The sequence below is a fragment of the Amphiura filiformis genome, chromosome 12, assembly GCF_039555335.1.
Source record: "Amphiura filiformis chromosome 12, Afil_fr2py, whole genome shotgun sequence".
NCBI lineage: Eukaryota > Metazoa > Echinodermata > Ophiuroidea > Amphilepidida > Amphiuridae > Amphiura > Amphiura filiformis.
The window spans coordinates 26,583,612-26,655,700 of NC_092639.1; the positions used below are offsets into that span (position 1 = coordinate 26,583,612).

The 72,089-nt window shown below is 37.5% G+C and overlaps 1 protein-coding gene across 1 annotated transcript; it reads right to left on the reverse strand.

The window, feature by feature from the left end:
- Positions 1-9,955: 9,955 nt before the first annotated feature.
- On the reverse strand, positions 9,956-60,677 carry LOC140165996 (uncharacterized HIT-like protein Synpcc7942_1390). Its single transcript, XM_072189358.1, has 5 exons — positions 60,527-60,677; positions 53,001-53,150; positions 50,769-50,873; positions 50,049-50,121; positions 9,956-14,416 (listed from the first exon to the last, which is right to left on the reverse strand). Exons 1-5 carry the CDS (start codon positions 60,641-60,643, stop codon positions 14,325-14,327), a joined length of 537 nt encoding a protein of 178 aa, XP_072045459.1. The 5' UTR covers positions 60,644-60,677; the 3' UTR covers positions 9,956-14,324.
- Between the last annotated feature and the right edge of the window lie 11,412 nt (positions 60,678-72,089).

Here is a 72,089-nt window from a genome sequence, read left to right on the forward strand (position 1 = left end):
CATATGTTTTACATTTCAAAGTATATTCCCGCATATTAACGCTCTTTTTAAATACAAGTTTCCGTTTACCTGGTTTATTTATATAACATTAAAACGACATTTGTATACATTTTCCCGTATTCTCTGGTTGAATAAGGCCAACGCGTAACCGGCCGTAATAATACTTGCAAAAAAATAGTCAGTTCAAAGAAATTATACGATATGGTACTTCATTTGGGACTCCCCCTTCTATTGCCTGCTTTTGTTACATATTCTCATTGTTAAATTAATTACAAAACTATTAAGTATAATGCTTCTAATTAACCGTTATGTAGGTCAAATTATTAATTCCAGAGGTCGCTGGTTGAATCCCGTTTCAGTCAAATTTTCTTTGCACCCCATTTCTTCATTCAGCTTACGTTTACAATTGAAATATACATCAAGTCGAGTTCGTTGAATATAAAGTTTGCTCTATTTTGTTTTGAATTCTTCTACTATTTTGTAATGTTTTACAAGAATAATTCAAATAAAATATCAATAGCTACATATGTACTTTTTTCTACAACTACGGCACCCGTGAGGCTTAATATTTATCTGGTATCAGCGATATAGTCCATGAACGCCATTGCGCCACCATGTTCATATCCATATCTTTAAACCACAGACCCTGTTACCATACACTGCAAAAACAGTGTTTAGAAATCGAGGACAGATCACACTTTATGTTTAGATCATAAACACATTTAATATGATTATGTGTTTACATGTTTAAGATCTAAACATGAAAGTGTTTAAATGCTAGACACCTATAACTTTCTAAACACCAATATGTCCTCGATTTCTAAACACTGTTTTTGGATTGTATGTCTAAGGCTACTTTTCATGTTGGCAGGTTTAATAATATAAAGGCCCAAGTCAAACATTTCACCCCCCAATTAATTTCCATGTTAATTAATAACTGCAAATACTGGGATCACATAAAGTGAATAATTGAAAATACTTTCATAAGAAATTATTGACACTTCACTAAAGAATTTATGATAAACACAATATTCAAAACGTGTTTTGCTCAATCAGTCACCATGTTTCCCTTTTAAAATATATAAACATCACATTTCAGCTTTTGCTTTTCGTTATCAATTATTATCATTTAATTAATTCAAATAAATATCACTGAGAAAATATATACATGTTTTGGTGCATGTGATTTATATGTCTGTAGTTAAACTTTACTTGCACCCATTCAGACCTGTATATAGCGTGAGTAGATACCATGTTAGTTTTCCCTTGGTTGGTTCAAAATGGCTAGTTTCGCGATAGTCTCCTTCACAGTCGGTTTCTGTTGTGTATGTTCTCGATTGAGCCACATACAGTCTGGGCCCAAGACTAAAAGTTTTGCCACTTATTCAATAAGTATTTTATGTTTGAGTTCAATCATGGCATCACGACAAAAGGTACAGCTCTTTGAGGCACGTGCCTATTTTGTTAAACACCCACACACACGCGACACGTCGCGGGTAGAGTTTGAAAATAACAAAAGGTGAAAGCAGTCGAATGGTGTCGACCGGAGAGAGAATGTTATGATCGATCGAAGGCAAAACAAATAATTCTTGTCATACATAAAGTAAAGAATAAGAACGAGAAGTTAAGAATAACTTAATCGAAATTATTGGTCAATATAAAATGAATGATAGCGATACAGTAAAACTTTGATAAATTTAGATGATAGAGTGCGATTTGAAGTCAAATGTGAAAAGACGTTTTTATGAGCTTAATAAAAGAATGAATTACAAAACAGTTTTATCATGTTCATGATTAACGAAATTCATTACAGGCTTTTGTAACTGAAAAAAGAGCCAAATAAATTTATAATTCATTATACGTTATGGGTTAATTTGCAGCAGTTTTTTTCGCACAATTGCTTCATTTGACAAAAGGTACGGTACCTATATATTTAGCACAATGAACTATTAGGTACTGGTGTTAAAAATATCAGGAATGGTGGTGTCATTATCATGATTATTGTACTTTGATAATTTTTGAACATGTTGAAAAGGAATAGGATTTCAAAAAGAAGTGTATTTTTAGTTTTCCAGGAATTACGTTTGATGAAATTTACTGGGACTTATTTCTGCTCAGTTGAAAAGAGTAAAGCATAATCATGTTTGACATACAATTTCAGGATAGTCAGATAGGTGTGTGGGGGTATGTGTGCAGGGGGGGGGGGTGGCTGTGATCCGCGGGGAAGAGGGGGGGGGTTGTGAGTGTCTTATCGGTCCCTGGTGTTCCGAGGACCTCACAATTATTTTGGAAGCATCTTGTTTTCTTTCTTTATTCGTTAAAAATTTGGTCGGCGACTGGATGAAAAAAAAAACACATAAAAAAGTAATCAATTTGAAGTATTTTGGGCGTCTATAAGTATTATATTTGCATGACTCTTCATTTTTGAATGATTCCACTGAAAGCGTCGGAAAGTCCCGCAGAAAGTACACCGGTATAGGTCAGACCAAACTAAATCCGACTTGATCGAACTATTGTACCCCCTGCTTCTTCAAATTTAAAAAGAAAATGATATTTACAATGTATATTGATGGAATGTACGGTGATCAATTCCACCCACGTGCCATTAACGTGGGTGGAGTTTGAGATTGGTGTGCACCTGAGAAGGTTGCCTCTAACATCTCTCTACAGAATTACTCATAATTACTTGGTTTTTTACTCATCACCAGTAATATTGTGCATTTGGACATTTGTTATTTACATCAGTGACCACTCTGGACAACTTTGAAGATTTTTCTGGAATCTCTGAGAAGCAGGAAAGTGAATCTTATTTTTGATCATCACACCCTTTCTCTATATACATGGCATCCATATATAGAACCAGTGTAATAACTCTACTCACTTTTGACTATGTACTTTCCGTACTTGGTTGCACATTATTGATTGTGTTTTTAACACCTTCATCTAGTACTGAAGTGCAAATCACCTATTTCTCAAGTACTACAATGTGTTATAATAGAGACCAGCTCTTGACTTATAATGCTAATGGTAAAGTGTCTCAACAAGTTTGGAATACAATCTTGGAACTTGGTATAAACTCTAAGAAGCCTACCCATAGAGGCAGTAAAGGAAGCAGACCAAAGTTAAAGCAAAAACTCAATGTAGATAATACTAGCAACTTTCAGACATTGGACAAGATTTGCCATACTCAGTTCGCTTTGTGGAATGCCCGCTCCATCAGAAATAAGACTATCCTTAGCTCTGAATATGTTCTTGCCAATAATATAGATTGCCTTATCATCACTGAGACATGGTTAAAGAAGTCCGAACCAGTCGTCATAGGCGAGTTGACCCCTCCAGGTTACTCATTCCTGAGTATCCCTCGTGACTCGCATACTTATGGTGGTGGTATCGGTGTACTTTTTAAGAATGAGCTGAAACTACAAATCTTTGAAACAGGAAAATCTTTCCGTACTTTTGAGCATTGTTGTTTCACCAACATGTCAAAGAATGTATATTACTTTGTGATTTATAGCCCTCATACATCCTCAGGAAATGACATAAAGACAAGCGAGTTTCTTGCAGAATTTGATCTATTTGTGGATTTTCTCAACTCGCTTGGTACAAAAACAGTAATATCTGGTGATTTTAACATACACGCTGAATGCCCTGAAAGGCCAGAGGTAGTCCATTTCATGACAACGTTAGAGAGTGCAGGTTTTCACCAGCATGTAATTGGCCCTACACACATATCTGGAAGCACCTTAGACCTGGTTTTCTCACGCACAGAAGAGAACCTTGTTACGGATTGTGTTGTAGATCCTCGCCTTTCAGATCATCATGTGGTTTGTTTCAAAATTTGCCAACAGAAATCTCATTCTCAGAAACAAGTCATAGTATCACGCAAGCTACATTTGATGGATGTTCCATCATTTGAGGCAGATTTCCACTTACTGTTGGAGTCCTCAGGTTCCCAAATAGAAGATCTTGCTGACCACTATAATAGAGTCATTAAGACCACTTTGGACAAGCATGCTCCAGAAAAAGATCTACCAGAAGCACAAGATTGCATCAACCGTGGTATAACAACTCTATCCATGAAGCTCGCAGAGTGCGTAGGAAGCATGAACGCAAGTGGAGGAAATCCAGGCTTGAAGTTGACCACCAACTGTATGTTGTTCAAAGAGAACATGTGAACAGCTTAATCTGTGTAGCGAAGCAAGAATATTATAAAAATGAACTTGCCCAAGCTGATACTAAAACTGTTTTCAAGAAGGTTAACACACTATTAAATAGAAGCAATAAGGCTCTTCCAGCCCATGAGTCATCTCAAGATTTAAGTAACAAGTTTGCCTCATTTTTCAGTGAAAAGGTTTCTAACATATATAAGTGTCTTGAAAATGATGTTGTTGAGTTGTGTAATGAGACCTCCACAAATGTGGACCCTGAAAGAAGTGTATCTTGTTCTCTCACGAATTTCGATGTACTGAGTGAGAATGATGTTCTTGAGTATGTTCAGAAATCACCTGCCAAATCGTGTTGTCTTGATCCCATACCCACATGGTTTATTAAGCAGCATCCAGACATGTTTGTTCCAATCATAACAAAAATCACAAATGATTCCCTGATGACCGGCGCTTTCCCAGCATGCTTGAAACAAGCAATTGTGACCCCGCTAATTAAGAAGCAATCTCTCAACCCTGAAACGCTAAAGAACTACCGCCCTGTTTCAAACATTCCTTATGTGTCCAAGGTAATTGAGAAACATGTCATCAAGCAAATCTCTGCTTATATGGAGAGCAATGAACTTTGTGATCCTTTACAGTCAGCGTACAGGCCTCTCCACAGTACGGAGACAGCGTTATTAAAAGTGAAGAGTGACATCATGCAACATCTTGCCAAGCGTGAAGGCGTGTTTTTGGTCCTTCTGGACCTTAGCGCAGCCTTTGATACTGTGAATCATTGTGCTCTCCTAAACAGACTTACCAGTGACTTCTGCATTGGTGGAGTGGTGTGGAAGTGGTTCCAATGTTACCTTACAGGCAGATCATCTCGTGTTAGTGTAGACGGTACACTGTCTGAACCTCAACCTCTGAGCTTTGGATTACCTCAGGGATCTCTAGTTGGACCGCTGGGTTTTCAATGTACACCTCTCCAATTCGCCACATCATCAACAGATTCGGTCTTTCATATCACATCTACGCTGATGACATACAATTATACATCAACTTTGATCCCCGAAATCTATCATCCATCACTGATGCGCTTTGCTCGCCTCACAGCTTGTAGCAGTGAGATCAAAATATGGATGACCAGGAACTTGCTGCGTCTGAATGACGAGAAGACTGAATTCTTTGTTGCGGTATCTGATTACCAAAAGCAAAATATGCCGCCTGTTTCTCTTCGGATTGGTGACATGGAGATTCTGCCGACTGAAAATGTTCGGAACTTAGGTGTTATTTTTGATCGTCAAATGACAATGACATCACACATCAGCTCACTTTGTTCAAGTTTGAATTATCAGCTTCGTAATATATCCCGGGTTAGACGCTTCTTGGATGATGACACATGCCACCTTGTTGTTAGAAGTCTTATACTGTCTCGCATTGACTATGGAAGTGGGCTCCTTCTGGGTAGTAATACATCTGACATTCAAAGGTTGCAAAGAATCCAGAACTGGGCATCCAAACTCATTTGCCGCAGAACAAAACAGGACCATGCTACGCCTTGTTTACAAGAATTACACTGGCTTCGGATCAGAGAGAGGATCATTTTTAAGATCATGATGATTATTTTCAAATGCCTTAATGGATCAGCCCCCTTTTATATGACTGATCTGCTCTCTCTGTATTGTCCAGCCAGAGCTGGCCTCAGATCCGCCTCTGATACCACACGTCTTTCTGAGATTAACAGTGTCAAATTGCTGAAAACTGCTACAAACAGGTCTTTTGTTCATTCAGCACCACATATTTGGAACAATCTGCCCACTACCATCAGGGAATCAAATACATTGTCTGGTTTCAAAAGGGTCTAAAACTTACTTATTTGCTGCTTATGAATAGTTTGTTCCACAGTGGTCATAATAATTTTTATGTTCTTTTGTATTTAATTAATCTGGTTTCATCTTTTGCCATGTTATTTTGTATTTTTTGTCATATGCGCTGCGCTCTTTATGTATGTAGCGCTATATAAATGCTTCAAATGTATTAACGATCAGGGCTAACTAGGCCTAAAGTTTGAGCCATTAATCTATAATTCCTTTATTTTCCTTCTTTTCTTTTTCCTTCTTGGGTCTTCCGTCACCTTTTAATGACAAAATCAATGCACACATTTGAAATCATGGAATGGAAAACGTAATAAGCAACATGATCAAATTACGTAGGCCTACATGGTTAAGGTGGCACTACACCCTTTGATAAATTTGTGACTATTTTTGCATTTTTCAAAAAAAATATTAACACACTGGTAACAAAAGTTAGTGACTCAAGACAAGCGGTACGTTATTTATGATAAGAAAAGAGGTAGGCCTACCACTAGAATGTACCTCATTTCTTAACATATATAATGACCCACTTGTCTTGAATCACTGACATTTCAGTGAAGTAATTGGATTCGTTGCCCCTATAATATACATAACTTTTGTTGCCACTGTTTAGTTATTTTTTGAGAAAAATGCAAAATTAGTCAAAAAATTTATCAGGGGGTGTAGTACCACCTTAAGGCCATAGGCTCCTCTTTTCCTCTTGATGCATGGGTCCCCAGGTACAATTTCCTACACTGCATAATTCACCAAAATCCCGACCAAAATACGAGGGGTTAGCGTAGCGGTTCTGTGCTCTCTTTGCACCGCCGCGGCGCGCCGAGGTCCAGAGTTCAAGCCCTGACCGTTCCCAGGCGACGTGCATTTGGCTTCCAGTCCATTCTCGCAGGTTTTCTCCAGGGTACTCCAGTTTCATCCTGCATCTAAAACGGGCCTTTCTTCCCTGAGTATATTTGTCTGCCTTCATGTCCCAATATGATAAATGGAGGTATTGATAATTGTGCAAAAATGGTCTGAGTAAATGTATATTTGTAACCGATAAGTCCCATAAACACAAAATTAGTCAAAAAATTTATCAGGGGGTGTAGTACCACCTTAAGGCCATAGGCTCCTCTTTTCCTCTTGATGCATGGGTCCCCAGGTACAATTTCCTACACTGCATAATTCACCAAAATCCCGACCAAAATACGAGGGGTTAGCGTAGCGGTTCTGTGCTCTCTTTGCACCGCCGCGGCGCGCCGAGGTCCAGGGTTCAAGCCCTGACCGTTCCCAGGCGACGTGCATTTGGCTTCCAGTCCATTCTCGCAGGTTTTCTCCAGGGTACTCCAGTTTCATCCTGCATCTAAAACGGGCCTTTCTTCCCTGAGTATATTTGTCTGCCTTCATGTCCCAATATGATAAATGGAGGTATTGATAATTGTGCAAAAATGGTCTGAGTAAATGTATATTTGTAACCGATAAGTCCCATAAACACAAGCGCACAAGTCTTCTATAACTATAGAACTGATCTATCAAAGCGATATGTACTTTCTGACTCGATAGAATCATTCAAATTCGAATTATCATATAAATCTCATTATTCAAGCATTTCAGATACAGATGAAAGGGTAAATCATACATGATGACCCCAGGTCTGTGTCTTCACCTATTGCCCCAAAAGGTGGGCCCTAAAGTTACTTCATGTTTGAAATAATCGCTGGATAAATAAAACCCAGACAATCATGACAATGTTGAAGAGTAGGTTTCACTATCCAAAATAGTACAATTTTATCACTGTTTATATAACATCGAACTTGAAACATGCTACATTAATTTTACAACTATAGCCTATAATTATCTACAGGCGTAAAAACTAGTTTTATAAGCTGTTTATGTTGAATCTCCCAAAGTTCTTTAACATATTATTATTGTTTACGCAAAGTTAAATTTCGAGCGGAAACGTACAAACGTTCTAAATTTATTTTCAAAATATTAACATTAAAAGGTGGAGAACTTTGGGAAAACATAAACCTAATGCAGCATGACTTCTTCCGTGCTTGATATGTTTAGTTTTGAAACTTATCCAACCATCTTCATTGATAAGTACATTGACAATATTTTGGTAGAATTTTGTTTGAATCAACAATCAGCTATACACGCAAGCCATAATATAATTATTCTGTCGATCCCACCTGCAGAGGGCAGTCTTTTCTTCAGAAAACAGACTGTGCAGGTTGTCACAGAATTATTTTTTTCTCTAAAAACACGATGGACCCAAAAATGAAATCGTAGGCCGCCTACTTAACTATCAGAGGCTCAATGGTGCGTAGTCAAGTTTTTATTTTTATTTTTTTTGGGGGGGGGGGTTGGTACTTGCCCTTAGCTACCAAATTATTGGGGGCGATCTCGGAGAAGCTGTCTATGGAAAGTCTCCTCACGCTTGATATATTTCTTCTTACTTGACAAAAAGAGCAAATAAAATGATAAGAATTAAAGATTCTACCAAGGTTTGAACCCACAATCTCTTGTTCCATATAGCCAAAAGGCTACAACAATATGCTACGAGTCGTTTTATCAGAGAGACGTGAATGAAGCGTATTATAGTTGGTATGGGGTTCTTCGAAAAATTGTATGGGGATGTACCACTAGTTCACCACGTAAACTTGTATGGCTCAAAATTCGGACCGCTCGCCAATAATAGTATCAGTTTGTGAATGAGGACATCGTATAAGTTCCTTGTACTAGATGGACAGATAGTATCAGTTTGTGAATGAGGACATCGTATTCCTTGTACTAATGTACCACGCAGACTTTTGGTTGCTGACTTTCTTTATATCATGCATACCTATACTATTTTGCAACCCGAGTATACAATTTTTTTTTATATCAAAAGGCACCCAAATATCCCACAAATTTTGAGCTTTTGAAGGCACTTTCGCCCAAATGCGTTCTTCACAATACCATGCTGAAAAGGTACCCTAAAACCGCGGCACAACCCCGCACACCTTCAACAAAAAATGTCCCTCCATAATCGACAGTATCATAGGCGTAGATCCCGGGGGGATGGGGGATTTATTTATCCTCCTGTGCTATACCATACATGTAGCAATAAAGCTCTTCAGGGTGGATTGGCTGCATTACATGTGGGGATTTGTTGGTGCTTATTGGTTACTCAGACCATTTGCCATTTCCCAGTACCCTTATTTATCATTCTCAATATGAGACACAAGAAATATCAACATAGGGGCCTACATATAAAAGCCCAGTTATCGATACAGGGGGAAACCAGAGACCAGAGAACCCAGGCGGACAAAACATGAGAGAGCGATTATATACTGGAAACCAAATACATGTTAGGTCGTCTGACCAGCTGGGGCTCGAACCCGGGACCTCTGTGGTATAAAGCATGACCAGACCCGCTACACTAACCTGCTCCCACAATGCTCTTCAGCTTATCCAATCACAGATTCTATGGCAAATGTGAGTCAAAATACACTCAAAAATAGCAGTTTGACTGACAATGTTTTTGAAAGTGGAAAAGTCATGTACGAGGGGGTATTAAAAAGTTCTAAGCCTCAGCTAGAAGGCATAACAGCATCTCTAAATTTACATTGTAATTAAAAAGGGCATGGCACCCAAGGCCATCCATGAAGACATGGTCAGCACACTTAGTGATACCTCTTCTAGACCTCTATTCCACCGTAAGGAAATGGGGTACTGAATTCAAGCGAGGGAGAGAGAGTTTGGAAGATGATCGAATGTCCGGAAGCCCAAGATCTTCAACAACAGCAAATCAAGTGGACGCCATTCACTGGATGGTGCTGGAGGACAGATGCTTGACTATCCAACAAATATCTGACAAGATGGGTATCTGTTATGGTTGCAGTGATGGCTGAAGCTGCCAAGTGTGGCTTTGAATTGTTGCCCCACCCACCTTTATTCACCAGATCTGCACCATTTAACTTCTACCCATTTCCAAAACTCAAATCCGAAATTTGTGGATGTCATTATGAGTCAGATAATGATGTCATTGAGGGCGGAGTTCTACTTGGAGGTCCAAAATGAAGCTTCCATGAGGGCTTCAGAATGCTGGAACACCATTGGACAAAGTGCAGTAAGGTCAAGGGGGACTATGTTGAAAAATATGTTGGAACCACGAGTCTACTAACAAGCCATCTTGTTGAGGCTTAGAACTTTTTGATATCCCCTCGTATATTTAATAATTTCATTCACAACTTTAACTCTCAAGTTTAATTTTGCTTATTGCTCATCTGACAAATGAGAGCAGTTAATCACAACACATTGAAACCACAGTTTCATTCTTATTTAAATCTTATTGTATAAGTCTAACATGATATATAACATAATACAAGGACAATAACAGTTAAAATGATCAATTTATATAATTTCACTCCACTTTGATATTGATTTCACTATACAAAATATTTTTTATAATGAATGAATCTTGTTTTTTTCTCAAAACAGCTAAAAAAGCTTGATTTACATAGTAGTTCTACATGATTGTTAGTGTCCAATGTTTACAAAGATTGTCTAGATGATTTTTCATGTTGACATGTCGGAATAATTAAAATCCTGATGTTCTCATAAATTCGGGATGGGTACTCTCTTAAATTGGCTGATTGAAATATTTCAATCTTAAAAAATTAATTATAGGAATCAATCTAAAAAGATTGAAAAATAGATTGAAATAGTTTTTTGGTTTTATTGAAGAGATTCACCAGGACTGTCTATATAAATTATTACTAGAGTTCTCATACATAATCACAATAAATCACAATAATTGTGAGTACCTGGATTTGTTATGAGAACTCTAGTAATAAGTTTTTTGGTTTGACTCTAACTCTTTTTGTAGACTGATTTCACTATCCAATTATGTGCTGATGATGTACTACCAAATTGCATGTGCTGCATTATGTTTGAAATGAGATTTCAAACTTTTTAGAGTGAACATTTTCGATTTTTTTTTTCAACTGGAAAGGATTTGTCCCTACCTCGGGATGGCAAATGATTGAAAAACAATGAAAATCAATCCTTTCTACTGCAAATTCAATCAAAAAAAGATCTGTCAGTAACTTTAATTGCTAAAAGATTGGGAATTACTCCTTTTGATTGAAAATAAATGTTTGAAAATTCAAAAGCACACGAATGAATATACAGTCTGAAACGATTTGTCCCTAATTTGGGATGGCAAATGATTGAAAACTTTTTGATTGAATATTCACTTGGGCAATTTAAGAGAGTAGTGGGACCGGGTGTGATTCACATTCACATTAATCACAAAATGAATGAAATCTATTGTAATTTGCCAATATCCAGTGTGTATTAAAATCGAAATGTCTAACTAAATTTTCATCAGAATCGACTAGATATTTTGGAAGGTATTAAAGGCAATTGATGTCATGCAAGAACCAGTTTTTAAAATCAGTGAAGTGAATCAGACCAACATGTTACAGTTTACATGAAGTGAACAGCACCAACATGTTACAGTTTACTCGGACTTGAGAAAATTTGACTTCACTGGCTCTATGAATCTGATACAAATCCTGAATAAAATTATTACTAACTGGTTCTAACATCAAGTAAATAGACCTGTTTGTCTACGGAATGATGGTATTGTGAAGAAACTTGGAATGGGTTAGATCATGTTAACATGATGATAGCCTTTGTTTTCAAAACCAGTGAACCAAATTAATGAAAAAGGTAACAGTGCTTTATAATTCTATAATCTAAAATTTTTGGATGCCTGATGTTAAAAGAATGAACACTATTTAAACACCTATGGTGTAACAGTTCTTAACACCATACCATGTTCCACTAATGAACACTGTTGTTCCAAATATGAAAGGCAGTGTTCAAGGTGGTGTTCCAAATATGAACGGCAGTGTTCAAGGTGGTGTTCTAGGTTTGTTCCACTATTGAACACTGGATGTTCAAACCTAGAACACCACCTAGAACACTGCCGTTCAATTTTAGAGTGTAGGTAAGCTTTTGATTTTTGAAATTGGCCTCTACTCCAAAGGTCCAATTTACTGGGACATGCTGTATATGGAAAAGTGCATTCTCAAAACTCACACTGTCCACCGATGTTGTGTCATTGGGGTCTTCCAGTTGTAACATACAGGGTTCAAAAGAAATACCCCCCCCCCCTAAAATTACAAAACATTTCTTTGCATTCCGCAAATTAACTGCACGCAGCCAATCTCTTGTGGCCACATCATGAGTGTTACACCTTTATCCAAGAAAGCCATCATTTTAAATCAAAATGCAAGATGCTTCAACTGACCAATACAGGTACATGTCCGGGGTAAATGTTCACCCTTTTGGTCAAATTTATGCGTGGAAAGCTCATTTCTCCTTCATAGTGATTTTATCATTTTGAAACAACTGCTGCTTAAAAACTCTAATTTTACGCCGAAATTAAGTTCAACAGATCTTTTTTTTGTACTGAATGATAGTTGCATGGGTGCCTGAAGGATCGGAGACAAAAGGAAAAAACCACGAATTAAATCAACCGTAACATTAATATCGAGAATGTTTTGTACATAATGTGGTAAAGTGCAACTTTTTTTGAAAGCATCATTTTTGGAAAATGTGAATATTTTTGACCAAAAATATTGTTTTTGCAAATGAAACAACTTTGGGAGGGTTGAAAAACGATTCCTCTATTCACAGCTTTTTGAATTTTTCAAATCAACAAAATATATGTCAAGTTATGCAAAGAAATGTTTTGTAATTTTAAGGGGGGAGTTATTTCTTTTGAACCCTGTACATCCCCTGTGGAAATCACGACCTTAATCTACCACACAGGGAATGTGAATTTCAAATGGTGTTACCCACATTTTTTACTCTATTTGAAAGTTGTACTCCCTATTTGAGAGAGTAAGGACGTGTCTTCCATAGGGGGTGTATGGGTTTCAACTGGAATAACCCACTATTTCACAGCGCAATATTTTATCAAAATGTCAATGTTTCTTTTCATTAATATAAAAAATTAATTTGTAGGATTCTTTCAACACTCAGAAAAAGGTACAATATAATTCTTCTTTAGTTTCACAGTCCTTAAAATATGACCCTTAACAACAAGGGTCTCTGGGAACAAACCTAAAGGTCGATGGTGCCCTGTCAATGAAACTAGTTTTATTCAATTTTATTTTAACCCTTTTCTGATTCATTAGAGATGGGTAGGAAGGGTTTTGTAACAAAACTAGTTGATATGGCTTCATCGACTTGCATTAATCTTTTGGATTGTTCCCTCAGAAGGTCAACATTATATGTGATGTGATCAAGCAAAATCAGAAGTCGGAAATTTAATTTTGAGATATAGTCAAACAAAGAAAATAATTTATTCTCTTTCCTATTGTTTTGGAAACACTTCAACTGCTCATATCTTTGGAACAATTTGTCCAATTTCAATGGGGTTTTCTGCAAAGGCGAAGTTTTGCAATTGCTTTATACATCAAAGCAGAAAAATGAAAATCGAATATGCCTGATTTTAGACTGATTTTGCTTGATCACACCACATAACGTCCAAAGAACTATACTGCGCCAATAAAGTATCCTTACACTTGAATAAATAATCGCAATTTCCAAACTGAACAATATTGGGGTAAATTTGTTTTTTAATAGATGCACTCTATAATGCTGCACATTATGACACCTCATTGAATCAAATGTGACTTCAAGAAGCAAAGTTACAAGCATTTGATTAGACGAAGGTCCAGTTTTAAAAGTGACAAACTGGCCTATTCAAAACTCCACAGACTAGACAACTGGTTTGAGAGTTTGATTTAAAACAAAAGGAACAAACTAAAACTGAAACAAAAGAACTGACAAATAAAATGAAAGTTATGAAAAGTACAGAAGTAAAAACTGAAATAAAAACTGCTTTAAATAAAGCTTCATTGAAGAAACTGTGTTGTCTCTTTGTTTCGCTTGTTGGGAATCTTTTTGCGCCTTGATAGGCCAGTTTGTCACTTTTAAAACTGGACCTTCGTCTATTCAATTGCTTGTAACTTTACTTCTTGAGGTCACATTGGATTCGATGTGGTGTCATAATGTGCAGGATTAGATAGTGCATCTATTAAAAAACAAATTTACCCCAATATTGTTCAGTTTTGAAATTGTGATTATTTTTCCAAGTGTAAGGATACTTTCTTGGAGCAGTATATTATGTCCAATTTACAGATCATAATTTGACATAATCAAGTCATCCCTTGATGTAAAAGAAAATAACTGATCAATTTTGAGTTGGATACTAATTACACTTGTTTCTGCAAGTTTTTGCTGTATCACTGCTGCATCTCAATTAACCTGGTGGCCATTTCATTTGTCGTCCTCCAATTACGTGTACATGCAGATGGTAGATGGACTGGGAGCCATGGCGGCCTTCATTGATGACTGTGAAAATACAAAAGAGAAAAGAGGCAAAATGTTTATTTCGTTGTTTGATGCAGTTTTTTGGTAACTTACAGATTTTCAAACTTCCATTGTACGAATAGAGAAATGAGCACACCTGAAAAATAATTTCAGAGTTATGCGGGGGGCTTAATGGCTAAAATGATTTTACATGATTTTTAACAAAGTGCGGGGGGGCTTCAGCCCCAAAGCATCCCCTGGACATGCCACTGGGAATATATGGCTTAAGGAGGGTTCAAGCTACATACACAACATTGTTTGAAAAATACGAAATAAAAATTACCCAAATTGCAGAAAAACAATGAGCATGATGCAGCAAGTGTCCCAACACATTTTCTTCCAGGATTGTCTCTCTCATCAGAAATTCTACTATATGGTCAATTCCAGCGAAAGCCGGACAAAATTCTCTCTATGTTAACTTTCCACTTTAAATTGTCATTAATAAAGGAAATCACGTTATTGATGGAGCATATCATGTCACGTCCAATGTGCTCTCTTTGAGCATATAGGCCTTTACTAGCAAGTCATACCAGGGAACAAGTTATGATGGCTTAAATGAATTGGCGTTACCCACTTAATTCAAAGATAAAGCACCATATATGTCATTGAATGTCCTTCAATCAAAATGAAATTATTACTGTTAGAAAGATGTTTGCATGATCTCTCATCATATGTAAAACGATTGAATTCCACCAAAGTTTGTGGACTCTAGAGGCCATTAAGTCAATTTGGCTAATAATTTTGTTACCCGCGTATCAAAAATAAAATGATTGTTCTGAAAAATGTTAAGTGAATATGCCATAAATGACTATATCATGAAACGAAGTTTCGTTCTATAATTCTGAAGTCCAAGTGATTATTTTATGCAAATACATTTTACCCATGAAATTCCATAAAATCAAATTTGACGTTACCCACGTATCAACTGTTACCCACAAGTTCAGCAAATATAATTGCCATAACTTAAATTAACATTTAATGACTTTGGGCACTGAATTAAGTTTGACAAGCGCTTAAAATTGTAAATCATAAAAATACGTTCACCACTTTAAAAAAGAATCTACAACGGTTTAAACTTTTGATACCCACGAATCCCGAATAGATGCTAACCTTGAAAAACAAGGAGATTGTTTATTTTAAGTTTAAATCAGCACATATTCAAGCTATGGGTATGCTATAATTTTTATTTACAGTACTTACAGTTTATGCACCTAAGAAACGCAAACCCCAAACGGTACTATAGTACTTATAGCTTTACCCACGAATTCGGCGTTACCCACAAATCCAACGATTTACTCGTAAATTATGTGTTTCTTATGCATCTTAACATTTTGAAAACATGCGAAATAGGTTCCAAAACAGTCCTGTTTAATAGCGTCCTCTTGAAGGTATACTGAAGCTGTATCATGAAGTTTTGATTGATTATCCTAAATTACCATTTTTTGGGTAAATGCAATTGGTTAGAGAAACAGGAATCATTGAAACACAATGGAGGAATAACCGCATGATGGTTTCCAACCTTCTGTAATATTTTCTATTTTGCCGCTTACCAATACATACCTACAAATATGTGTTACCCACGAACATTTTGGTTACCCCCGAATCCCAACTTAAATTATAGTTAACAATGTATTGATAGTGTTTTAGTTCATAGGAACTGTCAAACACAAGTTAATAGAATATTGCTGCATGAAAATATGGAATGATTTTACTAAAATAATAATATAAAACTGTTTGCTCTGTCTATTTGAATTTGGCAACTTCATTATTCTCAAAATTTTTATACCTAAAATGCCATAATGATCAATTCTAAATATTCCATGTAGTTTGTATTTTGATTAAAATTCATTTTAGTACCATTGCAGCCTGAATTATTGACATACGGAAAAGTAATTTTTATTTTTATTAAAAAGGTATTGCTATTTTTCAGACGCTGTTACCCCACCTAATCCATCCGAGATCCTCATCCTGCGACAAGATACAAAATCTAACTTTATATTTCTATGAAGCATTTATTCTAATCTTTCGAAATAATACAGTAATGTTAAATGACAGCCACTTTGGAAAGAGTTAGAAGAATTGACACAATCTTAATTGTACACCTGGTTCTTTCTTAAAATTTGTAATAACCAAAATATTTCTTTGTAGATATGACATGGTCTCAGATTTGAAGCAGGTTTCACTGCCAAAGTGTGTAAAAATTCACCCCAGAGTGAAAATAGCTATGTTTAATTTCTAAGGTGTCTTTTCTAGGGTAAAATTGTTTGTAGAACATGATTTTTTTTTTTTTTTGCGTGCATTGTACATCGTTTTGCTACAAAATGTTGATTTGTGGCCGATTTTGCCCGAAAAACACACTTTTTGGGTGACAAAAATTTTCACATGCCAACTTTGTATACTCATAGAGTCTACAATATACATAGATATGGCCCTTTAAAATGTTAACATATCAGCTGAGGGTACTATTTGATGGATTCAGGTATTTGTTTTGTGATTGACTTAATCATTTGCGCGCCAGAATCATTCAAATATGACATGCCTCGTGACAATTGACATGCCAAAATAAGCCGTTTTCGGCAAAACAATTGATTTGAAAAATCATAACTCTTGATAGGAAGGTGCTACAGTGATGGTTGCCCTACCAGTCTATGCAGTATTGAATGGGCTTTCATTTGATACCTAACTTTGTTCATTTTAGCTAAGGGAAAGACTTGCAAAATGTAAAAATGTTTCCCCTACCCCTTAAAATTTTGATGTGTGTAAAAATTCCCGCCATTTATAAAAATCGGGATTACAAGAAAACTACAAGAGCTATAGGCTTGAAAAACTAATCAGGTATGCACAGTGTAAGTTCCTACTTGGGTATAACATTAATATCTTTCCATTCCTTCTCAATTTTCTTTTCTAATTTTTTTATCAATTTGTGACATCTGTAAATTACGTAAAATTTGGCATTTCGAAAAATCGCAAAAAAAAAAATAGGGCGACATGTTTAAAAAACTAATCAGTTATTCCCATGATACAGTACTACAGGGATATAGTACCAAACTTGTGCTAAAATGCATATTTTTTAGTTCTAATTTTTTATCAAATTGACTCACCACCCCATTTTTGAGCAAAATCGGGAACAATTAGTACCTGTAATATTGCGCAATCATGTGACCTATATTCAATGTGTGTGCACCAATCAGATGTCAGACTTGCACTACAACATGGTGTGAGCCTTGCAGAGCCTTTATAAGTGTGCCAATAGAGTTCAAATATGTTGTGATGATGTTGTCACTTATGGATCTCATATTTTTATTTCCGTCAAAAGCATATGCCTCTACTGTAATGCTCATATCAGGAAAACAATGACAGATTTTGCATTTCTGACTTCAGAAAAACTAATCAGTTATTCCTATGATACAGTACTACAGGGATAGTATCAAACTTGTGCTAAAATGCATATTTTTTAGTTCTAATTTTTTATCAAATTGACTTCGCCACCCCATTTTTGAGCAAAATCGAAACAATTAGTACCTGTAATATTAGCAATCATGTGACCTATATTCAATGTGTGTGCACCAATCAGATGTCAGACTTGCACTACAACATGATGTGAGCCTTGCAGAGCCTTTATAAGTGTGCCAATAGAGTTCAAATATGTTGTGATGATGTTGTCACTTATGGATCTCATATTTTTATTTCCGTCAAAAGCATATGCCTCTACTGTAATGCTCATATCAGGAAAACAATGACAGATTGTGCATTTCTGACTTCAGAAATGAATTTTGCACAAAATTTCAGTCTAGAAAACATATTTAAAACAATATTTTTTGAAACTTTATATTTTGCCATTTTTGGCAGTCAAACCTGCTTCAAATCTGAAACCGTGTCATATATGTAATAAAATTCTATTTTACGTTCAAAGTCTTCACCGATTTCTAGTGTATATGATTATGAGTCACACATAAAATATTGAAAGATATTAAAGAAAGTGAAATTTTATGGCGTACAACGGGTGAAAAGGGCTTGAATTCGTGGGTAACATGCATATGCGCATTTAACAATTTATTTGGTCTAGCAAGAAAAGTTATTTTTCAATCCGATGGCACTTCTACCTGATGATTCACTAGATATGATCGTCTCATTTGATAAGTCTAGAATTGAAAAGGAAAACATTTTTAAAATGGCCCCCAGAGAGAATTTTGTCCTGCTTTGGCTGGAATTGACCATATATATATGTAAAGGTTTATCTCTTTACCCTGGTATATGCCAACTTCTAACTAAGCTTGACTACTGGTATTTGGTAGCAGGCAAATTAAGTGTAATTTATAAATTGTGTGTATTCAACTTATCTGCAATTCCTTGCCCTACGAATGGGAAGAATTTATAAACCATGACTAATTGTCCCGTCTCTCTGACCGCCGGCAGAATTCACCTTGGAAAGGTATTTTTTCAAACTAAATAAATGAATCCCACCTCTTTTCGGGAATATGAAGCTGAACAAGATCAATGCATTTTCTGTCAATTGGGGCATCCACTACATTATCGGACCTACCTATACTGCCTATCCTCAATGGAACAATGGTAGATTTCAAAACAAAAATTCCTATTTTTTATTCTCTAATTGCCTGTAACATACATCAAATCTCTTTATCCCGATTCCTTCTCTTCACACTCTGATGCATATTTGGATACCAAATTTTATTGGGATATGAAACTGAACAAGATTAATGAATTGCTTAATGAATGCATTTTCTGTCAATTGGGGCATCAACTACATTATCGAACCTACATATATTATCCTTTAAGGCACAATGGTAGATTTTCAAAAGAAAAATTCTATCTTTTATTCTCTAATTACCTGTTACATACATCAAATCTCTTTACCCCTATTCCCTCTTCACAGTCTAATGCATATGTGGGTACAGGAATTTGGGATATGATACCGATTACCGAACAAGATTAATGCATTTTCTGTCAATTGGGGCATCAACTACATCGAACCTACATCATATTTTCCCATGCCTATCCTATATGGCACAATGGTCGGTTTTCAAAACCTTTTATTCTCTAATTGCCCATATACACATCAAATCGCTTTACCCCTATTCCCTCTTTACACTCTGAGGCATATTTGGGTGCAGGAATTTGTGATATGATATCGAACAAGATTAATGAATTTTCTGTCAATCGGATCATCAACCACATTATCGGACCTACATTGTCCAATGCCAATCCTCTATGGCACAATGGTAGATTTTCAAAATAAAAATCCCTATCTTTTGTTCGCTAATTGCCTATTTACATACAGCAAATCTCGACTCGAACAATAGCACTTTCTATGGGCTTCCAAATGTTCAGATCAGCAAAATGCTACGCATGCAAAATGCTACCACCAGGTTGGTTACATTGACCAAGAATTAAGTGCCAACACTAACTCCAATTCCTGTAGTGAAGCACATACAAACTTAGGCTTCTTACCTTCAAATGCCTCAACAACCTGGCACCTGACTACTATGTAACCTCATTCACTACATCAGACCTGCCCATACTGCCTTTCTCCTCTTTTACATACATACATTATAAATATTTATATAGCGCTGCTACATTTAGAACCTTGCGCTCAAAACAAAACACAAAGCAAAAGAAGAACATGAAGAAAAAATAAATGAGAACTGCCTGTGAAGGCTACAAAATCTATGGAAACAAATGTGACTTTAGAACCCTCTTGAAAATACCCACTGATTGTGATTCCCTGATTACCAATTGGCAGTCTATTCCAGGTGCGAGGCGCAACATAGGAGAAGGTCCTGCGTTCAGCTGACATGAGTGTTTTGATTGTGTTGTGCTCTGTCAGGAGGGTGGTATCAGAAGCAGAACGCAGGCCAGCACGCGCAGGGCAGTGCAGGGAAACACAATCAGACAGGTACTCAGGAACACTCTTGGTGAGGCAATTTAAACACAGTGACTAATACTTTGAAATTGACGCGCTCTTCAACAGGAAGCCAGTGCAACTGCTTTAAATATGGTGTGGCATGATCATATTTGAGGGCTTTACATATCAGTTTTGCAGCCCAATTCTGGATCCGCTGTAGTCTTTGAATGTCTGCTTTACAACAGCCAAGAAGCAGCCCATTGCCATAATCGATCTTGGAAAGGACAAGGGCTCTTATTTGGAATATGGGATACAAGTTATTAAAATTACTCAAGAAACTCAAGATCACTAAAATTGATTCTGTTTCCAGGGTGGGATGGTGACTGGAGTCAGTAAGGTTCTGTCACATCAGCACAGAACCAGTCATAGCTAATTGTGGTGGTCATAGGTTCAATGCCCAGCAGTGCATATATTTGTCATGCACACTTTGGCCCACAGCACTTTCAAAGGTTCTATTGCTTCTCTCCACCAAGGCTGGTGTATGCATGGGTATTAGATTCAGACCTAGCAGTGTCATTCCCTTACACTTGCACATTTTGCAGTGGCATAGATTTCCTTTTGACATTTCTTGAAATATAGTGAATCCGGCACCTTTTGGCGACAGAATAAGTTTATGGTACAAATGCGATGCTGCCATTTTGAAGCTAAACTGATGGGCATAACTACAGAATACCCACCTCACCTCCCAACACAGCGTTAGGGTTAGGCTTAGGGTTAGGATTAGGCACCCTGAGCGTGGTATTCTGTAGTTACTCCCAATTTCAGTTCAAACCTAGCAGTGTCATTCCCTTGTACTCATACACTTAAGAAGAGCACTTTCCCTCTATTGTTTCTTTCACCCTAATGTATGCATGGGTACCAGACGTTGACTCAAGATCACACAATGGAGGTTCACAATATGATTGGTGACATTGACCTAGTACACATTGGAAGAGAAGTTTTGTTGCTTCTCTCCACCCTGGGTTATGCATGGGAACCAGCTTCAAACTCAAAACCACAAGGTTTAGCATTTGGACGTCAAAGGTTCAAACCTATTGCCTTGCACACATTGGAACCCCTAGTTTCTCCCCACCCTAATGTATGCATGGGTACCAGACTTTGACTCAAGATCACAATATATAGTTTGTGGTCATTGGTTCAACACCTAGCAGCAGTGGCATGTGTAAAAGGGGGAGGAGGCAGGGGGTTCCGCCCCCCCACTATTGTTGGTAAGTCAGAGAATTTTTGGTAAGTCAGGGGAAATGCACCTATTCTGGTGAAAATCAGGATTTTCCTATTGTGACAGGAAATTTTTTGCTATTTTGAATTAACTGATGAAATATGGTGTAAAAGTAGAATAAATGCCCGCAAAGCGCGCGAAAATGTGCACTTTTGGGGCTAAAGTGGGCAAATATGAGGTTAATTTGGTCAAAAACCCATTATCAGGCGTCAACATTGGGGGATGATGGAGCATCCCCCTTGGCAAAATAATGGGGTGGATTTATTCCCCGGATCTCGCCTATGCCTGTGCCACCCCCCCCCACTTCTGGAAATCTGCAGACGCTACTTCCTTGCAGTGTCCTAGCCTTGCACACACTCATGCACTGAAGGAGCACTTCACCCTTTTGTTTCTCTCGACCCTGAAGTATAGCTTGTGGTCACAGGTTCAAAACTTGGTAACCTCTGTGTTGAACATTGTGCAAGACTAGTTCTCTCCACTTCAAATATCAAACTTAAATTCCTGACCATTAGGTTCAAACCCTGTAAGAGCCTTTGCTTATCGGGCTATTCCAGTTGAAATCCATACACCCCCTATGTAAGACACGACCTTACAGGGGTGTAGATTTCAATTGGAATCGCCCATTCAGGTAACCCCATTTGATATTCACACTCCCTGTGTGGGAGATTAAGGTCAGCAAGGTGTAGAAAAGGTACCATCTATACTTTGATCAGCACGTAATCGGCGGGCCTTATACCATCGCAGATTAGTGTCAAAATATTTTATTTTGAGAATTGTCTTGTGACACCTTGCCAGAAGCACCACGAATTACCAATTCAAGTTCTATACTTTGTCTACTTTCTTTAACACACAAAATATAGACCAGACAGGTCAACTAATATAACACTATTAATGTGGGTCTACTTTTCGGCGTAGTAGTAGCCTAACATTTCCCGCCTATTGCGAGCTGATCAAACTATATGATACTTGTAGGCTGTACGCTCATTGCATAGAATGTGGCAAATACAAAATATGAAATGGAACTTGGGCTTGTGAATAAGTTCTAGCATGACCTTGGCCATGTTAATCACCTATTATATTTATCTACATGCATCATTATGTTTGTCCTTGCACTTTATCTATCAGTCCTGTGTATGAATCTGACATTTCCTGTATTTTATTATATTTTTTCCCTTTTTTATATTCGGATTTCATGTAAAGTTTAAACTTGTACAATCACATTAAATGTGGATCAGGATTCCAATTTTTTTGATAACTTTTTTGGGCAATTTTGACCCCAATTTGTGAAAATGTTGACTTTGAAGGGGTGGGGTGAGAGGGGATACACTATGTAGTTGTTTTGGTGGTAAGTTTGGCTAAATCTTATTTTTGATGATTGCTTTAGATTTTTTGATTTAGCAAATCACTTATAGTGTTGTAATGTTCTAAATGTATTGATTTCAGTATTACAAAAGAGCTTAGAGCACCCTTGCTGGCTGAGATTGCAGTGGCAATAGGTGATGGTCTCGTAATCAGTAGATTACAGGTTCAAGTCCCCATCAGATTGTACTATTAAACTTAATATTTTTTATCATACTATTCTGAGAGACAAGAGGGATTGAAAGGTAAAGATAGTCTAAAATAAAAGATAAGGTAAAGGTAACGGAGACGATCCTGTATAAACCTGTGATCGGAGTGCCCATCTCTCTTTCTTTCATTGGCGATTGGGCCAGACTCCTCCATGTATAATGTTGCTATAGGGGGATCGCTACACCTCCTCCACAGCGAGTTTGTTACCTTCCCAGCATTTAAGAATGTCGGTACCCATTTATAGTATAAATTATACACCTGGGTGGAGAGGAGTAATCAAGATAAAATGCTTTACTCAAGGGCACAACACAATGGCGTCGCCGGGCTCGAACCCGCAACCTTTTGATTGTGAGTCGGAGCCCATTCCACTCCGCCACAGTGCTTAAATAAAATAAAAGATAGTAACGATAAATAGCTGCTCTATGAGGAACACACTATGCATGTTAAAAGAATCTCAAATATGCAATGTACAACATGAACAAAAGGACACTACTGATGGAGGGGCAGTAACAAAGCCAGGATTTTAGTGTGAGGGGGCAAAGCCAAATTTTCCTCCCCTTTGGTCAATTTGTTGTCCCATTTTTAGTCATTTTAAGGACAATTTACTCTTTGCAGTCACCATTTTATGAAAATTGTATTGTGGGGGCAGTTCCCTCTGGCTATGCCCCTGCGGATGGGCGCATGTGTATGTGGGGGGAGGGGTAAGGGGGTATAATACATGTAAAGATAGCCTCAATGGCAAACATAACTCACTGCACTTGTACAACAAATTATCTTTCCAGGTCAACAACCCTTGTTACCAATCCTTCCACAACTCTGATGCAATTTTTGTATATAATTTGTGATTCTGCACTCTATTCACAGAGTAAGACTCTTTCCATTTGACAAATCAAGCATAGGTGTGTATTGTTGTACTCTAACCCTTTGCAAACGCTATCAAAACATTGCATGGGGTAGACTGTTAATGATAATTATACAAAATCTGAAATGGATCAAATTTGAAATCTTAATCTTAAATTTATGTTTTGATATGGGTATTAAAAATGTTTTGAAAAGTTTATGATCCTTGTGTTGTACTCCTTGAAAGCCGATTGCTGGTATCATGTATTGGGTCTGTTGTTTTCCCCGCATGTATGGTATAATAATAGTACCTGGTACTGGTCATATCGCAACAGGATTACATGTATGTGGCATTTATGTAAAATGGGGACCCTATACAACACTTTTTTTAAATTGTACTAAATTGTACTATCTTGGTGATTATAGGCCCTACTTTACAAGGGAAAAATTAAATATGTACACATATATGTGAATTGAAAGCTTTTCTATGGCGAATTAAAAAATATCTACGTTCTTTTACAGAGTTTAGTTTAAAATTACAATATTTTGAGGTAGTTAGCAATATTGATCGCACAGAAGGGGCAAAAGTATACTAGTACTAGTAGTGTTTTACTTTTTATTTTGTGCATTGACAGCGAACCTGGCCTGGCTCATTGCTATACAAATTTTTAAGAAAACCACAAAATGCTACAATCTAATCAAAATGCACTTTAGAGGTGGATTTTAGCAACGCAAAGTTAAAGGTCAAGCTATTTAAATAACATTTTACTTAAATTTGACAAAGAAGAAAATGTTTTCTTTATTATGATTGATTGTAAAATTGTGGTGAACATGGTGAACAGTTACAAGTCAACATTGTGTGGGCAGGAACTATGTCTTCCCATCAGAATGGACCTCCTGTGTAAGAAATGCAAGTGTGTGTCACTTTAAAAATATACATTTTTCAATCAACAATTAAATATATGAGGAGGTGGGTTATATGACTAACATGATACTAATAATGCAATGATGATTACTCATGTTTATTTCACAATAATTTGTTTACTAAGCCAGCTAAGTGATGATATCACTGAGAAAATATTTTTGTTATTGGCTCCAAAGTGTCAAAATCATCAAGATCTAAATACTCCATCATAATAGAAGGAAATCAGACGAATCTTAACGATCTTGATCACCAGCATATACAAGGCATTTCCAAACCACAATTCACCAATATGTTTTTCCATAGAATGAAGGCTCCTAGTAGGAGGTAGTCTTTTCAAATGAGACCGCTTCAAGGTAAAAAGTACTACTTTCATTTACAAGTCTGACACATAATTGTAAAATCCGCAAAAATCATATTAGCCATGAATTATGTACCATACAAGACCATTGTTGCTTTAATTGAATTGAACAAGTAGTCAACAACCACATGCAATTACGCAATTAACTTTAAACAGTATATGTAGCGAATATAAAAGAAATATGTTACATTTGTTAAAAACATCCAACAGATAACACTTTGGAAGGTTACTTTCAATTATAACAGCATAGGTGGAGTTCAAAATTAGGCATGTTCTCACAGAGAACTTTTTACATATTAAAGCAATGCAATTCTTGAGTAAAAACATGGGGAAATCACCGGGGGTCACTCCCATTGTGGCCTGTACACCATCCGCGATAATGAAAACGCGTAAAAGGGTCGTTTTTAGTGGGTAAGCAGATTAGCGTTTAGGGTGTCAAAAACATGAAAAATTGGAAAAAGGGTAGCAAAATTGCAATTTCTAAATACGCGGAAATGAAATTTAGGGTCTGAAATTTGATGTTAGGAATGAAATACCTGTTTAGGGTGTCGTTTTAGCCAAGGGTTAAATCCTTGTTTAGGGTGCTTTTCAAAAGTTGATTATCGCGGATGGTGTACAGGCCACAATGGGAGTGACCCCCCCGGGGGAAATCCACCGTGTGTACTGTCTTGAGGATCCTGATCCCTAAATTTGTCCCTAAAATTCATCCCTTAGAAATTTAGGTGATTTCGCGATTTTCCTGAGTGATCCTCAACTGGTCTTCAAGTACTACTGCTGCTAGGCTTAATAAAAATTCCTTTAAAAAGGGAATAGGGCACCCAATGGGAGCTTTGACGTGATGTGCTGAAAATGGGGGGGACAGTCCCACTTTGGAGGTGACGCGTATGTAGGGAGACCCTCCTTTTCACCATAGCTGTCAACCAAATACCCCATTACCAGCACGTGCTCTGTCGTCCAAAGACCAGGCTATTAAGACCCCCTTTTTCACCATTGCTGTCTCCAAAAGACCCCATTACCAGCACATGCTCTGTCACCCAAACACCCCATATTTTTCCTAAAAACAGTTAAGTTAGCCCAATCAATATGGTATTTGACTATGGTGTGAGAGGTTGTGTGTTCAAACTTTGGTGGTGGTTTATGCTCTTGTGTAAAATTGAGTTTAGCATGAAATTCCCCTGGACTAGGAACTTACTGTCTCATTGTAACCTGTAGAAAACTCGGGGAGCTGATCCTGGCTGCGAAGGTCAATTGTGGATTGTCTTGGGTGTGCGCTTCTTAACTGCAAGTCCATGTGTTGTTATTTAATGGTTTGTGGAATGATATGGGGGCCATAGTGGTCAGCGACAACCTGTAAAGTGTGCTGAGGCTTGTGGATCAACGTCTCTAGGTGTTGTGCCTGTGCATAGCGCACTATAAATCACTGCGCTTTTTGTTTGTTGACCAAGCCATTTGCGATTCTCGAGTGCTGAGCTTAACCTACGACCTTGGTTTAAATATGATGTCACACTATGAACCACAATGGCCTCATCCCAATGGCATAGTTCAATAACCTCAATTAAACAACCATGGTGCAAAATTTGACCTCAAGTTGCAGAGTATGAGTTTTGGTACCCACATTTTCAAAGTTCATTCAATGAATGTACAAATGTATTGGGGTTAAAGAACTGTTCCCCTGATAGATGAGCATGTTGTGGATCCTAGTGTCATCAGGCACCACAAAACTCAGGGATTCCAGTCTTCAATGGAGTTGTGTGGACACACAGTCAGGGATTGACTTGGGAATCACAATTCTCGAATATACTAATCCTTGAAAATTCTATGGCCAGCTGAACATGTCTATATTGAAGGTCTTCTTTAGTTTGGGTAATTATGGGTCTCCTCTTATACAATTAGTCTATTTCTAAGCTTATAACAAAAGCTAAGATAAATCCCTGTAAATATTGGGCTTAGTAAAACTTGCGCTTTCTTTATGTAGCACTTAAAACGTGTTATGCATCCTTGACTTATTTGACTTCTTTAATTTAAAATAACATTGGAAAACAGATTAACGGCTTGATCCTCCTATTCTCCGCTGCCTCCAAATAGGATTTACTGGTCAGGTGGTGTAGGACTTACATAAATCTCTGTCAACAAATATGATTAAAATGAGCTCATTTTGGGTCCCTTTAAAAGCCAAACAAACACATCATACTGGATATTAAAATGGCACCCCTCCCCCCAAAAAGAGTTGGCACTGCACTGGTATCATGGGTAGCCAGCTTTCACCACATAACAAAATTAGGGGGGTTGGGGGGAGCATGACCTAGCAGTGTTTGCACTCAAATATTGAGACAAATAAAGCTGACACACAGAGATCTCAATGCTTCATGAGGGTTGGAATTTCCACCCCAAGTGTATGCATGCTCTTCTCGGGAGGGGGAGGGGATGAGGCTAAAAACTTTTGTTTTGGTATTGGCCTTTAACTCAAGAACTATGGAAATATAAATGTAATTATTGGCTTTCTTGACTCATTTCCAATATAAGATCAATGTAATTACTATTAAGAAGTACACTGAAAGTGATGTTAATTAAATATGTAAATGGCTAGATCCACAAAAGTATGGCTACTAGAAAAATATGGCTCCTGCCATGATACCCCATGCACTCCCGACCCCACTTGCCTTTTTAAAGCATTTATTTCTGGATGGTTTTGACAGACACTCCTTGATAATTTAAATATCAAAAATTCATTTTCTTGTTGGAGTTATTCAAGCCCGTAGTGGTTTTTGTCTCAAAACTCATGATTCGAGAACCGCCTTGTTGATCCTGCATTCACTATCATAATTCCAATATGCGTGACTCCCCAGTCTGATGGTTAACTCTCTTCACGCGGGTGTCGACTGCAGACGACAAATTTAAAAAAAAATTCAAAATTCAAAAATTTCAGAAATGTAAATTTTCATGACCATATTTGGAATCAGCATGAAAAATGCACTAAAATGAGTACAAACAAGCCTAGTATTGATTCAGCAGTTCTTAAGTTAGCTCTTGATATTTTGAGAAAATATTTCAAAACTTAAACTTTTTCCATTGAAGCGCATGGCTAGCACGCAGAGCATTAATAATAATTGGTTACAAGATTATAAAGTGTTGAAAAGAAGTTTAATTATACTATCATTATCATTTCAGCTTAGTCAAAACATGCAAATAGTAAGCACGCCAGGCTTAACGCGCACGGGGAAGCACACTTCCTCCAACAATGCCACATAATCATAATCACCTTGTTGCTGTTAAAAACCTAATCATAGATATTCAAAATAAATTTCTATTCTTTTTTCACTATCAAGGTGACTTAGCATATCAAAAGAGTGTCTGGCACCAACGTAAATACGTAATTACCCCCACACAACAACAATTATCTTCTTTGCTCAGCCGGTACAAACATCTATCACAGGTAGTGGCTAGTAGAAAGGTAATGGGAGGTAAATTGCATGCTATTAAAGATTTACTTTAGAAGTGAATGGCCTATACTTTGTACACAAATCTTTAAAATTTACACACCCAGGTTTTTGAATTTACACAAAACAAGAACTGTCTTTAAAAAAGACAACGCCATAGATGAAGATCATATATCATAAGTTAACATTAACAAGTACGTGGAATGCTAATAATTATTTGTGTATGGAATAATTAACCTGGTGGGAAATTATTGATAAATACCACCAATGATACGTATACTGGAAAATACTGTGACCGGGAATTTTCATGTTGAAAGCCGATTTGAAAAATGTGTCTAAATGGGTCTACAACTCAGTGGACTACCATGTACCCTATGGAAAGATTTGAACTTACTGTTACACTTTGTTAAATTGTCATGACCAGAATTTAACATCGAAACGCGCATGGCGATCACAAAATGTTGTTATCAGTGACCTCAGCCATTCAGTAGTTCTATCTTAAAGGAGTATTTTTCGTGATCATAACATCCTCTTTTTATGATATTTTTAACTAGATATCCGCGAAAAAAGCTTATTCCCAAAATTTCTGTTGATTCCTATTTTGCGTTTGTGTGGTGTATATACATGATTGTGTGTATTACACTACTCCATAGAGTAATAGTGTTGTAATTTTGTTCTGGTGTACCAGAACGTAATTCAAATTTCATGATATTTTTGCTAAACGAATTAATCTGCAAGAAATACTTTGTACTTAAAAATTATGTAGCCTGAGAGGTTTCCAGTGGTATAAAACTCTCAACTTTTTTTTAGAAAAGTGTGTGGGGGATGATGCTGTGCATCACAAAAATGGCCTTTTAAGAGAGGCCTTTGAATTTTGAAAACTGTTTTAAGAAGAAACTATTAAACTTGAGTGCAGTGAGAATTCAGACTCTAAATAGTCTAATATTATTAAACTTAAAGTTTAATTGACCATAATATTATTGCAAATCTTCTTCTGAATGCTGGAAACTCCATAGATGTAGCTTAATACCAAATGTCAAAATTGTGGAATCTTCAAGCCTGGTTTTCTATTGTTTTATCTATTGCATGCTGCATCCCATGTATCTCAATTTTACTACCAATATACGACAAACTGAAAGTATGAATCAGATCGGGTCACACAATAAGACGTTCTAGACGGTTGGTTCATACTTCCTGCACCAAGATACACTTGGACACCCATGATTTGTGGCGTGAAGCCGAAATCACCACTACTTTCATACTCCACCACACATGAGATTACACGACCAGTACTGTTAGTCTCATCAATTGCCAATTAACTCGGCACAAAGTTCGAACTAACCTGCCAACAAAGTCCCAAGTTCAGTTTTACGCAGTTTGAAAAGTTTTATCATTTTTGAAGATTTAATTATCTTTTGATTATCTTTTTTAATTTAAATTGCCGCAAAAAACTTGGATTTAGCCATAAGAAGTTTGTCTCCAAACTTAATACTACGCTTAATCTTGAAAACAAGATTTTGCCACAACATGAATGAAATTACTGGAGACAATGGACTTGTACATAAAGCACTTTAGGAAGATAAATCTTCTCATTCATTCCTTTGTACCTAAACTAGAAATAGATTGGAGCAATTATATTTTATATAACCAATTAAGTTTGAAAGTATGCATCACATTGAATTTCTCCCATACCGCAAGTTGGTAACAAGAATGGCAGGTATTCAGATACTAATTATTCAGCTATCTTCAGTAGACAGCATTTCTAGACTGCCTGATATTTTTTCAGAAGTTAGGGGGTAGCATGTCTCATGAGCATTGTGGGTAATATGGCAGCTTCCCGTCGGAAATTGTTCTCCTTAACATTTGTCCCCTATAGGGTTTGCGTGTAAAATTTGATCAAGTTTTATGTTTTATAAACAAGAATCCTTGGTCAGGTTGTGTGACCATAAGTTTACACCAGAATTGAATACAGAGACATTTTAGTTTTCCTCTATGTATTTTTAAATCCTTGTACCTTAACATCGCAACATTAAAATTGAATAAATTGTCCACACATACTCATGGGAGTGTGCTTCAGCGGTAGGCAATTTCTGACCAAAAGTCACCATCTTACCCACAATGCTCAGCAGGCATGCAACCCTAAGCAAACCAAACATCAAAAAACCTCAATTCACAAAGCATATGCACACATGGGTATCTCATGTGATGTGATTGCATCATCATGCGAACAGTCATGGCCAGAAAGTTTGGCCTGCCAAGCTAGACCCCCGTGGCAAGGTAGGTCCATGCACAGGTGTGGCACCAAGGTCGGGGTTCAAAACCACACCCGAGAAAAATAGTTTCTTCTTCTTCTTTCTTTCTTCCATCCTTCTTTCCTTTTCCCTTGCCACAAAGCAATTGGGGCGTTAGCAGGGGTAGCGCTAGAACAAAGCGCTCCAGAGTCCGCAGGAACCCCTGAACTTACAGAAAATCTGAAAGTAAGGGGTCCGTAGTAGAGTTTGGTGAGTCAGAGTTGCACAAATGCAGCATAAATAGTATGTCTGCGGTAGCGCTATATTGAAAAGGTGGGGGTCTGCAGGAGCCCCTGAACTCGCAGAAAATTTAAAAATAGGGGGTCAGAACTGTATTTTGGTGAGTCTGGGACCCCAAAATGCATGCAAGCTATCAGAGAAGGTATTCCCTGTATATTTTTGTAACCCATTCCAAACGTTCACAGAATATACCATGTACCTGGATTTGTGATAACAGATAACGGATCACATTATAAATCACATGTAACTATCATAAATCACAGCAGCGGAAAGGAGTATCCCATCATGCATTGCAGTATATCTGCATGCCCCATAGCAAATGTATAAAAAATATAAACAAGAGCCGCTCAGATATTGAGAGCTATGGATAGTTTCACAATACTTTAGGGGTCATATTTTTGCAAACAAAAGTCTAAGCTTCCCTGATTTAAACGAGTTATTTAAAGTTGAAGTGAGGGATTTTGTGTACATTTTCTATGGCACATTCAGTTCTATTATAGTACCGCAAAGCATAATGGGATACTCCCTTCAGCTGCTGTGATCATAAATGCTCTGCTTGTAACATACAAAGATTAGAAAATAAAACTTCCAACTTCATTGTCCCTATACTCTACATTTCCATGGAAGATTGCTTCTATAAATTAAGTTCTTAGACATGAATCACTTCAATGCGAAGTGACACCAAAGTCCCAAAAGATGCATTATGATGGATTGAAATGTATATAATAAAACCTGACAATTGACAATATAAACTTATTGTACATTGTAGTATATGCTTGGCTATTTAATAAAAAATGTCTCTTCTAATAATCTTCACAATCATACTTTTGATGATAAATGCCTATCACGGTATCAGTCTAACCTCCATCGCAGCCAAAACCTACAACAGAATGATACTTAATAGGATCAGGCCTGAAATTGACCAGCATATCTGAGAACAAATCAGAATGGATTTAGAGTTGGTAGAACGACTGTTGGACACATCATTGCACTGCATAGGCTGATTGAAAAGGTAAAGGCGCATAACCTGCCAGCGATAATAATATTCGACTTCAAGAAAGCTTTCAACACCATCCATAGAGGCAAGATGTTGAAGATACTCCATGACTCATTGTTGAAGCTATTGGCAAAATGTACCAAAACACAAAAGCCTAAGTAATATCACCAGTTGGCGAGACAGAATTGTTTAAAATCTTAGCAGGAGTACTTCAGGGGGATATCCTCGCCCCATTCCCGTTTGTGGTTGTCCTCGACTTTGCACTGAGAATAGCTATTGAAGGAAAAGAAGAGGAGCTAGGATTCCATCTGGAAAAGAGGCGAAGTAGGAGAGTTGGCCCAGTCGTGGTGACAGACTCTGATTTTGCTGAAGACCTTGCACTGTTGTCTGAGGAAATACACCAAGCACAAGAACTGCTTCATAGAGTGGAGACTTCAGCTGCTAAAGTGGCCCTGAAGATGAATGGAAGTAAAACAAAGTATATGTCCTACAATAACAGGAGAGAAAGCATCACAACAAATGAGGGTGTAGTAATAGAGGAGGTAGATGACTTCAAATACCTAGGCGCTTGGATGAAAAGCCCAGAAAAAGATGTAAAGTTACGTAAAGCAGCAGCATGGAGGGCGTGCAGTAAACTTAAGACAATCTGGAGGTCAACTCTTACCAGGAGTTTCAAACTTTGAATCTTTGCTGCAACAGTGGAGTCGGTGCTGCTTTATAGATGCGAAGCATGGACCATCACCCCTAAACTTGCAAAGGGTCTGGATGGCTGTTACACCTGCATGCTAAGAACTGTTCTGAATGTGCACTGGAAGGAACATATGGCAAATGCAGACCTGGAGAGCTTCCCAAAATAAGCCACAAGATCAGGGAAAGAAGAACCCGGTTTGCTGGCCATTGTTCCAGAAGTGAGGAGCCCGCATCAAAAATGGTTCATTGGATACCCAAGCATGGGAGGCGGAAACCTGGAAGACCTGCTCTGACCTACATTGACATTCTGGAAGATGACACTGGACTGGAGGCAGCAGACTTCAAGACAGCAATATAGGACAGGAAGTTGTGGAAAGCCATCACAGTTCGAGGACACCACTCGAATTAAGCAAGCCTATAAATGTTATATTACGAAATGTATTGATGAGATCAGAAAGATTTCAGCAATTGTAGTTTTCAGAATGATAAATTTGATTTTACCATTATTAATAATAAAGAGACCCTGCTGACTGACAAAATAAATACTAAAATGTTTAGTTGCATTATCAGCCCTTTTGACGGCTTCTTAATATATTGCCCAAAAAGTAGAAAAATGTGTATGACATGTCAAGAAAATGATATATTACATTCGGAATTTGTTGGTCTTTAAACTTTAGGCAAAAACCATGGTGGATTTATCTGTGTGTAACCGTGCAGAATGTTGAGGGAAATCAACCTTATTCATAATATTATTATTTAGAAAAATAAGGAATAGAAAAATAAAATTTCAACTCAGTGATTTATAATATCAAATTCTAAAACACTGACCTAAAGAGTTTTGCCTTGTAGTATCACTTCAGTTTGTCATAATATACATAATTAGGAATATATACTAGTCAAATTTAAGTCAATTTTAATTTACAAACTTGTTGACCTCAAATGACCTTTGACCTCGGTAAATCACTGTATATGACCTTGAACATCACCCCCCAAAAAGTAGCCAGAGTTAATGATCATGACCCACCTATTCCGAAAATCTGAAGTCAATCCACCCATCCATTCACGAGATACAGCATGGAAAGACTGAAGGACGGAGGCACAGAAGGACGGAAGCATGGAATCGAAGGACAGATATTGCAAAAACAGTATGCCTCCCAGTGGAGGCATAAAAATCATGTGCGTGTCCTCATTTGCCAGCAAACACTGAAGCATACAATTCATTCAGGAAGTAATATCTTTTATTCTTCCCACTGTAATAAATCATGGCACACAAAAGTAATATTTTTCAATTGCCATGATTACACACATATAAATTCAATCATAATCACATAGAATATATCATATGCTGTCACATTTAACACAATTTTAAAAATTCTGACAGACAGATGAGTAAGCGTTGAATACATATCTAGATCTCAGCGGAACTTTACAGAGATACTGTTAAATGCAATTTGCTCACTTTGACATTTGGTTCTTTACACTTATTGTACAATTTATGACAAATAAAATTCTCAGAAAAAAAACTTGAATGGATGATAGCGGTACTTGAAAGTACATGTTTATTGACACAAATATGATTTGTGGGCTCACTATTTCCTTTTGTATTTCTCTGTTTTTAAATGTCGATGTTCATTTTGCAAGTGGATGTGTTCCAAAAATCTTACAAATCACACAATTGTGGATGATCTTTCTAGGCATCTAAATAATAACACAGGCAGGTGTTGCATTAGGCCAAGACAAAAATTATATTTTCTCTTTTTGTAGAGACGCTACTTTTTTGGTTCTGTGGTTTTGATATTTTTCTTGCTACTGAAGTTATATTATTTGCTGTAATTTGATTAATTTTTGACGCTTGCTACCTATGTGTAGCTAGTTTCAAGCACTTGCTGCGATATATTGCTTGTCCCTGAGGAAGAGCAATTTATCTGCTGGACTTTTGTCTACTATCGCTGTGCCTTTGGATTTAATATATGACTAATGCAGTGTGAGTGTGCACCTCCATGGTTTATGTACTGCATTTTTTTATCTATCTTTGTCTTTGTCTTGTTTCCCACATCAAGTTGGCACTTTGGAGGTGATGCGTATGTAGGGCTATTAAGCAGTGTTCGAAATATGCCTCAAAAAGTTACAGGCCAGCCAGGCTTGACCTTAAAAGTTACCGGCCAGCCGGTCGGCAACTAGATGCCAGTCAGAAAAAGTTACCGCCAGGCCAAAAGTTACAGGCCATTGGCGGCTGACCGCCCTATTTGAACGCTGCTATTAAGACCCCTTTTTCAGCATTATTGTCACCCAAAGACCCCATATTTTTTACGAACATACATGCTCTGTCAGCCGAAGACCCCTTATTTTTACATTTGATCTGTCACCCAAAGACCCTTATTTTTCAATTTGAACAGCAACTGATTTTGTTACTTATTTTGACAAAAATAAGAAATTTGAAGCCATTTAGAACTAGAAATTTGATGTTCGAGGTTGCTGTGGAGTTGTTTCGGCTCTCACCCAAAGGTCATGAAGAAAGGTCATGTTCTCACCCAATGACCCCATATTTTTTACATTTTGCTTTCACCGAATGCCAAAAATCATGCTCTCACCCAATGACCCCATATTTTTAACATTTTGCTTTCACCGAATGCCAAAAATCATGTTTTCACTCAATGACCCCATATTTTTACATTCTGCTCTCACCGAATGCCCCTTGCTGCGAAAGTGCCAGTCCTACACCTATATTGAAGTGTCCCCCCCCCCGGATATCAGCTAGATACCAGTAAGGGGAACCATCCCATAGATGCTTTAATTTACACTGGTACGTTTTTTTATAAATAATATCCTGGGCAAAAAATAGAGGCCATTAAAATCTACCCGCTCACCTATTGAAAATTTATGAAAACTGCTCGAGATCAAAGAGCACAGAAATTTTAAATTTTACTTTAAAATAATATATATTAGTGCAATTAAAAAAAAAAATGCTTATTTCTTAAATTTGGAAAAAATATAGGAATTAGGTGACAAAAAAAGCCCTGTAATATATGGGCCCAACCAACCCAGAATTTGCGTTTTTGAGAAATTAAAACCCCCGATCGACCAACCCTACTTGAAAGGTTGCGTCACCTTAATAGGACATTTTGTAAGAATATCTAGCAAAATATAGGAAGAGTTAAAAAAATATAAGGAATATAGGAAATCTAGGGCCGCTTGAAGCTCTGTCAAATTTACAACTTATCTCATCAATCATTGTGTGAACAATTTATATATTAGTATAGACCCTGTTAATGTTCTTTTTAAATGATTGACAAAATGTTTTGTTAATTTTCATAAAATGGAAATAGATGTCAAAGTTCTCAAACTTATCATCATAAATTTGCAAGACCATGGCGTCAAGGTATCATGAGAACGGGATACATATCAAAAGACAAGGATGTCACAGTCCTATTACCCCGCATAATGATGGCATAAACCTGTGGTTAATTTGTGTTGTCATGTTCATTACTGGAACATGGGAATATGTTTCCACTATCTTCATTCCATTGATAAGCACCAAACCTGAAAAACTATCACACACGCATGTAAAGGTAACATTTAATCTGAAATTTTATGTACGAATATATTAGTCTAACTACTTCACCAAATGATCATGATCAACAAATTGATACGACATGTAGGTCATGCTATCACCAATACTCAAATAACTTGAGGGGTCAGAGCCAAAAGGCCCTAAGTGCATTTTTGGCTAAAATGAGATTTTGATACCAAAATAATCCTTACAACACTGAGCACCTTATGATTATATGGCAATAATCAAGCTAGAGCCACAGAAACTGTTACCAGCAAAAATGTAAAGCCCTAAGTGCACACTAATACATGAAATGTGTGAGAGCCAGAAGGCCCCAAGTACAAAAATACATGTATCTCAAATTAGCTCTTTGCGCATAGGGCTGTCTGGTACCGGTACCAAAATAATCCTTGCAAGTCTGGGCACCTTTACCGTAGGCTAAAAAAAGAAGTTTGTTCGTTTTTTGTAGCGCGCTTTTAGTTTTTTGCAGTAAAATCATGAAATTCTGAGACAAATTTGGAAGAAAGGTTACTTGATTCGATACTGCGCATTGTTTTAGGTATAAAACAATTGATATTTGTTCTTCAATTGTCTAAATCAACCACAATTTCATATTGTGTACTTTTGAACACTCGAAAATGACATCTTAATTCATAATTTTGTTTTAAAAAAATCTTTAAAAAAAAAATCTTTAAAAAAATCTCATTCCGCATTCGTTTTTGAAACTCTCCCCCCCCCTGCCATGGGCTTTGAGATATAACTTTTTTTAGCCTTATGATTGTAAATCAAAATTAAGTTATAGCCACAGAAACTGTTATCAGTAAAAATGTAAAGCCCTGCATCACTACTACCTTTTCCAAAAAAAATACAGCACTAATTTTTTTGAATTAAAAAAAACCTGTAATCCTGTTTTGCCAAATGAAACATAGCTAAATTAGACTAGGAGCCCAGACAATTTATTCAGCTCAGAAGAGACAAAAGGTTTGATGGTCTGACTATGTTAGTATAGGCCCAAGATTCAATATTCCATATTGCTGCCGGGTCACAGCCTGTACGTTCAGCCTGGGGGTCACAAAATAGGGGGCCAAAAAATGCATTTATTCAGCTCAAGAGAGACATGGACAAAACTTCAAGGATATCACTCCCACGGGAAAACGTCTCATGCCGATAGCATGGACAGCAACGTTGGCGCGTACGCGGGCCCAGACAGTAGCCCCAAAGGGGCCCGCCCATATGGTGTTATTCAGCTGAAGAGAGACAAGGATGAATCTTTTTGAATTGGAACTATTACACATTGGGGTGCACAAAATACCAATGACAGCAACTTTTTTCCTGTCACGGGGCCCAGACAGTAGCCTCAAAGGGCCCAATGTCTCATAACTGATTTCTTCAGCTGAAGAGAGACATGGATGAATCTTTTTGCTTTGTAATTATTACCCATTGGGGTTTACAAAAATACCAATGACAGCAACATTTTCCTGTCACGGGGCCCAGACAGTAGCCTGAAAGGGCCCGATGCCCCATAACAGGTTATTCAGCTGAAGGAAGACATGTGTAAATCTTTTAGCATTGGAACTATTACACATTGGGTTGCACAAAAATACCAATGACAGCAACTTTTTCCTGTACGGGGGCCCAGACAGTAGCTTCAAAGGGCCCGATGCCCCATAACTGGTTATTCAGCTGAAGAGACATGTGGATGAATTTTTCTGAATTGGAACTATTACCCATTGTGGATTACAAAAATACAAAGGACTGCAACTTTTTCCTGTACGGGGCCCAGGCAGTAGCCTCAATGGGCCCAATATCCCATAACTTGTTATTCAGCTGAGGAGACATGTGGGTGGATCTTTTTGAATTGGAACTATTACCCATTGGGGTTTGCAAAAATACAAATGCCAGCAACTTTTTCCTTTACGGGAGCCCACACAGTAGCCTCAAAGGGCCTGATATCCCATACATTTTAGCACCCCGTCTGGTAAGTTCATCAGAGTTTATATACCAGTGCTGCAGAATGGGCGTCAAGTCTACACTACATCAAAAGTCAGAGCTGAAACATTTTGCCAGACCTTAGCCGCTAAATGTTAGCTTCCCCTTTGAAAAATCTGCTCCTGAAGTGAATTTTAGCATTCTTTTTTATTTATTTATTTATTTATTTATTTATTTATTTATAACATTTGGCACAAGGCCAGGCAGATCCAATATTGATTACACAATAAATTGAAGGATTGCCCTTACATTAAAATCAAAACATTACTAGAAAATACATAATCAATACAGAATAAAGTAAAAACAAAAAATAAATTATGTGAACTGGTTAGAGGAGGTGGGAAATTGCCAATTTGAAGGCCTTGAGAGAAGAAGCATTGACAATAGCCTCAGGGAGATAATTCCAGATGGAGGAGGCAAGCGGACAAAATGATCTCTGGGACAATGAAAGCCGGCGGAAAGGAACTTGAACAGCGCGGGAATTGAGGTTTCTTAGACCGGGTCTGGGATGAGGCTGGAAAGGGTCGGGAGAGGAACAAAGATTGGCAAAGATTTTAAATAAGTGACACAGATATGCAACATTACGACGCTTACTAAGAAGAGGTAGGTCGGAATCCAAGAGAAGGTCCTCATGGGAGTAGACTCAAGACGGTTGGTAAGGGTTATGTTCAGAGGATGCCTAGTAGTACAGCCATACTCCAGAATGGGGCGAACCAAGGCCAAGTACAAAGAACGACTGATGCTGAAGGGGGCTGATTGGAAAGATCTATGGATGAAGCCGATGATTTTGCAAGCCTTTTTGCATATGTGATCGATGTGAAGATTCCAAGAAAGTTTGTCAGACAGCCAGACACCGAGAAATTTGACGGATGGTGACCTTCGAGACATCGAAACGTAAGGCAATGGCAATATCAAGAAAGAGAAATCTAGCCAAGATATATATTCTGTTTGGTACCACCAAACTGGCTGAGAAGGAGGAGCTGGAGATCCCGGGACTCACAGTCGACAGCAAGCTGACCTGGACAAAGCATATAATTTTCTAACGTCTCATACAGAGCAAGACAGGAGTTGGGCGCTCTGAAGAGAGTTGCAAATAAACTTGATGTCAGAGACAGAGCAACTCTTTACAAGGCTAAAGTTTGCATTGTGATGGAATATACCTCACTGTCTAAGATGAGGGCCAGCACACCCACTCTAGGATTACTAGACTCTATCCAGAGTTCTTGAATGTGTCACTCCTCATGGGCTATTGTTCACTTTAGTATTTAAAAAGCAGTAAAAATGTTTTTCAGCCAAAAAGACACACAGATCTTTTGAATTGGAACTCTTGCATATTGGGGTTTACAAAAATACCAATGACAGCAACTTTGTTCCTATACGAGGGCCCAGAAAGTACCCTCAAAGGGCTCGATGTCCCATAACTGGTCAATCAGCCAAATGTAATGTGCATGTTAAAATGCAGTGGGGACGCCATGAAGGAAGAAAGTGTTAATTTTTAAATGCTCTCTTTTTCCAAACAAAATTGGTTTAACATGAGGGAATAAAGTCGCATTGTGCCGAATGAGGCTTTAAAATTGGCTACGAAGAAGCTATCAATTGCTGATATTGATATCGATGAAGTAGTACCTTTCTCCTGCTGATATTGATGAAGTAGCTATTTTTACTATACTGGTGATATCAGTATTGATTAAGTAATTACCTACTTCTGATATTGGTTTTGATGAAGTAGCTATATCTACTGTTGATATTGGTATTAATGAAGTATAATACTAGCTGTCTACTGCTGACATTGGTATTGATGAAGTAGTTATCTATTGTTGATACTGGTGATACTATCTTATGCTAGCTGAATAAACCAGTTATGGGACATCGGGCCTTTTGAGGCTACTGTCGTGGCCCCTATACAGGAAAAAGTTGTTGCCATTGATTAGTATTATTTTGTAGACCCCAATATCCAATAGTTCCAATTCAAAAAGATCCATCCATGTGTTTATTTGGCTGAATAACCAGTTATGGGATATCTGGCCCATTGAGGCTACTGTCTGGGCCCCCGTAGAGGAAAAAGTTGGTGTCATTGGTATTTTTGTATATACAATGGGGAATAGTTCCAATTCAAAAAGATTCATCCATGTGTCTCTTCAGCTGAATGGGTAGGTCATTGGTAGATCACCAGCGTGGCCATCTTCGAGTCTAATTTCACCCTTCTTAAGATGAGCACTCCTGGTGTAATTTTCTCTTGCAAGATGACAAAATTGGATAAATCAGTTAAGGGACATTAGGCCCTTTGGACAATTTGAAAAATCGGTTATGGGATATTGGGCCCTTTAAGGCTACTGTCTAGGCCCCCGTACAGGAAAAAGTTGCTGTCATTGGTATTTTTGTGCACCCCAATGTGTAATAGTTCCAATTCACAAATATTTATGCATGTCTTCCTTCAGCTTAATAACCTGTTATGGGGCATCGGGGTCTTTGAGGCTACTGTATGGGCCCCTGTACAGCAAACAATTGCTGTCATTGGTATTTTTGTGCACTCCAATGTGTAATAGTTCCAATGCAAAAATATTTATGCATGCCTCTTCTCAGCTGAATAAATCAGTTATGGGACATTGGGCCCTTTGAGGCTACTGTCTGGGCCCACCGAAAAAAAAAAAGTTTCCGTCATTGGTATTTTTGTGCACCACAATGTGTAATAGTACCAATGCATATAGATTCATCCATGCCTTCCTTCAGCTGAATAACCTGTTATGGGGCATCGGGCCCTTTGAGGCAACTGTCTGGGCCCCTGTACAGGAAAAAGTTGCTGTCATTGGTATTTCTGTGCAACCAAATGTGTAATAGTTCCAATGCAAAAAGATTTACGCTTGTCTTCCTTCAGCTGAATAAACTGTTATGTAGCATCGGGCCCTTTGAGGCTACTGTCTGGGCCCCCGTACAGGAAAAAGTTGCTGTCATTGGTATTTTTGTGCACCCAAGTGTGTAGTAGTTCCAATGCACAAATATTTATGCATGTCTTCCTTCAGCTGAATAACCTGTTATGGGGCATCGGGGTCTTTGAGGCTACTGTCTGGGCCCCTGTACAGGAAAAAATGGCTGTCATTGGTATTTTTGTGCACTCCAATGTGTAATAGTTCCAATGCAAAAATATTTATGCATGCCTCTCTTCAGCTGAATAAATCAGTTATTGGAAATTGGGCCCTTTGAGGCTGAGCCCCGTACAGAAAAAAGTTTCCGTCATTGGTATTTTTGTGCACCACAATGTCTAATAGTACCAATGCATATAGATTCATCCATGCCTTCCTTCAGCTGAATAACCTGTTATGGGGCATCGGGCCCTTTGAGGCTACTGTCTGGGCCCCTGTACAGGAAAAAAGTTGCTGTCATTGGTATTTTTGTGCAACCCAATGTGTAATAGTTCCAATGCAAAAAGATTTACGCTTGTCTTGCTTCAGCTAAATAACCTGTGATGGAGCATCGGGCCCTTTGAGGCTACTGTATGGGCCCCCGTACAGGAAAAAGTTGCTGTCATTAATATTTTTGTAAACCCCAATGGGTAATAATTCCAATGCAAAAGATTCATCCATGTCTCTCTTCAGCTGAATAAGTCAGTTATGGGACATTGGGCCCTTTGCGGCTACTGTCTGCGGCCCCGTACAGGAAAAAGTTGCTGTCATTGGTATTTTTGTGCACCCCAATGTGTAATAGTTCCAATGCAAAAAGATTCATCCTTGTCTCTCTTCAGCTGAATAACACCATATGGGCGGGCCCCTTTGGGGCTACTGTCTGGGCCCCATTACAGGCCAAAGTTGCTGTCATTGCTATAGGCATGAAAAGTATCCTCCTGGGAGTGATATCCAACAAGTTTTGTCCATGTCTCTCTTGAGCTGAATAAATGCATTTTTTGGCCTCCTATTTTGTGACCCCCAGGCTGAACGTACAGGCTGTGACCCGGCAGCAATATGGAATATTGAATCTTGGGCCTATACGAACATAATCAGACCATCAAACCTTTTGTCTCTTCTGAGCTGAATAAATTGTCTGGGCTCCTAGTCTAAATCCTAATCCTTTACTGGCAATGAAAGTAAAATTGTAATATTTGGCCCTTTTTAGGGTATTTTTTGTATGCTGTGACAGTCAAGCAAAAGACTTGCATAAAGACTAATTTTATGTTCTGCATTCTAATTTTTTAAACACACATTTTCTAATCATTTTCATAACCAAATTATCAAAAAATAACATAAAATATTAAAATTATGAGCTAATTCTTAGCCTATACTCAAAATTCGGAATGCTTAGACTTGTGCCAAATCTTAAATTTTGTGACTACAATTGTAAGAAAAACATGAATGCTTTATTTTACTTCAATTAGGAGTATAAAATGCATAAGGCCCTAAGTAGAGAAACGTCTGTATCATTAAAAGTCATTTTTATACTTGGGGCCTTTTGGCTCTGACCCCTCAAACTATAATTTATTCTTTAGAGAATTCTGTAAGTGTTAATTGCTACCCCCAGCTTTGACTGATCATGTTCGTATGTTAACCATGTGTTAAAACCAAAGTTGCTGAAGTTTTACAGCCTCACTTGGTGAGCTCATGTGTAATGTTAGCTGCAGTCTGTGGTCCTCATAAACTTGGCTAGCACGTAGCACAAGTCAAGCCAGACGGGCAGGACTGAGTGCGTCAACAGTCAGTGGTCTTCACGAGCATGCCAGCGCAAGGCAGTGGTGCTAGTGTAATGTCAGAGTTTGTCTTTATAAGATTGCTTGTATGTTTATATCTATTATTATTCCCAAAATGCAATTATTATGGTGTTCTGGTGCACAGAATCAGATTAAGTACAATATCAGTTGATTACTATGCCAAAGTCAACTTCTTCTTTGGACACATCCTGAGGATGATAGTGGAGGAGCCCTGAAGAAGATATATGTGACCATCCACCACAAAGTGGTAGTAAAGTTGGCTCTAGATCATTTTCTGTTTATTGCAGATTTTGAAAGAATTCACTTTCAGCTTTAAAATGACACCTCAACCAGCTTCATCTGACATCTGGAAGTGAAGTTATGGTTCATCAAAGGTCAAATTCCTACTATATTTTACATAGAAATCCATATACTGTTTTTGATTGTATCTCAAAATGGAAAATGCCGACTTTACGACCAGTTTGTGGTGGATGGGCACATATGCTCTTCATTTTCATCACATGGCAAAGGTAGATCAGGGCAATTTCCACAACAAAGGACAAGCTATCTGACTAAGCTGTTGGTGGATATCAACAACAATTTACAACAAGATGCTATTGCCTCACTAGCTATCGATTGTTGTGCTTGGAGAAACTTTGTAGTCGCCTGCTCCGCAGTTGAATGAAATGAACAAAACTGAAGTGAAACCATAGCACTTTTAAAATTACAAATATTATCTGCCCAGTTATAGTTCTCAGACTTCAAATTTAAAACTCTATGACCTATTTAAAAAACTCACATATCAACCTCCAACCATCTCTTGTCAATCCCTTTTCTGAAATGCAAACACTTATTCTATTCTGTACAAATGCCAATTGATTTTTTTTTACCATATCTATATTTCCTAAGTTTAAATCTTGCTTTCTTTTTTTAGACTAATTCCATGATTGTTCCAATTTGAATACCGTACAGAGTGGGAGATTTATAGTGAATTATAGTGCACAATGCCAACCCACACGCCATCCACACACTTGACAGATTTTTGATGACCATTGCGGCCCAAGACACACCCTTATAAACCATACAACGTTCCGGGACGTAACTCAATATAGGTGAATTTTAGGTATAGTCTCCTAGTCTACCCATACTATAGACCCTGAAAAAAGGGTATATATGGTCTACCAATATAAAACATCGCAACCATGATCAGATGGGTAAATCTAGATCCTTTTCCAGAGGAATTGCAAGGTAAGGTAGAACAATCATTTTCGCAATAACCACTTCCATCTCGGTATCTCTCACACTGGAATCTGATGCCCTATCAACTGCGCTAACTTCACTGCCAAATTTCTACTGCTTTCATCTTGTTCATTTACAAGACCATAATCAATATTCCATGACTTTAGCCTTTCTCTGTAATTTCTCCATGACCAAAATTCCATGACTTTTCCATTATTTTGGCCAATTGAACAAAAAAAATTCCATCATGAGTTTCTCCGAACACCACAGCAAGCCTGAGAGTATAAATTTACTTAACATTATTTCCTGATTGGTCCTATCATTGAATCAGGCTTTTGTCAAAGGTTGGCGTGTTAGGTCTCATCAAGCTTTTGTCAAAGGTTGGCGTGTTAGGTCTCATCAAGCCTTTGTCAAAAGTTGGTGTGTTAGGCCTCAATTTTCTGTATGGCGGGATAGTTTATTTTAAGCAATATTCCTGGAAAAGGTTCCACAAAAGCAAAAAAAACCAAAAACTTGAGTACCGGTACCTTCTTTGTTGAACACATTAAAGCAATAATGCATGATTTCCATCTAATTTTAATTTGTTAATCTTTACTCAAAAAAATTCCTTTAAAAAAGGAATGTGGCGCCCAATGTGAACTTGGACGTGATATGGTGAATTCCATGGTGTGTAGATTTGGTATTATAATGATTTTTCTAGGGAAGAGTAGAAGATGATCAAATGCAAGAGAAATGTGTTTGATTGGGGAAGGTGTTCTGACAATCCAAATATAAACTTAGTCCACCTCAAATGACCTGTAACAATTTGTGATTGACATTACTTAATTCACCTCGGATGACTTTGATCTGACATTCAACATTTTCGCTTACACCAATCATATCCATAACAATTTAACTCTTACAACTTCCTGTCAACTCTCTAATTTAAAACTCTAAATTTCTGTCTGTTTGCCTTTTCTGTCTTATTTAGTACACTACAGTTTGTTACAATTATTAAGATAAGCAAACATTGCTGGGTAGATAACAGGATTTAGTTATTTACTTAATCCAATCATGGAGGTAGTAGCTAGATTCTATGGTAATTAGCAAACAAAAGCCATCAGTTTAAGAGGCCTCGTTAATTGATCTTATCACTATGGACCACAAGAGTCTCATCCCAATGGCATAGTCCAATAACCTCAATTACATAATCATAGTGCAAAATTTGACCTCAAGTTGCAGAGTATGAGTTTGTGTACAAAGGATGAATGTACAAATGTATTACGGCAGGGCTCCGCAAATAGCGGTGCGCGCGCCACATGTGGCGCGCCGTGGCTTTCCGAGTGGCGCGCAGCGCCGTTTAGAATTTTTAAAAAAATAAATAAACAATGCGATTCCCATCTTATCCTTGTAAAGACAGGCTAAAATAGTACAAAATAGCGTCATTATATTTTAGCACCTCAAATTTTAAAAAAAATCGATAGCTTCAGACCTCTGACTCCCCCTGCGACTTCGCAGCCATTGAGTGGCGCTTTGCAGTTTGTTTGTTTTTCTCATGTGGCGCTTCAACAAATCTATTTGAGGAAGCCTGTATTAGGGTTTAAGAACTGTTCCCATGATAGATGAGCATGTTGTGGATCCTAGTGTATGGTCAAATGTCACCGTCTATCGGGTTCTAAGGCACACGGTAAACTGGTTGAACGCATACAAAGGTCAGGATTTATTTGGTGTTTTATAAATCCTAATTTTGTATTTTAAACAAAGAATATACGCTCACCATTTTATCCCGTGCATATCAGAAAACAATAATAAAAAAAAACCAAGCAAATTGTGGTTTTATTTCTGAGCTGGGCATAATTTTAGCAAAACAATAGCGAAGTCAATCTAGCAAGAGTGAAATTAGAAGCTTTTCACAAAGTCATGCCTATATTGTGGCACGCCTCCGTAGAGGGCGCCACAAAAATGCTGAAATAATAATAGTAAAAACTGTTAGGAAATGTTTCTGTCCATTTTAGTACAAAATGTTGCACCACATGGCGTCATTTGCACCTCAAATTTCAAAAATCAATAGCTTCAGAGGGGACACCCCTCTGACACCCCCACCTGAAACAGCCATTGAGTGGCACTTTGCATTTTTCTTATATTTCATTTGGCACTTCAACAAATCTATTTGAGGAAGCCTACTCTAAATACTCTTTGCCATCCCCATTTTACCACTGAAAAATTTCTGTGGGGAAAAGGTAGCAAAATCTTCACCCCAGCTACACCACTGTTGAGAGTCTGCACTTTAAATCTCACTGCAAATCTGATAAAGGCTTGGAAAATAATATTGAACAGTGCAGTATAATCGTATGCTGTTCCCCCAAGCATACCCCATAGATCAGTTGCTTACTCATACTGCTTACCTTTGTGAAACATTGCTGTCACTTCATCTATAGGCCCTATGCAATAAACCAACCGGAACGGTACAACAATTGAAATGGCAGCCATGTTGGAGGACAGTTCCAAGATAGGGGACAGGTCTCTAGATCAATTCCATAACCATTCATACTATCACCTGTTTTATTGTATTATCATGCAAAATGGTACCTTATGGAGGGCAGAATTTTATTTAAATGAGGATGCCTCTTTCATGAGTAACGTCATACTGCATATATATCCTGTGTAGGCTTATGGAGAGTTGCTGGGCTGGGTTGGGTTAGGGTTAGGGTTAAGATTAGGGTAAGAATAGATTATGGTTTTAAGGTAAGGATTTTGAATTTTGTATGCGTCCACAATTTCAAAATTGGGTGTGCATGTGTGGAGGGGGAGGTGGAGGGGTTGCAGCCTTTTGTCCACTACGTTAAATATTGGCTTTTACAGGTATTTTATGGCCACATTAGTCATCATTGTGTAAAAGGCCATGTAGTCAACCATCTGCCTCCCAATTGGGTGATTTAATATAGTAAAAGCAATAAAGCTTTAGGATTTCAGAAGTTTTTCCATTGACTGGCCACTTGAGTGATTCAACTGTTGTCTTTGCTCTGACAAATTGTCGCAAACCTGAGTGTGGCCTTTCTTTCACTGCACTGAGAACAATTAATACTGCCAAGCATTACACAAACAACCAAAACCCTCATTACAATAAAGAGGGCAGTATTCAAACTCAATACACTGTCCATGTAGTACCAGTGGGGACAGTACAGACTTCCCACCAAGCATGCTTGTTCATCATTTCCGACATACCAAATAGTTGTCCAGTACACTAACTTTCTTCCTTAAAATATAAAGTGTCCTATATAGTAACAATGAAACCCCACACTCAAAGGGGCATAGCAAGAGCCGTGGGCCCATGGACAAGGAGCAGTGCGGGCCCTTTTAACATTTATCAGCCCTATTTCATTTTCGCTTTATCTCCCCCTGAACCCTTGGGGCACCTGGATTTCATCCACCTTGTCCACCCGCTTGCTACGCCCCTGCACACTAGGTGTATCCACCGGTAGGCATGCTCATCGGCGACTTTGAAATGCCCATTTTTGCATCTCATTTCATGAAGTTTTCAGGGGAATCACACTCCCTTTTTTGCCCTTCACAACACCCCTTTGTTGCTAAAACACAAATTATATTTCTAATATTGCATTTTTAACCTGAAAACACCCTTTATTTTGTGAAATTTCTGACGAGTTTGCCTATCTGTGGATCAGTGTGGGGACCGGGAATGAAACATAAAGAGTTTGCTCAGTTTTTAATGTTATTTTAGTAACGACCTTTCTCCTGAACTATCTCCATTCAAACATTATCTCCTAAGCCAGAGCATTTGTACATATGACATTCTTGATTTATATAAACAGATTCTTGATATCACAATCATTTTGAAAACAGGCCACATGCTGTATATAATTATCTAAGCAGAAATCTTATCGCACTTTGGTCCATTTTCTTTTCTGCCAAGCACACACATTTTGAGACAGGCCTTGATTTAATGAATGACTGCACTGAGAACAATAAACACTGCCAAACAATAGTACCACCTTACACAAACAACCAAAAAGCCTCATTACAATGAACAACAGAGGGCAGTATTCAAACTGAAAACACAGTCCTTTCAGTGCCAGTGGGGAACAGCCCAGACTTTCCACAAAGCATGATAATTTTTCATTTTAAGAAAAGAAAAATACCACATAGTTGTCCAGTGTCCAGTACAGTACACTCACTTCCTAAAATATATCATAGAAATGAAACATAATATGTGACTGAAGAGGTTCATCCGGATTCGCAAAAGAGGAGACAACACCATGAACAGAGACGAGGGGACATTCTTTCTAAGCCGCATCTTTGATCCTCTGCTCAAGACCAACTTGGAGACAGGAGTACTTCCGGTAAAACAATAACATCCGGCCGGGATTCCCGCTCCAAGCAGATGGATCAATAACAACATCAATCGCTTTGAGAAAGCCAGAAAAGGTTTCTGGCGAAACTGTCAGCAGAAAAACGTAAGTTTTTCCTTTGGTCTTGGCAAAGAACTTTTATTTGCTATATGTGCTCAGTGTTTAACCCAACCGAACCAAACATCAAGAAAGCTCAATTCACAACTTGTGTTTGCATTCAAAAACATTTTGCTTGTTTTTGATTTGGCTAATTTTACTTTTATTGCTTTGTAGATTTCTATGCAGACTTACACACTAAAGTAACATTTTTAACCTTTTTAATCATGTGCAAAAGCGTAACATTAATTTAGCCTATTCTAGTGGGAACATTTACCACTACAAAAGAAACAAACCAATTCTAAGTCTAAACACCATTAACAACAATTTCCATTAATTTCACAAACAACTAAAAGCAGGGCTGTCAACTTTTTGGAATTGCTTGGCATGAGACAGAGCCGTACCGGGATTTATCGACTACAATGTTCATTTTGACCCATGAAAACTTGAGCCATGGCGCTCGAGAATCTGAAAAGCTGGGGGGGTAGGGCAAGCAAATTATTTTGACGATGCGAGAGTATTTCCTCGTTTTCCAGCATTTTAATTTACTACATAGGAGTGAGATTATACTACCTTGGCGTGAGACTGTGAGAAAGTGACCCAATGCGTGAGACTCACAGCCAATGCGTGAGAGTTGACAGCCCTGCTAAAAGCCTCATTACAATAAACAACAGAGGGCAGTACTCAAACTCAAAATGCCATCCATGCATTGCCAGTGGGGAGAATACAAGCTTCCCATAAGCATGACAATTTTTAAAGTGCTCAAAGAAATAAAATAGCTAGATTGAAATTAGAAATCAAAGTGGTGGAGCATGCCTCTTCAAAAGCTGGCATTATAGGGCAGATGTTGGTGGCCTTTGAAATACAAACTGTTTGAAAATTGGGAACTCTTGTACATACATTTGATATGAAGCAAACAGATCCACTGCAATACATGATGGGATGTCCATTTAGCTGATGTGGGAATTCACACAATTATTATTTGTGATAACAATTCGCTGGCATAGTGCACGTTAGAATATGACCGTTGCTATGTCAACTGGCTCACGCTATCTTTGTTACGAACCACTGAACGAAATGATCACAACACAAAGCCTATGGCATGTCATAATTCGGAACAGGTGTATGAGCCTAGGTTTGAACCAGTAACCAATTACTACATGTAACGTGCACTACTTCAGCGAATTGCAAGTTTTACAGTATCCCATGGAAGTTTTAAAGAAAACCTACCAATTCTATAACCATCTGTGAGTCCTTCTTTTGCAGCAACATTCTTGGCAACAATAAGCAGATGACCTAGAAGCTGTAATACAAAAAGAAACTCAATATAAAGTCTTCATGTTAAAAATCACAAATTTTCAAACAACGATAAAAGCAATTTTCTAATTAGTGCCATATAAAGCATACAATTCACATGATTTCAGATGGGCAGTTTCTTTAATGCAAGTCAGAAGTTCAGATCTATCATTTTGAGATAATGCTTTAAGGGATCTGGAATGAGCGTTTTGAGCGTTTCGACAGTATTTTTTGTGGGACATGAGAGCACGTCAGACATATCGAATTGCATTCTGAATACGAAGAATGTCTTTCCGATATCAAATAATTTTCATTTTTTGAAATTCACAAAATAATACAAATTTTATGACAAATTATTAAAATTTGATATTTTTCACATTTTTGATATATAACAGTCCTCAAGTAAATTTTATAAATCTAATGATATATTCTTAAAGTGTATGTAGCTAGGAGGAAAAGCCGACGATCAATTGAAAATTTTGACCTTTTATATTGAACATATGGATTTTTTCCCCAAAAAGACCTAATTTTTTTTTGGTGTTTTGGGAAAAAAATATCCATATCTTCCATACGAAAGGTCCTAATAACATGTGCGTCAACGAAATAATCTACTTTTTCCATTTTTAAATGCCTCCAAAGGCATTTATTTCTCACCTCTGAATCTGAGTCATCAGTTTCACTTATACAGGGGATTTCTTTTTTCGGTATTACCAAGAAATGATTTGGAGACACTGCATTCACATCACGGAATGACAGGCACTGAAAAGAAAGTATGACGACAAAATAGTAATTAATATTTATGAACCAGGAACAGTTTCGTACAGTACATAAGGCAACGAAAAAACCACCCCTGTTTTACAGGCCCGATCGACCCACAATCAACAAAATTAATAGTTGGCACACCTTGACAATATGTTGGAACTCTTCATTGCCGCTCTGATAGTTCAGTGAAATTAGTATAACTATGTTTGATGAGAAGTACATACCTTCTCCTTTCCCCTTCCCTCCCCCATTCCCCCTCAATCAAAGTTGGGGAGACTGGAGAGCCCAATAGAAAAAGTGCTTTCATCAACATTGAACTGGGGGAGAGGGGTGGCGATTTACATTTAGTATGTCGGGGTGTGCCAACATTAATTTTCTTGATTGCAGATTTTGCATTTTGAAAATGTTGGAAAAAATATGTTTGCAAAAAAATCATCAAATTTGTGACAAATTTTCAAGCTTTTGATGATAATTTAGGGTCATTTTAGCCTCTAGAATAAAAATCTTGATCGACCCAACTTGAAAAGTCCGTCCGCTCATAAAACTGTTGTTTTTTTCATCGCCTAAGCAACAAAATGTACCAATATTAGTCCCCATAAAAACCATGAAAATACTACGACTTTTAAGACGTATGACTTTCAAGAGCGGGACTCGATTTCCTGGGTATTAGTAACAGGCTTTACCATATCCTACCACGTCCAAAATGTACATCATTTTATGTTCATTTTGATATCAGGTTTTGTCTTTATCACACTGCTTTTACATTTGCCATTTGCTCACTTCAGTACAATAATATAATTAGTATGCTTGTTCCAAAAAAGTAAAAATCTGAATGTTGATCAAGTTTAGGGAGTTTTGGTTCAATATGACTGCATAATCCCTGCACACTTCAATCCAGGGATGTGTTTGACATGGTTGTGGGCAAAATGTCTGACATTGGTTTTCAGGGGGGTCAAAATGTACAAAAAAATGTACAATGGGAGTTTTGCAGGGGTAATATCTCAGCTAAAAGTATTCTAATAGGCTCAATATGGGATAAGAGTAATGTCCCACCAAAGGGCTCTGACTGGCAAAAAATGGACAGGAAAATTATTTTTACTTTTCGAGTTCTGACCCCCCGAAGTTGGTCCTGGATGGACGAAGTTGCATTTTGAGGGCCCTATATCTTTTAAAGTAAAGGAGTCACAAGTTTTCTGATGCCAGATGTATATTCTACACAAAAAAGTACCCCAGGATACATACTTTTCAAAGTTGTTGGGGGTTCCCTTTATACATTTATGGACCTCCAAACATCGTCTTTCGCGTTGCGACACATTTTTTACGCTGATCCCCCTAAAATTCAAATTGATGCCACGGGAAAACGAAATGGAGTATGAAGCTCAAATTCTCAGGATTTTACTTTCTCATCAATATCTACCACCACACAGAAAAAGAAAAAAATTGAAGAGGTGCTGCGGTGCACATCCCTGGAGTTGACATGGAATGGCTCTGTGGCATCTACCATGACCATTATATTGAGATATCCGATTCTGCTGAGCTATGAAAATATGAAGCAACGCATAATTTTACAAAAAAATCTTTAAAAAATCAGCCCACTTTTACTAAAATATTGAACCACCATGCTTCATGGTTACAATGACAGACCACTTGTTGTTCATCCTGTCATCAGCCTGCTAAGATTTAATTGATTGGTCATTTTTTGTAATTATGAGAACAAAGTACAAAATATGGTTCAAGCGTGCATTTAAACATATTTATTCACCAATCTTTGCAACTTTATTACAAATGATAATGATACAACTAAGGGAATAATCCGAAATAACTAGGGTGATTACATAACTGATGCATGCTTCAACCATATTTTGTATTTTGTTCTCAAAATTACAAACAAAAAAATGACTTAGGCAATTCGTAGGAGGCTGATGATATGGGAAAAATTACTCAACTTGTGTCATCATGGTCATGTAATGTTCTCAATTTTGGACATCTTATCCCTGTTATACATACTATGTAAACATAATCAGTTTTGTATGTAACTAATGTATGGAACGACTGTGTAGAAGTACTTTAAAATATTTCATCATCATGTTTCATACATTAGTTTTGGCAAAATCACTCTTGTACCTTTTCATCTTCATATATAATATCAGCTGGGATGGACTTGTCTATGATTTTAAGGAATATGTTGGGTTTATCCCGGCCTCGTCTATGGTCCTCTGCAGCTTGCGCTGCTTTCTTTTCCTCAGAATCAGATGGGTTGGTGTAGAAGCGTGTCTGTAGGGCGAAAACAATAATGAATCAGGTTACCATCAGGTCATGATTAAGTAATAATATGTGACCATCCACGTCAAAACGCTCGTAAAGTCGGCCCCTGGTCAATGTTGTTTTCTTCCGTGTTTAGAAAATATATATCATAAGCTTTACAATGATATCATTTGACTTCAAACGATATCCAGAAGCGGAGTTGTAGCTTGTTAAACTTTGCTCCTTCAGTAAAAGGGTACATTATTTTGGTTGTCTAAACTCGGAAGAAAATTAACATTAGTGACACACATGAGCAAAAAGGGGGGGGGGGTCTGACCCAATTTTTAATAGGCCGGTTCTTGGAAACGACAGGGAGTAGAGACCTACCGTTTGAAATGTGTTCATTTGGCACATAGGGCTATGATATAAGTGATTCTAAACACAATCTGAGAGGGTGACCAGCCAACCCATTAGGTGATTTGAGATGGACTGACCCATTTGCTAGTCAGCCAAATTTGCCTAGAACACAATACATATTTACATCGAAATTTAAAAGAACAGGTAGGTCAAGGAAACCTACATAAATATGTTGTCTATCTTTCACTTGACCCAAATATATGATTTTTTATGGTGATGAGATACTCGCACATGGAATTTTAGAGGGATTCTGATAGCAGTTCCACATAGCAAAGTTGCTATCATCATGAGATTTACGATGTAGATTGATGAAAGTCAAACAGGGCTGTCAACTCTCACGCATTGGCCGTGAGTCTCACGCATTGGGTCACTTTCTCACGGTCTCACGCCAAGGTAGTATAATCTTACGCCTAGGTAGTAAACCTCACGCAAAAAGCTGGAAAAATATCACGCACCGTCATGAATAATTTGTTGCAAATACCCCCCCCCCCCCCCGCTTTTCATATTCTCGAGCGCCATCTATACTAATAAAATAATAAGCGAAGTGTATCTGTGTGTCCAGCTATGCGTTTTGCCGCGCTTCGACGCATCAATGCGATATTTCGGATATAGATCGGTAACAGCAAAAGCAAGTTGACCGGGTGGGTTCAAAGGTCATCGGAGGTCAAAGGTCAAAATTTCAAACTTTGTCCGATCGGGCTCAAACTTGGTGGGTGGGATCCTTGATACAAGGGGAATATATGCGCGAAATGAAATAGAGGTCAACCGAGGTCAAAGGAAATTACGGAGGGGTCAAATTTCAAACTTTGTCCGATCGGGCTCAAACTTGGTGTGTGGAATCCTTCGTATGAGGGGAGCATGAAAAACATTATATGGAGGTCATCTGAGGTCAAAGGTCAAAGATTTCAAACTTTGTCCTATCGGGCTCAAACTTGGTGGGGGGAGCATGAAAATAATGACATCAAGGTCATCCGAGGTCAAAGGTCATCTGGGGTCAAAATTTCAAACTTAGCCCAATCTGGCTATAGGACCAGGGAATAGGACCTACAACTGCAGTGTACAGTCTGACTTCTATATCATTTCACCGGTACAGTTGCTCTCAGCTCCCAGAGCCACAGGTGCACTAGTGGCTCAAATAATCATGGTACAAAATGAACATTTGAGTCGGCAAATCCCGGTACGTCTCTGTCTCACGCCAAGCAATTCCAAAAAGTTGACTGCCCTGTCTTTGACAAGATGTAACTTTGCTACGGGAAGTGCTAGATGACAAAAAGGTTTTCAGTTTTGGCTTTCGTTACTCAAGGGCTTTGATTTCATATAAAATGATGCAGTTTGATGGCAAATTTGAATTCACCTGGCATACGGTAGGCCTACCTACATCTACATGGTCGCATGTAACAAATAGGTCACCCAAAGCTGAAAGTGAATTCTTTCAAATTCTGCAATAAAGAGAAAATGATCCAGAGACGACTTTACTACCACTTCGTGGTGGATGGTCACATATATCATCCTGGATTGTAGATCTACCTCATAGTACATGAACTGTAACAAAAGATGTAACCAATTAATTGCCTAATTAAATGCTAATTAAGACAGTTTTCCCTATATGTTAGGGCCTACTGCAGTGTGCATACTATGCTCCGACATTTCTAAATGGACTATCTCTTGCCCGAGTCACCCTACTTATTCAAAACAACACATATTTTTAAGGAAATTTGATGAGGAATTCAATTATGCTATTAGTTTTAGTGCCAGAAATGGAGGAAAAAAGTTTTGATTGAAAAATGTCATAAAAATTATTTTACAATTTTTGACCACCCTGTATGTTTAACACAAGGGATACTAAACTCTTTCTTCCTAATTTGTTTGAAGGACCCATGCAATGTCTTTCTGAATCCATATTTATTTTGAACTACATAGCTTTCAGAAAAGGAAAAATATGGGGTTCACCATGACAAGAAAGATACTAATTTTGTTGTTGTTCCACCCTGTATATTTCTCACCCACCCTGTATTATGATGTTATGCTTTGTTGATTTGGCATCCTTGTAGTATAAGCTTTCCAGAAATATGTAATTATAATGGTCTAAAATGTATTCATTAAAAGTTGTGTTCAATTGAATCAAAATTGGTGATATTTTTCTCATTTTACATCATGTTACACAAAAGATGACCATGACATGCGACCACATACACCCCTCCACACATGTTAAGACATAGGAAGCCATTGCAAATGCTGGGACACACAAATTGGGACATTCAGGCGAGCATACTTTTCCTCATAACATTGCCAATTATTGTAGGCCTGCCCTACATACATGATTGACCCCACATAAGTTAAATGATTCTCTTTTTAATGAAAGCAATTTTAGATGAATTTATTAAGATTTCATAATTTTACGAACATGCCTAACATTGACCAGACGACAGTAACAGCGACCAGCGCCAGCGGTAGACTTCTCTGTAGTCCACTTGCCCATTGTGCATTTTCTGGCTATTGCATTTAAGGCCCTTCACAATTAATTCTTAGTTTCATGTTTCATGGTTGAAAACCAGGGATGAGGCGACTTTTAATTATTAATTATTAATTATCTTTTATTTTCTTTATTTTAAAATAAGTGGTCGCAACCTACATCAAGCCATTTTGACAAGGATCATGCATTTAATTATTTTACTACTATGTTTCATTTTATACATAAGTAATGGTACAATTACGTTCTATATTTATTCATCATTAAAGATGAAATGATCAAAGTCAGAAAGTAGCAAATGGTATTCATTAAAAGTTATTTTTAAAGAGAAAATCCAAAATATAAATAAAATAATTAAATATTTTGCAATTCTCTACTTTGGACGCGGGCGGGAAACAGGAAACTAAGAATCAATTGTAATTGGCCTTTAGAAGCTTAAAACTCTGATTTAATTCATTTGTGCACAATTGATAGATTTTCACATATCTTTAGTTCAGTCACCGTACTCCCTCTGTTTGTTAGCTTCCCAAGTGGACTACATGATGTAATGCATCTTTAAATGAATCTTTTTTTTTTTTTTTTTTTATTTAAGTTTATTTTTTCCGGTTTTGGAGTGTCCCTGGACCTAGACCTGACCTAGATGCTAGGATCATTCATGGTTGACCTAAAAAAAAAAAAAAAAAAATTCAAGATATTTTGTATAATCTAATACGGCAAGTCTATTTTGCATAACAGAATGTGCATAAAACTGCATAAACCTGCATACCAAAATGCCAAAGATTCTCAGGCTAAATGAGTAAAATCATGTAGAGTTCCCAAGAGTGAGGAGTTGCACTGCATTTGTTTATGCCTTGTACTTCCAAAATCATGGTGGTAGACTTTTTCTTCGATAAGCGTTAGACTTGTTTCAAGTCTTTGGAAGCAAACCAGCCTCATTTCCAATAACATAGTTCAATAGCGTCATACAACAGTATTGCTTAAAATGCAAACTCAAGTTGTGGAGTATGAGTTTCTGTATACCCAAGGACGTGAGATCCTGCAGGCAAGGTCTTAAATATGGGCTTGGCCCAATTACTATATAGGATAGGTAGGTGCCAATAATATAAAACAAAGCATAATTTCCACTTTAATAAAGAATCATGATCCCGAATGATTTCCCAGCATTCAGTAGAATTTTCACTGTACTGTACAATATCATGTTTAGCATAAAACAAAATATGAACACATAGCAAGTTCATGCTAATTTATGTGGGGCATTGTGGGGTATGGTTTAATGTTTATTTATCTTATCTTAGTCTATATCTTATCTTAGTCTATCTGTATACATTAATGTTATATGGTACTCATAAAAATGTTGTCAAGTAAACTTTTAATGTCTTAATATCATTTCCAGATTAAAATTAAAATGAGAGGTTAAAAACTCCAGAACATTCCAAGCATTGAAGTAGTACCTCACAGGATTTGTGTTGTTTCCAATTGTTTTTTTTGTTTTTTTTGTGGATTAATATTGGCAGTGGAAAGTCGAAATCATGGACACAGAAAAGCTAATCCATGTATATTTCAATTTCTTTTGTTTTATAGTGGATATAAGAAAACATATATAGGCCTATAATATTACTCTGTTTCTTCTTCATTAAGTTCATTTTCAGTCTTAGATATCGTATACTAGGCCTAAAGTAATATTGTTATTGGCCTACCAAATTACACAATGCAAATTTGATGAAATAATGCATTTCAGTTTACTAGTATTTGGGGGAGGGGGTCTCAAGGATTTTATGGGTACCCAAAAAAGTTGCAATTCCGACAATCAGAACAATTTCTCCTCCATTTCTTTTTTGAAAACTCAGGCTAGAAAAATGTTTTTATTTTTAATCGGCCCAAATTTACGTAATTTTGGGTTTTTTTCCTCAAAAGTGGGGGGCAAATTCCCCTTGCCCTGCCACTGTAATCTTATAAAAATGTTACAAATTAATATCAGACTAATATTTATACCAGGCAGGCGAGCAATACAAAATCATTTTAAACTTCTGCAATTTCATGTCTAATTGACCTCGGTATTGACCAAGTCCAAAATTGTGTGTATTTTCTATCACCATTACCATGGTTACAGATCCAACATGCAACTCAACACAGTATCAGAAATTTCCTCAACTGACTTGAGACATAATAGGTGTGTTTAGACGGTAGCCTACATTTGAATGTTAGGGACGCACCATTAGATATCAAGGGGGGGGGCTGGGTAGTTGGGGTCGTGACAAATTTTTTTTTTTTAGCACCTCGGTGAAGCAAATTTTTTTTTTTTTTTAGCCCCTGGATGAAGCAAAAAATTTTTTCAACACCTCGGAGAGACAAATTTTTTTTTTGCAATCGTAAAAGTCCTATAATTTTCAACAATTTGTTTGTCGAGTTGTAAAATTTTGTCCATATTTTTAATCATTTTTACATTTTGTAGCACCTAAATTTGAAAGTGCCACAAAGAACATCATTATTATAATGAACCTTCTTTGGTACAAACAATTTTGGCATATTGAAATTAAACTGGTGAAATACGGTACAATAGTGGAATTAAAGCGCGCGAAGTGCACAAAAATTAGGGCTTTTCTGGTTAATTTCAGTCAGAAACCCACATACAGTCGTCAACATTGGGGATGATTGTATATTTGTCCCCCCGGGATTGCTCTTAATCAGTCCATGTGGCCCCGGCATGTGGCACAGATTTCTATAATAATTTTGACATTGGGGTGGAATTTGGTGAAAATCTGTGAAGTAGAGTGAATCAAGTGTTTTCACTCACAGACCCGCTCACAAATAACTTTTCACATACAAATGCGCACAAAATACGTACCAGTTCGAAGCTAGAATAAATATTCTTGATGAAAAATAGGAGCAAATTCGTGCGAAGAGCGAAACATTTTGCAATATAAAAGCTATATGAGGGTAATTTTTCTTCACTAACTGTGACAAAATTTTGTTCACCCTTGACATCAAATCTTTTTTTTTCTGGTCCGAGGTGGAGCAAATTTTTTTTTTTTTAGTCTGAGGTGGAGCAAATTTTTTTTTGTTGCTCAGATGGCACGACAAAATTTTTTTTTTCAAAAACTACCCAGCCCCCCCCCTTGGTATCTAATGGTGCGTCCCTTAGTTACAAGCGAGCCAGCAATTAAATTATGCTACAAGCGAGCGTGTGTCCACACGGACTTACTTGTAAGCCAACTCACTTGTAAGAGTAACCTTCACTGGTAAATTATGCCATGATTATGCACAATCAGAATAGGATTGGGTCATCAAGGTCATGCTTACAAGTGAGCTAACATGCAAGTCTTGTTCACACTGGCCTTACATTTGAATGTTACTCGCTACATGTAAGATATCTTACATGTAAAATTGTAACTTGTATGTAGCTACATGCCAGTGCGTTAACGTTTAGACGGGCACTACATACAAGTTTACATTTGAATGTAGTTACAAGCGACTTTACAAGCGATCGTCTGAACAAGCTGAAATGATAAATATAAACACAGACATCCTTGGAACATGAGGCCTGTTAAAACAATTAATACCACAGATTATAACACCCACATGAGCTAACACAAACATGCTTTATTCCCCAATACACTTGTACAGGCATAGAATGACCTTTGAGTCTGTTGGGTAAAAAATCCCATACTCTTTAACTTAAGGTCAACTTTTAGCTATATTTATTGAATTGTGTTAATGAACTTTGCCATAGGAGATGAGGTTATTTTGGCAGTCACTGTAACTCGTAGGAATGAATAACTCCCCAAGTCCTCTGTCCTTTTAGTCTGCAAATCCCATTATGCAGTTATGCACTTTCTGTTATGCAAAATAGACTTGCCGTAATCTAATATGAAAATTGATACTTTGTTTTCATGTCATACTCTATAATGATTTCAAAATGCATTCAAATTCAATGCATTTTGAAATCATTAATAGAGTATGACATGAATACAAATGATCAATTTTCATATTAAAAATACAAAATATCTTGAATTTTTTTTTTTTTTTTTTTTTTTTTACAATTTCTGAAATTTTTCGAAAAATGGGGGGTGGGATTATTTATACTCGAGCGTGGGACTATACTCGGACGAATACGGTAATTATAATACACATCAGTATAAATTTGAGCACCAACACGCGTTCGACCATGATTAATAATAACATATTTTTATATAAATCAAAATTCGACTATGGCATAGCCATAGACGGCATAGACATAGTCTCACGGCACGCCAGCGGCGGGAAATATTCAAGAATAATCTTCAATTAGCTCTTTTCGAGAAGCGATGCCTTAATTTGCACATAGACCTTTGACCAAAGTTTGTTAAACACCAGAACCAGAACGTTTTGTTTTGGGAAATTGGGGTGACAGGCTGTGCGTTTTGGCATGTCATGCATGTTACCTGCATGTTTGGTGTACGTGCAAGACATTCGTGATTAAGCTTATTAACTACCTGAGACCAGTATGCGCAAAGCACTCTTCGCTAATATTTTCATGTACCTGGCAAATATGGCTTTTCCTTGGTAAAACTGTTAGTGCCGGGGTATGCAATCTGCTGACAGAACGCAGTCTAACAGCAGACCGAAATACAGCAGAAATTCCACTGCGCAGCGCCATTGTGAACCAACCCAGTTACTAATAAATCCCTTCAATCTTTGGAGAACCAATCGCAGCCGGGCCAACGGATACCAGGGAATAAATAAAGATTGCGGATACTGTTTGCTTTTCATTGACCAGATTGATGAGGTGAAACTTGAGACGAAAGTAGGCCTTACTACAAGTGTTTCAAGCGCGATATATTATCCAGTAGTCCTAGTTGAAAATCAAGGATGTGAATCGAGGTTGTGAATGAGTGTAGACCTACATGTATATTAGGCCAAAAAAATAAATTGTTTGGTTGCCCTTCCACCGGGCCCTTCCAAGACAAAAATTTGGAGGGTCGGTGTAGGCCAAGGTCGATCCCTTTTTTTCCCTCCATTTTTCATTCATTTTAGGCTTGTATAATTAACAAATTCTTGATCATTTAACATTACAAAAACCCTCCCCTTCCCCTTTTGACGTGCCAAAAAATCTTTGCACCCCCCCCCAGCAAACATTATACAATCGGCCCGATACTGGCTCTATAAAAGCTGCTATAATGGACCAAGAATGGCAGCCTGTATTGGTCCGGTACGGTCGTGCACACGGGCATTCGACTGGCCCAATAGATATTGCCAGTACTGGGCCAAAATGGGTTGAAATTGGCCCAGTACAGGTCCAATTTATTCAATACTGTACTGGGCCAATATAATTTTGCCAATATATTCCCATTATGAAACCGTAAGTAACGGTAATGGTCCAATTTGGGTCCTTTATCTTTTTCTTTTTTTGGTCCACGTCTAGCTGTGCAGTCACGGTTCTTCTATTCCTCTTTTACCCGGTTCAGGCATTATTGGTCAGTTTCACCTGTTCAACCAGATCAGGCCCGTACGCAGGATTTTTTTTTTGGGGGGTGCTGATTTTGAAAAAGTGGACTTTTTCCAAGGGGGGGGGGGGGGTTTTGTGAAAAGTGGACTTTCTTCCCCAAATTTGGACCGTGTTTGACCAAAAAAGCGTAAAAAACCTGATTTTTTTTCTCGCTACGCTCGCAAATTCTGAAATTTTGGGACTTTTTGTACACTTTTGCAAATTTGAGGAGGTGCGGTCGCACCCCCCGCACCCCCCCTGCGTACGGGCCTGAACCAGATATTTCCTTTGAAAAGGAAACTTACTTGCACTCAGCATTGAATTTGTATTACCTGATGTGCAAAGTATTAAAGTTCGATAACAAACTAAGCTCACAAAACTGAGCCATTGATAAATGAAATATATATTCTATGGTGTCATCAGATAACAATTATGCCTTGCTCACGTATATTCTTTACAAGGCAGTAAATGAAATATTCGGAACAAGCGTAAACTCGCTGCCTCTTCTTTATAATAATAATAACATGTGGCCCTTCAAAATGAAGATGATAATGATCAAATATTGTATTTTGATAGTAAAAAAGTGTCAGGGTTTCAAAACCACGCCCACATTAATGCAACATTGGGCCAATACAGGGCCGGTACTCGGGGCCTACAAGCCCGGCCACCAAGTTTCTGCCGCAACTGGGCCAGTATGTACATGCCGGCTCGATGCCATATTCAGGTAGTCTTCAATTGGCCCAATAATGAACCAAGTACGGCACAGCTTATCCTGATAAGAAAACGGCGGCCAAACGTTAACCAGTATCGGATTTGTACTGGCGTTATTCCGTCAGCCGTGTCCGGTATTGCCAGAAGTAGACCGGTTTAAGCCATTACTGGGCCAATATTACAATGTTTGCTGCCCCCCCCCCCCCCTTTACACACTTAAGATTTTGGGGAACCCGAATTTAAAACCTTAAATTTTGTACCTAGTTTAACGTGTTCCTAATGTTTTCCTACACCTTTTTAGTGCGTAATATAGAAACGGTACCCAAAATATCTACAAAAATCGCTTGCCCCCCCTTTCGACCTGCCAAAATTGCTTGACCCCCCCACCCCTCGACCTGCCAAAAATGCTTGTCCCTCCCTTTTGGCCCGCCAACAAAATATTTGCCCCCCTATAATTCCCCACCCGGGGGTTCACATATAATTATTGCACCGTGACAATCTCTTCGTGTGGTTGCTGAAGATAGCTGTCTTCAAGAAAGGAGATATAAACCAACCGCGTCCACCTGTCTCCCTGACCAGTATTGCATGTAAGGTGTTGGAACACATCATCCCAAGTACCATCAGAGCTCACCTGGATCAGCATCATATCCTGAATGAATTCCAACATGTCTTCTAGAAACATCATAGCTGCGAGACACAACTTCTAGCGACTTTGGAGGATCTTGCCAGCTAGCGGTAGTGATCAGACTGAAACAACAGATCGAATGCTCCGGATCACAAAGCATTTGATGTAGTAGCTCTCTTCTTCGGATTTCTCCAAAGCATTTGATGTAGTAGCACATTATAGGCGACTTCTTAACAAATTAGAATGGTATGGTATCCAAGGAACAACCCACACCTGGATTAAAAACTGGCTGACCAATCGATCCCAGGCCGTAGTTGTTGATGGGGAAAGTTCGTCCAATGCTTCCGTGTGTTCTGGAGCTCCTCAAGGCACATTGCTAGGTCCACTCCTCTTCATTTTGTTTATTAACGACATTGTTGACAACATCTCATCCTCCATCAGACTTTGCCGACAACTCCGGATCACCAAAAAGCGTCAAGTCAATTTAGTCTTAGTGGTAGCTGAAGAAAAATAATGTGAATGAGTGTATTATCTCTATAGTGTTTTAGCTGTAGATCAAGGATTAGGGTATAATAATCTCGAGCTCTTAGTGTGGTAGCTCAGGATCAATAATGTGCATGAGGGTATTATAATATTTTAGTGTGGTAACTGAAGACCAAGGATGTTATGGGGGTAATATTGCTATCTCTATAGTGTGGTAGCTGAAGATCAAGGTTGTGAAAGTGTATTACAATTATAGCTATAGTATAGTAGCTAAAGATCAACGCTGTGCATTAAGGTAGTAGAATCTCTTAGTGTGGTAGCTGAAGATCAAGGACGTGAATGAGGGTATTATAATCTCTTAGTGTGGTTGCTGAAGATCAAGGACGTGAATGAGGGTATTATAATCTTTTAGTGTGGTTGCTGAAGATCAAGGACATGAATGAGGTTATTATAATCTTTTAGTGTGGTTTTTGCTGAAGATCAAGGACGTGAATGAGGTTATTATAATCTTTTAGTGTGTTAGCTGAAGATCAAGGTTGTGAGAGAGTGTATTACAATAGCTATAGTATAGTAGCTAAAGATCAACGTTGTGAATTAAGGTAGTAGAATCTCTTAGTGTGGTATATAGCTGAAGATCAAGGACATGAATGAGGTTATTATAATCTCTTAGTGTGGTTGCTTAAGATCAAGGACGTGAATGAGGTTATTATAATCTCTTAGTGTGGTAGCTGAAGATCAAGGATGTGAGTTGGGTATTATATATAATCTTTTAGTGTGGTAGCTGAAGATCAAGGGTGTGAAAGAGTGTATTACAATAGCTATAGTATAGTAGCTATAAAGATCAACGTTGTGAATTAAGGTAGTAGAATCTCTTAGTGTGGTATATAGCTGAAGATCAAGGACGTGAATGAGGGTATTATAATCTTTTAGTGTGGTTGCTGAAGATCAAGGACATGTATGAGGTTATTATAATCTTTTAGTGTGGTTGCTGGAGATCAAGGACGTGAATGAGGGTATTATAATCTTTTAGTGTGGATGCTGAAGATCAAGGACATGAATGAGGTTATTATAATCTCTTAGTGTGGTTGCTGAAGATCAAGGACGTGAATGAGGGTATTATAATCTGTTAGTGTGTTAGCTGAAGATCAAGGACATGAATGAGGTTATTATAATCTTTTAGTGTGGTTGCTGAAGATCAAGGACATGAATGAGGGTATTATAATCTTTTAGTGTGGTTGCTGAAGATCAAGGACGTAAATGAGGGTATTATAATCTCTTAGTGTGTTAGCTGAAGATCAAGGACGTAAATGAGGGTATTATAATCTCTTAGTGTGTTAGCTGAAGATCAAGGACATGAAATAGGGTATTATAATCTTTTAGTGTGGTTGCTGAAGATCAAGGACGTGAATGAGGGTATTGTAATCTCTTAGTGTGTTAGCTGATGATGAAGTACATGAATGAGGTTATTATAATCTTTTAGTGTGGTTGCTGAAGATCAAGGACATGAATGAGGTTATTATAATCTCTTAGTGTGGTTGCTGAAGATCAAGGACGTGAATGAGGTTATTATAATCTTTTAGTGTGGTTGCTGAAGATCAAGGACATGAATGAGGTTATTATAATCTCTTAGTGTGGTTGCTGAAGATGAAGGACGTGAATGGGGTTATTATAATCTCTTAGTGTGGTTGCTGAAGATCAAGGACGTGAATGAGGGTATTATAATCTTTTACTCTGATTGCTGAAGATCAAGGACATGAATGAGGTTATTATAATCTCTTAGTGTGGTTGCTGAAGATCAAGGACGTGAATGAGGGTATTATAATCTGTTAGTGTGTTAGCTGAAGATCAAGGACATGAATGAGGTTATTATAATCTTTTAGTGTGGTTGCTGAAGATCAAGGACATGAATGAGGGTATTATAATCTTTTAGTGTGGTTGCTGAAGATCAAGGACGTAAACGAGGGTATTATAATCTCTTAGTGTGTTAGCTGAAGATCAAGGACGTAAATGAGGGTATTATAATCTCTTAGTGTGTTAGCTGAAGATCAAGGACGTGAAATAGGGTATTATAATCTTTTAGTGTGGTTGCTGAAGATCAAGGACGTGAATGAGGGTATTGTAATCTCTTAGTGTGTTAGCTGATGATAAAGTACATGAATGAGGTTATTATAATCTTTTAGTGTGGTTGCTGAAGATCAAGGAAGAGGAAGTTAGAAAGTTTATTGGCAAATCTCCTAGCAAAACTAGCAGACTTGACCCAATTCCAACGTGGTTTCTAAAAGAACTGTTGAGCAACGGACATCTTCTTACTCTGATCACTAACATTATAAACTCATCACTTTCAACCGGTACTTTTCCAAATGCAGCAAGACATGCTATAATCAAGCCACTGTTGAAGAAGCCATCACTCAACAGGAATGTCCTTAAGAACTATCGACCTGTTGCCAATTTGACATTCATTGGCAAAATCATTGAAAAAATTGCATGTTCCCGACTAACCGATCATATGAACTTGTACAACCTTGCTGATCCCTTCCAATCAGCCTACAGATCACATTCTTGCACAGAATCTGCTTTAATTAAGGTAAAAAATGACATTATGTTTGCGTTGGACTCGAACCAAGTTGTGTTATTGGTGCTTCTCGATCTTTCTGCCGCCTTTGACACCATCGATCATGGAATATTACTTTCACGCCTTTCAAATCGCCTTGGTGTCAAAGGTGTTGCTCTCAAATGGTTTGAGTCCTACCTCACTGGATGGTCCATTCGCGTTGATGTAGCAGGAGAACTTTCACAACCAGTAACTGCAACATTTGGACTACCACAAGGTTCAATTGTTGGGCCTATTGGCTACACAATATACACACTACCTGTCGGTGATATTGCCCGTAAACACAAAGTGTCCTACCATGTCTACGCTGATGACACCCAACTCTACGTCTCCTGTAACCCTAAGATACCTGGTGAATTAGATAATGCGATTGCAAAACTTCAAAACTGTATATATGAAATCAAAACTTGGATGATTCAAAACAAATTACAACTCAACAATGATAAAACTGAATTTTTCATTGCATCGTCTCCTCATAACACACGCTTTATCAACAATGTTGCACTCAAAATGGGAGATTCAACCATCTTGCCATCAGAGTCAGTTCGTAATCTTGGTTCATTTTTGATACAAATATGTCTATGACAACGCACATCACTAATTTATGCAAAACAACTACATTTCATCTACGTAATTTAACTAGAATACGGAAATATATTGATAAAGATACTTGTAATCATGCTGCTCGCTCACTTGTTTTGTCCCGTTTGGATTACTGTAATGGTCTCTTGTCTTCAATTCCACATAAACATGTCCTTCGTCTTCAACGTCTTCAAAACTGGGCAGCTCGACTTGTTTTTAATGTACCTCGCAAGCACGAATCGCAACCATTGTTGTCTGCTCTTCATTAGCTACCTGTCCAACAGCGTATTATCTACAAACTGCTCCTCTACGTCTACAAGACTCTAAACCACTTAGCACCAGATTATCTGGATACTTGTCTTCATATTTATCATCCAACCCGTAATCTCAGATCCGTCAATGATTTCCTTCGTTTGGATTACCTCAAGGCTCACCTTAGAGCAGGAGACAGGACTTTTACTTTATGTGCTTCACGGGAATGGAATAAACTTCCTATCACAATAAGAGAATCCTCTTCCATCGCGAGTTTTAAAAAGTCAATTAAGACCTATCTTTTTCCATGATGTGTTTTACTTTGTTAATCTTTATATTTAAGACTTGTATTATGTAAATTTAAGGTTTGTACTCTATAATGTTATTTATTTAAGGTTTTGCTTGTGTACCTTAAGATGTTTTTATTTTTACTTTGTAAGCGCTACGAGCTTGTCATAAGGAACAGCGCACCAAAAGTTTTCTGTTATGTTATGTTATGTTATGTTAGGACATGAATGAGGTTATTATAATCTCTTAGTGTGGTTGCTGAAGATCAAGGACGTGAATGAGGTTATTATAATCTTTTAGTGTGGTAGCTGAAGATCAAGGTTGTGAAAGAGTGTATTACAATAGCTATAGTATAGTAGCTAAAGATCAACGTTGTGAATTAAGGTAGTAGAATCTCTTAGTGTGGTATACAGCTGAAGATCAAGGACATGAATTAGGTTATTATAATCTTTTAGTGTGGTTGCTGAAGATCAAGGACGTGAATGAGGTTATTATAATCTTTTGGTGTGGTTGCTGAAGATCAAGGATGTGAATGAGGGTATTATAATCTTTTAGTGTGGTTGCTGAAGATCAAGGACGTGAATGAGGGTATTGTAATCTTTTAGTGTGGTTGCTGAAGATCAAGGACATGAATGAGGTTATTATAATCTTTTAGTGTGGTTGCTGAAGATCAAGGACGTAAATGAGGGTATTATAATCTCTTAGTGTGTTAGCTGAAGATCAAGGACATGAATGAGGTTATTATAATCTTTTAGTGTGGATGCTGAAGATCAAGGACATGAATGAGGTTATTATAATCTCTTAGTGTGGTTGCTGAAGATCAAGGACGTGAATGGGGTTATTATAATCTTTTAGTGTGGTTGCTGAAGATCAAAGATGTGAATGAGGGTATTATAATCTTTTAGTGTGGTTGCTGAAGATCAAAGATGTGAATGAGGTTATTATAATCTTTTAGTGTGGTTGCTGAAGATCAAGGACGTGAATGAGGTTATTATAATCTTTTAGTGTGGTTGCTGAAGATCAAAGATGTGAATGAGGTTATTATAATCTTTTAGTGTGGTTACTGAAGATCAAGGACATGAATGAGGTTGTTAGAATCTCTTAGTGTGGTTGCTGAAGATCAAGGACGTGAATGAGGTTATTATAATTTTTTAGTGTGGTTGCTGAAGAACAAGGATGTGAATTAGGGTATTATAATCTTTAGTGTGGTTGCTGAAGATCAAGGACGTGAATGAGGGTATTATAATCTTTTAGTGTGCTTGCTGAAGATCAAGGATGTGAATGAGCGTATTATAATCTCTTAGTGTGTTAGCTGAAGATCAAGGACGTGAATGAGGGTATTATAATCTTTTAGTGTGTTAGCTGAAGATCAAGGACGTGAATGAGGGTATTATAATCTTTTAGTGTGGTTTTTGAAGATCAAGGACGTGAATGAGGGCATTATAATCTCTTAGTGTGTTAGCTGAAGATCAAGGACGTGAATGAGAGTATTATAATATTTTAGTGTGTTAGCTGAAGATCAAGGACGTGAATGAGGGTATTATAATTTTTAGTGTGGTTGCTGAAGATCAAGGACGTAAATGAGGGTATTATAATCTTTTAGTGTGGTAGCTGACAACGTTGTGAATTATGGTTATTATAGAATCTCTAGTGTGGTAGCTGAAGATCAAGGACGTGAATGAGGGTATTATAATCTTTTAGTGTGTTAGCTGAAGATCAAGAACGTGAATGAGGTTATTATAATCTTTTAGTGTGTTAGCTGAAGATCAAGGATGTGAATAAGTGTAGTATAATATCTTAGAGTGGTAGCTGAAGATCAAGGATGTAAATAATGTAATATAATCTCTGTAGTGTGGTTGCTGAAGATCAAGGACGTGATGAGGGTATTATAATCATGTAGTGTGGTTGCTGAAGATCAAGGACGTGAATGAAGGTATTATAATCTTTTAGTATGTTAGCTCCAGATTATCTGGATACTTGTCTTCATATTTATCATCCAACCCGTAATCTCAGATCCGTCAATGATTTCCTTCGTTTGGATTACCCCAAGGCTCACCTTAGAGCAGGAGACAGGACTTTTACTTTATGTGCTTCACGGGAATGGAATAAACTTCCTATCACAATAAGAGAATCCTCTTCCATCGCGAATTTAAAAAAGTCAATTAAGACCTATCTTTTTCCATGATGTGTTTTACTTTGTTAATCTTTATATTTAAGACTTGTATTATGTAAATTTAAGGTTTGTACTCTATAATGTTATTTATTTAAGGTTTTGCTTGTGTACCTTAAGATGTTTTTATTTTTACTTTGTAAGCGCTACGAGCTTGTCATAAGGAACAGCGCACCAAAAGTTTTCTGTTATGTTATGTTATGTTATGTTAGGACATGAATGAGGTTATTATAATCTCTTAGTGTGGTTGCTGAAGATCAAGGACGTGAATGAGGTTATTATAATCTTTTAGTGTGGTAGCTGAAGATCAAGGTTGTGAAAGAGTGTATTACAATAGCTATAGTATAGTAGCTAAAGATCAACGTTGTGAATTAAGGTAGTAGAATCTCTTAGTGTGGTATACAGCTGAAGATCAAGGACATGAATGAGGTTATTATAATCTTTTAGTGTGGTTGCTGAAGATCAAGGACGTGAATGAGGTTATTATAATCTTTTGGTGTGGTTGCTGAAGATCAAGGATGTGAATGAGGGTATTATAATCTTTTAGTGTGGTTGCTGAAAATCAAGGACGTGAATGAGGGTATTGTAATCTTTTAGTGTGGTTGCTGAAGATCAAGGACATGAATGAGGTTATTATAATCTTTTAGTGTGGTTGCTGAAGATCAAGGACGTAAATGAGGGTATTATAATCTCTTAGTGTGTTAGCTGAAGATCAAGGACATGAATGAGGTTATTATAATCTTTTAGTGTGGATGCTGAAGATCAAGGACATGAATGAGGTTATTATAATCTCTTAGTGTGGTTGCTGAAGATCAAGGACGTGAATGGGGTTATTATAATCTTTTAGTGTGGTTGCTGAAGATCAAAGATGTGAATGAGGGTATTATAATCTTTTAGTGTGGTTGCTGAAGATCAAAGATGTGAATGAGGTTATTATAATCTTTTAGTGTGGTTGCTGAAGATCAAGGACGTGAATGAGGTTATTATAATCTTTTAGTGTGGTTGCTGAAGATCAAAGATGTGAATGAGGTTATTATAATCTTTTAGTGTGGTTGCTGAAGATCAAGGACATGAATGAGGTTGTTAGAATCTCTTAGTGTGGTTGCTGAAGATCAAGGACGTGAATGAGGTTATTATAATTTTTTAGTGTGGTTGCTGAAGAACAAGGATGTGAATTAGGGTATTATAATCTTTAGTGTGGTTGCTGAAGATCAAGGACGTGAATGAGGGTATTATAATCTTTTAGTGTGGTTGCTGAAGATCAAGGATGTGAATGAGCGTATTATAATCTCTTAGTGTGTTAGCTGAAGATCAAGGACGTGAATGAGGGTATTATAATCTTTTAGTGTGTTAGCTGAAGATCAAGGACGTGAATGAGGGTATTATAATCTTTTAGTGTGGTTAAGATCAAGGACGTGAATGAGGGCATTATAATCTCTTAGTGTGTTAGCTGAAGATCAAGGACGTGAATGAGAGTATTATAATATTTTAGTGTGTTAGCTGAAGATCAAGGACGTGAATGAGGGTATTATAATTTTTAGTGTGGTTGCTGAAGATCAAGGACGTAAATGAGGGTATTATAATCTTTTAGTGTGGTAGCTGACAACGTTGTGAATTATGGTAGTAGAATCTCTAGTGTGGTAGCTGAAGATCAAGGACGTGAATGAGGGTATTATAATCTTTTAGTGTGTTAGCTGAAGATCAAGAACGTGAATGAGGTTATTATAATCTTTTAGTGTGTTAGCTGAAGATCAAGGATGTGAATAAGTGTAGTATAATCTCTTAGAGTGGTAGCTGAAGATCAAGGATGTAAATAATGTAATATAATCTCTGTAGTGTGGTTGCTGAAGATCAAGGACGTGATGAGGGTATTATAATCATGTAGTGTGGTTGCTGAAGATCAAGGACGTGAATGAAGGTATTAAAATCTTTTAGTATGTTAGCTGAAGATCAAGGACGTGAATGAGGGTATTATAATCTTTTAGTGTGGTTGCTGAAGATCAAGGACGTAAATGAGGGTATTATAATCTCTTAGTGTGTTAGCTGAAGATCAAGGACGTAAATGAGGGTATTATAATCTCTCAGTGTGTTAGCTGAAGATCAAGGACGTGAAAGAGGGTATTATAATCTTTTAGTGTGGTTGCTGAAGATCAAAAACGTGAATGAGGGTATTATAATCTCCTAGTGTGTTAGCTGAAGATCAAGGACATGAATGAGGTTATTATATTCTTTTAGTGTGGTTGCTGAAGATCAAGGACATGAATGAGGTTATTATAATCTCTTAGTGTGGTTGCTGAAGATCAAGGACGTGCATGAGGTTATTATAATCTTTTAGTGTGGTAGCTGAAGATCAAGGTTGTGAAAGAGTGTATTACAATAGCTATAGTATAGTAGCTAAAGATCAACGTTGTGAATTAAGGTAGTAGAATCTCTTAGTGTGGTATACAGCTGAAGATCAAGGACATGAATGAGGTTATTATAATCTCTTAGTGTGGTTGCTGAAGATCAAGTACGTGAATGAGGTTATTATAATCTTTTAGTATGATTGCTGAAGATGAAGGACGTGAATAAGGTTATTATAATCTTTTGGTGTGGTTGCTGAAAATCATGGATGTGAATGAGGGTATTATAATCTTTTAGTGTTGTTGCTGAAGATCAAGGACGTGAATGAGGGTATTGTAATCTTTTAGTGTGGTTGCTGAAGATCAAGGACATGAATGAGGTTATTATAATCTTTTAGTGTGGTTGCTGAAGATCTAGGACGTAAATGAGGGTATTATAATCTCTTAGTGTGTTAGCTGAAGATCAAGGACATGAATGAGGTTATTATAATCTTTTAGTGTGGATGCTGAAGATCAAGGACATGAATGAGGTTATTATAATCTCTTAGTGTGGT

What these genes read in the sequence shown, in the direction of transcription:
- LOC140165996 (XM_072189358.1), bottom strand. Translation starts at nt 60,643, where the DNA reads ATGGCGCTGCGCAGTGGAATTTCTGCTGTATTTCGGTCTGCTGTTAGA. An exon ending in GGAAAAGCCATATTTGCCAG is followed by an intron (nt 53,151 to 60,526) that starts GTACATGAAAAT and finishes TTCGCCCTACAG; the next exon opens with ACACGCTTCTACACCAACCC. An exon ending in CACAGATGGTTATAGAATTG is followed by an intron (nt 14,417 to 50,048) that starts GTAGGTTTTCTT and finishes GTATTTTCACAG; the next exon opens with TCATCAATGAAGGCCGCCAT.